This window comes from Phyllopteryx taeniolatus, chromosome 13 (assembly GCF_024500385.1).
Source record: "Phyllopteryx taeniolatus isolate TA_2022b chromosome 13, UOR_Ptae_1.2, whole genome shotgun sequence".
NCBI classification, from domain to species: domain Eukaryota; kingdom Metazoa; phylum Chordata; class Actinopteri; order Syngnathiformes; family Syngnathidae; genus Phyllopteryx; species Phyllopteryx taeniolatus.
This window is the reverse complement of record NC_084514.1, coordinates 12416210-12477524: the sequence shown is the minus strand read 5'-3', so window position 1 is coordinate 12477524 and position 61315 is coordinate 12416210. Positions and strand designations below refer to the sequence as shown.

At 42.0% G+C, this 61315-nt stretch overlaps 5 protein-coding genes across 12 annotated transcripts in view; 1 reads left to right on the top strand and 4 right to left on the bottom strand.

Annotated features, from left to right (window-relative positions):
- Window positions 1–1152: 1152 nt before the first annotated feature.
- On the bottom strand, window positions 1153–22488 carry wdr35 (WD repeat domain 35). 3 transcript variants are annotated; one of them, XM_061794130.1, is made up of 29 exons: window positions 22402–22488; window positions 21613–21660; window positions 21410–21527; window positions 20143–20214; window positions 19944–20036; window positions 19730–19858; window positions 19425–19558; window positions 18173–18338; window positions 17949–18094; window positions 17242–17367; window positions 16730–16915; window positions 16296–16331; window positions 16132–16192; window positions 15160–15304; window positions 14792–14861; window positions 14578–14631; window positions 13297–13403; window positions 12965–13184; window positions 12405–12485; window positions 12097–12233; window positions 11767–11970; window positions 11519–11665; window positions 10044–10176; window positions 7196–7306; window positions 6685–6849; window positions 4301–4441; window positions 4044–4200; window positions 2920–3160; window positions 1153–2110 (listed from the first exon to the last, which is right to left on the bottom strand). In XM_061794130.1, the coding sequence occupies exons 2-29, from the start codon at window positions 21634–21636 to the stop codon at window positions 1960–1962; spliced, it is 3555 nt and encodes a 1184-aa protein (XP_061650114.1). In that variant the 5' UTR covers window positions 21637–21660; window positions 22402–22488; the 3' UTR covers window positions 1153–1959. The 3 variants fall into 3 exon arrangements, with proteins under 3 accessions (XP_061650114.1, XP_061650115.1, XP_061650116.1); XM_061794132.1 differs by lacking the exon at window positions 1153–2110 and having other exon boundaries at window positions 3145–3276; window positions 22402–22482; XM_061794131.1 differs by lacking the exons at window positions 21410–21527; window positions 21613–21660; window positions 22402–22488 and adding an exon at window positions 20287–20343.
- Window positions 22489–23112: 624 nt separating this feature from the next.
- Window positions 23113–30801, bottom strand: LOC133487495 (matrilin-3-like). 5 transcript variants are annotated; one of them, XM_061794141.1, is made up of 11 exons: window positions 30437–30801; window positions 29595–29738; window positions 28319–28996; window positions 26880–26999; window positions 26660–26779; window positions 25707–25826; window positions 25261–25386; window positions 25039–25158; window positions 24813–24932; window positions 24082–24181; window positions 23113–23909 (listed from the first exon to the last, which is right to left on the bottom strand). In XM_061794141.1, exons 1-11 carry the CDS (start codon window positions 30750–30752, stop codon window positions 23855–23857), a joined length of 2019 nt encoding a protein of 672 aa, XP_061650125.1. In that variant the 5' UTR covers window positions 30753–30801; the 3' UTR covers window positions 23113–23854. The 5 variants fall into 5 exon arrangements, with proteins under 5 accessions (XP_061650125.1, XP_061650124.1, XP_061650128.1 ...); XM_061794140.1 differs by lacking the exon at window positions 23113–23909 and having other exon boundaries at window positions 23916–24181; XM_061794144.1 differs by lacking the exon at window positions 23113–23909 and having other exon boundaries at window positions 24047–24676.
- Window positions 30802–32619: 1818 nt separating this feature from the next.
- On the top strand, window positions 32620–38908 carry LOC133487636 (G-protein coupled receptor family C group 6 member A-like). Its single transcript, XM_061794548.1, has 6 exons — window positions 32620–32887; window positions 32975–33281; window positions 34547–35362; window positions 36531–36743; window positions 36813–36936; window positions 37166–38908. The coding sequence occupies exons 1-6, from the start codon at window positions 32721–32723 to the stop codon at window positions 38086–38088; spliced, it is 2550 nt and encodes an 849-aa protein (XP_061650532.1). The 5' UTR covers window positions 32620–32720; the 3' UTR covers window positions 38089–38908.
- Window positions 38909–39047: 139 nt separating this feature from the next.
- On the bottom strand, window positions 39048–43300 carry odc1 (ornithine decarboxylase 1). Of its 2 annotated transcripts, none has more exons than XM_061794551.1 (11): window positions 43137–43300; window positions 42150–42295; window positions 41950–42056; window positions 41666–41839; window positions 41408–41580; window positions 41105–41321; window positions 40677–40760; window positions 40433–40595; window positions 40246–40361; window positions 39951–40165; window positions 39048–39858 (listed from the first exon to the last, which is right to left on the bottom strand). In XM_061794551.1, exons 3-11 carry the CDS (start codon window positions 42040–42042, stop codon window positions 39723–39725), a joined length of 1371 nt encoding a protein of 456 aa, XP_061650535.1. In that variant the 5' UTR covers window positions 42043–42056; window positions 42150–42295; window positions 43137–43300; the 3' UTR covers window positions 39048–39722. The 2 variants fall into 2 exon arrangements, with proteins under 2 accessions (XP_061650535.1, XP_061650534.1); XM_061794550.1 differs by having other exon boundaries at window positions 41950–42077; window positions 43137–43297.
- Window positions 43301–53165: 9865 nt separating this feature from the next.
- Window positions 53166–61315, bottom strand: part of nol10 (nucleolar protein 10) — an 18648-nt gene continuing 10498 nt past the window's right edge. The window contains exons 15-21 of the mRNA XM_061794549.1: window positions 59743–59822; window positions 59499–59597; window positions 58036–58125; window positions 57791–57961; window positions 57356–57666; window positions 56832–56934; window positions 53166–56502 (exon numbers count right to left, since the gene is read on the bottom strand). Of these exons, the coding sequence (XP_061650533.1) occupies window positions 56347–56502; window positions 56832–56934; window positions 57356–57666; window positions 57791–57961; window positions 58036–58125; window positions 59499–59597; window positions 59743–59822 (1010 nt within the window). The 3' untranslated portion in view covers window positions 53166–56346. The remainder of the gene's footprint in view (window positions 56503–56831; window positions 56935–57355; window positions 57667–57790; window positions 57962–58035; window positions 58126–59498; window positions 59598–59742; window positions 59823–61315) is intronic.

Below are 61315 nucleotides of genomic sequence, written 5' to 3'. Positions count from 1 at the left end.
TTTACATTGCAGTGGATCAAAAATAGCTGCAAAGCAGTCAAGTCAATTTTTGAGCAAAAACTAGGGATTGGATTCGTTCCTAGCATTAAAATAGCTACCATGCTGCAGGTAAGAAAACTGCACAGTGTAGTGTCTGGCCTCTGATAGGCCCACTTTCCCACAATTGAAAACGGGTATCTTAAGAAGTGTGTGGCCTCTTTGTCAAAATGCACCAAGGATCATGAATTAGTAGACTTTACAGCCCCCATTTCTTGTCTTGCTCATTTTAACCCCTTTTGAGAGGGCGACCCTGTCTCGTGAGCAGCTGTACATCCCGCCTCGTATTCTGTGCGGTCAATGGTGAGTCCAGCTCTCGTTACCATGACGACTGCGGGGAGAGCCGTGGAGTTACGACGACAGCGTGTGGGTATACCTGCGGAAGCAGGAGGATAAAGGCTTGCAATTACCAATAGCTGCCACAAGATGGCAGTAAATGACTTTATTTATTTCCGAAACATCTCTAACTTCCAAACAGTTCCTTGACATTCAACACAACTGAATGCAGCTCTGCTTACCTTTTGTTCTTGACGTAATGGCAGGCTCACGGCTTCTGCATGACAGTGGCTCTTCACGGTAGTGCAGTCCAGCGGTCAGACATCACTTAAAAGTGCCTCTGGATCTTCAACTAGCCTAGTTGGTCAAAGTTATGGGCAGAGAAACTCTGTGTGGGGCAGTCATGATGTCAATTTAGATCAACTTGCTCAAAACCGAACCGATTTCGGTTAACCAATTTAGTTAAAGGAGGGTCTGCATGAAGTATGCTAAACTATTCGGAGACAATTGCAGTTCTACATTGTAAAACTGTAGAAGGAACCTCAACAAATATGCAACATTGTTTTAAGATCTCGCACTATCGAGCCATAATATTTAAAGGAGCTTTTTGAAACACCGCCATGTGCAAGCGGAACCCAGCTTGGAGCTGAACAAGTGACCTTTGGTCCTTATAAAAGTAGTCAATGAACTTGACCTTTTCACTCAGACACACAAACTTGATCAAAATAAACAGAAACAGCTAGAATTCCTCAATTACCAAATGAACGACCATCTCGAGCCAGTAGATGGCGGACAAGGATGATGACAAGCAGCTCCACTGTTCAGGACACAGTACAGACGAGCTTTTTGGGCTATTTATTTATGGATCAATGAATGAATGAATGATTATTATTTTACTTTTTTTACTCCAACAACAACAACAACAACAACTGACTGCTGTTTTCCCCTTTTGCAGTAATTCTTGAGATTTTTTATTTCCTGTGGAAAATAGTATTTAACAGAATTACGTTAGCAACAAAATGCTTTGATTACACCCTATGTTTGCAGTGCGATACCCTATTGATATTGTTATTCCTGTCTTGCAATAATGAAAAAAAAAAAAAAAAAACAGGTTTAATTTTGTCCTAAAATTTAAAAAATGAATAAAATAAAATAAACCTGTTGAAAAAGTAGTACGTACGATGCCGGTGGGAAGAAAAAAAAAAGAAGAAGCCATGAAGAAGAATTCTTACCAATTCTTGCTTTTTTCTTCAGAGTGGGAAAGAGGGAAAAAAGGGACACAGAAACTGGGCTTCTGGGTTGCAAAGGAAGAATTTCTTACTCGTGAGCGATAATATGATTACGTGCATGTAGATCTCATATCACATCTATGCTTTTATACACGCCTTCTGCTCAGACATTCACTGTGACATACAGATAAGTGCAACGCAAAGACTTGTAAAATAGGATTCAATTCAGTCTGTAAGGCTGCAGAGAAACAATCGAGCACTTGGATCAAACTCCGCACAGCCTTCCACTCCAAATCTCTTTAGCCTGCATGGATGTAAATTGCTTCTTTGTGTAGTGTAATGCGTGCAATACAAAAATATAAGCTCCTTTCTCGGGTGAAAATGTAGTTTTTGTTTTTTTCAAGCTCTGAAATCAGCTTCAGCCCACACGACTGTGACAAAGCGGGCAATAGTTATATTTGCTGATCTCGTGGCCTTGAGCGCAGTGCTTGCACACGCTGCACATCCACAAGTGGTAGTCCTGGATGGGCAGACCGCTCACTATGCAGGTGGGTAACCTTTCCGCCGTCCTACAAAGAGAGAGAGAGAAAAAAAAGGTGTGGCGAGTTCATGGAAAGTGGTGCAATTACAGAAAGTGCCGCAATGTCACGTGAGAAACAATAACATGAGAATGTAAAGAAATCAATTGGTTTTAGAAAGTGTGATTACAGTACATACTGTGGTAGTTGTGTAGGTGGATGTGAGCCTTTAAGGGGCGTGGCCTAGTGACAGCCATCAGGAGTTGGGAGTTGCTCCTTGCGAATGTTCTCGTTTTGTGTTTGTCCCATTCAATAAACAGCGGCTGTGGTGCTCCTTGCCCCTATGCGAGGGCATTCAAGTGACGCTCGCTCGTACGACGTAAGTTGCTACCACTGTACTAGCATAAGAGTTGGATGGTTTCTACAAGGGGAACGGTGGGTGGACTACTGGTTAGCACTTCTGCCTCACAGTTCTGAGGACCGGGGTTCAATCCCCGGCCCCGCCTGTGTGGAGTTTGCATGTTCTCCCCGTGCCCGCGTGGCTTTTCTCCGGGTACTCCGGTTTCCTCCCACATCCCCAAAACATGCACGGTAGGTTGATTGAAGACTCTAAATTGCCCGTAGGTGTCAATGTGAGTGCGAATGGTTGTTTGTTTCTATGTGCCCTGCGATTGGCTGGCCACCGGTTCACGGTGCACCCCGCCTCTCGCCCGAAGATAGCTGGGATAGGCTCCGGCACGCCCGCGACCCTTGTGAGGAGAAGCGCTACAAAAAATGGATGGATGGTTTCTACCAGCCCTTTCTCCACAGGCATTAGATTATGTGTAATAAGTTCGACTTGAACCTTTGTTTTTCCTCACCCTTCTGATGCCGCGTCTAGCTCCAGCGTGCGACTGTCTTTTGGCACGTGCTTGGTGAAGATCTCCAAGGCCAAGTCCTCATAGAGCAGCCGCTGCTCCGCGTCCAGACTCTCCAGGGCCTCCAGCTTGATGAAGGCCTGCGAGCACGTGCCGAAGGCCCGGCCGGCCGACGAGCAGACGGCTAGGAGAGAGTAGATCTCCACTGCAGGGATGATGTCCTCGTATTCGCGAAGATGAAGGGCTTTAAATGTGGTGCAAACAGTAAGTGTGCTGCTTTGTGTTTATTGTTAAACTTGATTTTCGTTTGTTTTATCCAAAAAGATCCAGATCCATGTGGTTCATCTCCGTGTCAAGTGACTTGATAGAGACAAACAAATTCAGGTTCTTACTTAAAGAACTTCCATTTCAAAAATATTAATTTCAGTTACAGAAAGCAATAACAAAAGAACGCATATACCATATTTCCTCAGATAGTGTATTTGACTTGTTGACGTGATGAATACTCTTTCAGTGTACTGTATACGAAGCATACACGAGCGTACATTGTCGGCTGTGGTGTGAACAAGCCGTGTGTGTTCAAAGTTGCCCTTTTATTGTGGGCCTGCCACATGCCCTCATAAGAAAATTAAATACAGTTCATAAAAAATTCGAATCTTGAAAAAGAGCAAACATTTTAAAACGAAAATGTCAAAAGAAGTTGAACATGAGACGATATCACACTTTTTTCATTTATATTTTTTTGTAGTTGAATGGAAATTTGTCACATGTATTTAATTTAACATTTTAAATATAGTTCTAAATGAAAAGTAATGTTTTTGTTTAAAATTTCAAAAAGCCTTTAAATGCGAATGCTACAAAATATCACAATTGTTTTTAAACAAAAATAAATACAAATTAGCTATAACACCAATACTTTTGCTCTGTCACCGATAACACTTAGATTTAGACTTGAATTATGATGAAGCGGTTTGCATACGTTGATCAATGGCCCGTTGAAATGCTTTTAGCATATTTATAAACACAAAGTGCAGTGGGCCACCTCGTCCTTCCATTTTTCTGCATGTGGAAAATGTTTGGACATCCCTGATATCGTGTTCTGACAAAGTGTCGCTGGGGTTGTTTACCTGTGTGCATGGCGTTCTCCATGTAGCCTTCATACAGCTGCCTTTGAGCGAGCAGGAAGAAGTGATACGCTTCCGCTCCTCGCCACGCGTTGTCCGGAACACGACTGTCTGCGGAGGTGGAGTCTTCCTCGAGGAGTTCAGCAAGTGCAAAGGTTGCCTAATAATAAGGGATGACGTTTTGAAATAATGACAAATTAAAAAGACACAATTAAGGGACCGAGAGCGTGAGTGTATTTTGTGTATTTATCCTGACTAACCTCTGACTTCTTCCCTTTAGCTTGACTCTGTTGCAACGTCTTCTTCTGCTCGTGATGGTTTTCTACGAGCCGAGCAGCCAGCACATACAGCTTCTTCACCCGCAGCGGTCGAGTCCTTTTCTTGGCCTCCTCATCTGCTATCTGGGAACAAACCCCACAAATGCACGATTGAGAGACAGCCACAATCAATCCCACTAGGCATCTTCCGTTTTTTCGGGTTGTTCAGCACGTCCGCTGGCGTGTTCTGAGGTTCAGGCTTTGAATTTTTGTCTCTGCCATTTGCATGGTCTCCCTGTGCTTGTGTGGGTTTTGTCCAGGTACTCTGGCATTCGCCCACATCCCCAAGTGTGGGTTAATTGAAGACTCCAAAATGTCCAGAGGTGTAAATGTGGGCGTGAATGGTTATTTGTTTATATATGCCCTGCAATTGGCTGGTGACCAGTTCAGGGCGTCCCATGCCTCCTGCCCAAAGTCAGCTGGGATAGACTACAGCTCATCTGCGACCCTAATGAGGAAAAGCGCTGTAAAGTGTACAGTGCCGTGAAAAAACTATTTGGCCCCTTCTTGATTTCTGCTTGCCGGCACGGTGAACGACTGGTTAGCACATCTTCCTCACAGTTCTGGGGACCGGGGTTCGAATCCTGGCCCCGTCTGTGTGGAGTTTGCATGTTCTCCCCGTGCCTCCCACATCCCAAAAACATGCGTGGTATGTTGATTGAAGACTCTAAATTGCCCGTAGGTGTGAAAGTGAGCGTGAACGCTTGTTCGTTGCGATGTGCCCTGCGATTGGCTGCCGACCGGTTCAGGGTGTACCCCGCCTCCTGCCCGATGATAGCTGGGATAGGCTCCAGCAGCCCGCGACCCTAGTGAGGAGAAGCGGCTCAGAGAAAAGATGGATGGATGGATGGATGATTTCTGCTTATTAATCCGTGTTTCGGATAATCAAGCCAATTTTAATACCTCACAAAGACAACCCAAGTTAATTCAGAGTGCAGTTTCTAAATGATGATATTTTGGATTAAAGGGAACCTATCTCAAAACCTCAAAATCTAACCCTATTTGTAAAAGTAAATCGCCGCCTGAACATAATAACGGGTTTTGCCATCCTTGGCAGCAATAACAGAAATTAAGTGTTTCCAATAACTTGTGGGTGAGTCTTTTCAGTCCCTGAGCAAGAATGTTATATAAGTTCTCCACACACAAAGTGAAATATTTCAAGCCTTCAATTGTTTCAATTTTTAAGATTATGGCAGAAAGATGAAAAAATAAACAAATCCAGTATTTCCCAAAATTAGAACTATCATGACAAAGTTCAACATTGTAGGCTCCCTGTGTCACAATCTTGTCAGCAAAACACCTGCAGAGGTTTTCTTCAGCCTTTCAATTGTCTCAGTCTGGCCAAGTTGGCTTCAGAATCGTGGGGGAAACTGCTGACTTGACGGTTCTGCAGAAAACCAACAGTGAGACCCTCCATAAGGAAAAAAGGTCTAAAAAAGAAATTGCAAAAGAAGCTGGATGCTCACAGAGCGCTGTATCAAAATACATTAACAGAGTGTTAAGAGGAAGGGGGAAATGTCGCCGGAAAAGTTGACAGAGATGACCGCACGCAGCCTTGAGAGGATCGTCAAGCAACGGCGATTCAGAAATCTGGGGAAGCGTCATAAGGAGTGGACTGAGGCTGGTGTCAGTGCATCAAGAACCACCACATACAGACGTCTGCATGACATGGGCTACAGCTGTAGCCACAAAGCCAAAACTACCAATACCTGGTTTAATAGCCATGGAGTAACCGTTACTTGATTGGCCAGCAAACTCGCCGGACTTGAACACCACTGAAGATTTATGGGGTATTGTCAAGAGGAAGATGAGGGAACAGAAACCCCGAAAAGCTGACGATCTGAAGGCCGTTATCAAAGCAACTTGATACCTGAATTGTGCCAAAGGGCGACCACCTCCATGCCACACCGCCTTGATGCTTTAATTAATGCAAAAGGAGGCCCAACAAAGTACTGAGGGCATATTACTTTCATACACTTTTCAGAAGGACAACATTTCTGTGTTTAAGATTATTTTTTGGTGGTCACATGGAAGTATTCAAATTTTGTAAAATACTGCATAGTTTTGTTTTCCCCCTTTCTGCTTTAATCATCAAAATTGAAACAAATAAAGGCTTGAAATATTTCACTTTGTGTTTGGTGAACTAACATAACATACAAGTTTCACTTTTTGAAAAAGATTATTCAAATAAATGGACTTTCCCTCGATATTCTACATTTTTGGCACATATCTGTATTTAGGTCCGGACTCAGGAAGGGAGCAAATGCTTTTTCACAGCAATTATACATGCACATAGTCCACAAATACAGGTAGTACAAGTGATGTACCTTAAACATGAGTTTGGCTGCATCAAGAAAATAGTGAGCCTTCTGATACAATTCCACTGCCTCTAGAATTTTGTTCTTCTCAAGGAGATGTGAAGCATATTTGGACAGAAGAGGTTTAATCTCCTTCATGTTGTGTTTTCTGGCAAGTTCCACTGCTTTGTTCCACTGACGTAAAGAAAGAAAACAGAAAAGTAAGGCAAACAGAACAACATTATCTACAGCACATGATAGTGGAATGGGAAGGAATGGCAAGAGGGATCTGACTTGACAGTTGAATAACGACGGTGCAAATTTGACATAATTAACAAAGATTACACATTTAAATTTGCAGCACTTACTGTTGAAATCCAAGTTTATGCTATTCCATCGATAGCTACACCATCGGTCAAATGCTACACTTGCATTGTAGCAGCAAAGTGCAAGGGCAGTATTCACACGGCCAAGCTAAATATCACTCATGAAGATGATATAGGCGGGAGGTCAGCAAGGTGCCACAGTGGGCGTCTCTCACCTGGTTCAGATGAACACACGTGTCAACGGCAGCCTTGGCCTGGTTGCATTTAAAGTAGGCATTCACAGCCTGTTCGCACATGCCCACAGTGGTAAACATCTGGCCAATCTCCTACAGCATAGATGTGGCAAATGTCAGTATGTGAGATACAACGGCCGAAATAAGTATATAACACGTCACCATTTTTCTCACTAAATATATTTCTAAAGGTGCTATTGACATGAAATAAACACCGGATGTTGGGAACAGCCCAAGTAATCCATACATACAAAGAAAGAACAACAAATAAGATCATACATGAAGTTGTGTATAAAAATGTGAAATGAAATCGGGAAAAAAAAAAAATAAATCTATCAATAATCAAACAGCAATTCAGTCCCTTGTTAGTGCGAATGAATATCAGCTGGTTCAGTCCTAATTGATAGGCTACAAAAAGGTCTTATGGCCAAGGTGTTAGTCAAGTCTCATGATGGGTAAGAGCAAAGAGCTGTCTCAAGACCATCGCAAACTACTATAATTTCTCGTGTATGATGTGCACCGATGTATAATACGCACCCCCAAAGTTGACCTCAAAATTCTGGAAAACCCTTCTACCTATGTATAATGCATTTTTACAATGCATGATTTTCCTTCTACCCATATGATCGAAACAAAGTATTATCTGTATGTTTTAGTTTTTTTCCCCAAATAATTATTCTGAAGTTAAGCACTTTATTTGAACACGTAATACTTTTTTTCATTTACTTGCTCTTATTTTGAAATTCACAGACCTAATTGTATTTAGTAAATTAGAAAACACACAGTTGTGCTCATAGGTTTGATTACCCAGGCAGAATTTGTAAGATGGGTACAATTCTTTAAAGAAAACCTGAAGAACCAGGCGAAACATATTCAATTTTAATTTTATGGGATTCAAATTAAACGGTCAAGCATTCCAGAAAAGCATTATCATCAAACAAAACATAACCATAAAGGAATTAATGATAGTTGTACAGTCATCAGTCGTATTTAAAAAAATAAAAATAAGTAAATACATTTCAAATTCTGCCAGGGTATGTAAACGTATGAGCACAACTGTACATATACGTACCCCTGTCATATTGGAATGAAAGTGTAGGCTATGCCCTTTTTTATAACCACTAGGTGGCGGTGGCCTATTAGAATGAAAGTGTACACCTTTCTCATAACCTAGGTGGCGGTGGAATTTTGGAATGGAAGTGTACAGCTTTTTCATAACCTCTAGATGGCGACATACATTTATAAAATGGGAAAGTTTTTTCCAGTTGCCCCATACCTATGTATAATGCGCACTATTGACTTTTGAAAATGTACAGCTTTTTCATAACCTCTAGATGGGGGCATACATTTATAAAATGTGAGTTTTTTCCAGTTGCTCCTATACCTATGTATAATGCGCACTGTTGACTTTTGACATTTTTTTAGGCAAAAAATGTGCATTACACATGAGAAATTATGGTAATTTTTGCAAAACATAATGATGGCATTGGTTACAGGTGCATATTTAAGCTTCTGAATGTTCCAGTGAGCACGGTTGGGGCCATAATACGTAAGTGGAAAGCCAATCATATCACAACAAATTTGCCTCAATCAGGTGACAGAGGAGTGCAAATAATAATCAGAAGAGTTGTCCAAGAGCCAAGGACCACCTGTGGAGAGCTTAAAAAAGACCTGGAATTAGCAGGTACTGTTGTCACAAGGAAAACAGTGAGTAATGCACTCTGCCACCATGGCCTGTATGCATGCCACGTCGAAGCTTCTTTAAAGTTTGCTGAATAACATTTGGGCGAGTCTGTTAAATACTGGGAGAATATAGTCTGGTCGGATGAGAGCAAAATTTAACTGTTTGATGCCAAAATGCACACCACGTTTGCACATCACCCTAAAAACACCGTACCAACAGTGAAGTTCGGAGGTGGGAACATGACGGTGTGGGGCTGCTTACACCTAATGGCACTGGTAAACTTCACATTATTGAAGGAAGGATGAATGGGCAAATGTACAGAGACATTTTTTGACAAAAATCTGCTGCCATCTACGAGAATGATGAAAATGAAACAAGGGTGGACATTTCATCAGGATAATGATCCAAAACATAATGCCCAGGAAACTCTCAAATGGTTTGGAAGCTGCTAGAATGGCCCAGCCAATCACCTTCCTTGAATCCAATCGAAAATCCATGGAAAGATCTGAAACTCAAGGTCCATAAAAGAAGCCCACCGAACCTTGAAGATTTGAAGACTGCTTGTGTGGAGGAATGGGCCAAAATCACACCAGATCAATGCATGCGACGAGTTTCTCCATACCGGAAGTGTCTTGAAGCTGTCATTGCAAACAGGGCTTTTGTACAAAGTATTAATTATTGAATTATTTTAATGATTTATTATTTATTTATTTATTACTTTACTATTTTAATACCAGTTGGCGAAAGTTGACATAATAGAGAAAAACTGAGATCAATTTTGGATTCCGCACACACAAATTGGTTAAAAACAGCTGTCAAACCGATCAACAAAAATTGTGTTCCCCAGGGAGATTTTAGGTGTTGTCTTGGCTTTCCATGCCTTTTTGCACCTCCCCTTTTCATGTGTTCAATACTTTTTTCCCTGTGTGATTTCACGTTATTACACACAACTTAATTTTGGAACTAATTTGTTCTACTTTCTTTGTATGTATGGATTATTTGGGTTGTTCCCAACATCTGGTGACATTTTCATAGCACCTTTGGAAATGTGTAGTGAAAAAAATGGTGAGGTGTATCACAGTTGCCATCACTCCAGATGCAGTCTGGAATTAGCTTAGAGCTAGAAGTCTTTCAAATTTATTTTACCGGCAGAAGTTTATGGTTTTCTGGTAGTGAATTCGTCAACTGCTCAAGGTTATCATAATCCTCTAACATGTAGTAGCATTCTGCCAACTTCTCCTGGTGGCGGCCCTGAAGGTAGTACTGCACTGCATTGACCCTTCAAAGAAGCAGAAGCGAGGCTTATGTAAAACTTGCTCATGCACTGTGTGACTACTATGCATTCATGATTGCTTCATAATGCAGTACTAAGTGATAATGCCTGTTCGGAATACTCGAAATGCTTTCGTGTTCACGTAACTTCACAACCCTTGCAATATTTTTGTTATATTCATCACACAGGTTACGATCCCTCAAGGGGGAATTCAATTTGCGTGTGCATATATTATTATGTACTGTATATTTTTGTTGTACACCGCATAGAGAACCACACTTATATAGACGTGCAAAGAGAGATGCCAGGGTGAATGGGCAGACAAACGGTGACTGTGCCACCAAGCTATGTAAGACAACAAGAACAGATTTGGAGAAGCAAGATATTTCCCCATCCGTGGCCTTTTTTAAGAGAATTGTTTGATTTTGTCAGCTGCAAGAATAATTTGTGGCGAATACATTGCGTCTCGTGCCAGTCTAAAAAAAACCGCAAGCTTCTGGCATTCAAAAATTATTTGTCGAATCTGAAAAAAGACATACATGTAACATCCATCCATCCATCCATTTTATGAGCCACTTCTCCTCACTAGGGTCGCGGGCGTGCTGGAGCCTCACCCAGCTATCATCGGGCAGGAGGCGGGGTACACCCTGAACTGGTTGCCAGCCAATCGCAGGGCACATAGGAACAAACAAACAACCATTCGCACTCACAGTCACACCTACGGGCACTTTAGAGTCTCCAATTCATGCATGTTTTTGGGATGTGGGAGGAAACCGGAGTGCCCGGAGAAAACCCACGCTGGCACGGGGAGAACATGCAAACTCCACACAGGCGGGGCTGGGGATTGAACCCCGGTCCTCAGAACTGTGAGGCTGTTGCTCTAACTCGTCGTCCACCGTGCTACATGTAACATATTTTTCTCAATTGTTATTATTAGCAAAGCCATGGGAACATGTTGTGTTGCTAGCATAAAAGTCGAGCCAACACTAGCTAGTTCTTTAACAACATGCAACATGTATCATGACTTTTTTTTCCTTTAGAAATGTCATTCTCTGTGTCAAGTTATCAAATGGGTACTGTATAGAAATGGCATGGGACAATGGGACAACAAATTAAGTACATGTTAGAGTCTGTACTTTTATTTATTTTTCTACTTTTACTAACAGGCACAGAAGTTGAATCAGTACATCTACTTGTACCAGTATCTGTACTTCAACTTAAGGACAGAGTGTGAGTATTTTTACCACCTCTGCATTTAACACAACGTCCCAACTTCATTGGAATTGGGCTGTAATAACAAGAATGTAATCAACTAAAATCAAAGTAAATAAATCAAAATTGCCAATACCACTTCTGTCTGTCGGCGAAGTAGTCCCCTATTGCATTGTAGGCTTGCTCCAGTAGAGCATCATCACAGTCCCCAGAGCCAGTTTTAAGCAGTTGGAGAACCCTGAACCAGTCTCCCAACTTCATCCGAAGGCTAATGGCAAGGTCCCTGGAAAATGATATGAGCACTTCAGTCAATAGGATCAAGAAGCCAAAGCAAAAAAAAATATCTGCCTTCCTGCAACAAATTTTAGTCCAAACATACTGTACCTGCGGTCCATGTCCAAATACATGCGCTCGGCTTCCTCAAACCTGCTAAAGTACGCTGCCACCTCTGCCTGTTTCATGGGCTCACTCTGCAGGTTACCCAGGCGCTTGACAAACTCTATGCCCTGGTTGTCTTTGCAGCGGACAAATGCCTGCTCAGCAGTCTTCAGGTCCAGTTTTTGGAGGGCCGCCTCAGCAAGCAAACGCCTGGCACGTCGATGATAGACAGAAGAGATGTTTCATGGCTATTAGTAATTCTGAAAGGCATGTTACAAATTGTGTAGTCAGCAACATTTAACATTTATGTAAAAAGTTATCATTATACATTTTTACCAGAGTCTTGGGTGGGGATTATCTTCAATGAACTGTGAAGCATCTGTGATTCCCACTTTTTCAATAAGTGCACGGCTGTCTCTCAAGGAACGGATTTCAAAGTTGATGAGATTGTCTTTATTTGGCCTCTCTGGGTCCTGCAAAGCACCAGGTCACCTCTTAAACATATCAGATAGTGTCTTTAAGTTAAGATATTCTCAATTCGAACCACTTACATTCATAGTTCATCAAAAATGTGAGACGTTTTCTTTAATTACTTCTGATTTAGGATATTTAAGGAGCAAAACAATTGCTCACATTTTTTTTACCTTCATGATTTCATCTAGCAGGACAGATTTGATTTCAAGGTCCTCAAAGTTGCAGATATATCCTGATGTTTGGATGGGTTCCTGTGCTCCCAAATGACATTTAGTACAGATATCAAGCTTAACCATGAACTCAATCAACACAGTAGCCCTTTAAAGGGCAGGGAACCACATTTGGTAACTGAAACTCGAGTCAAAATGGATGTCACACACTTCACTGTGAGGCAATAGAACCATCTAAATTATCTGAATCAATCAGCAAAGAAAGTTAATGATAGTAATGAAAGAGTAGCAAGTAAATATAATGGAAAAAAAAAGATCTCTGAGTTCTCAATATTCTTAATTTAATTTGGTAAAATGACAAACACTGTATAAGATTTTCAAAAGGTACCCAAAATTACAGTATTTTTGAACGAAAACTCTACGAACGTTTTTTTTTTAAACATTCACAGCTCGGACCCAACGGGTATAAACATCTAAGCATGTTTATGAGCATTTGCGATATTTAATTTCGGTTAACGTTAGAAGTGGTCGTAAGATGATGAAAGCAGTAATTGACTCACCTCTGGGTCTAGGTTCCTGAAGACATACATTCTGGTCTTTTCCATCATGGCAAACAGATCAGGGTTGTCGTTCGCCCACTTCATGTCCCAAACATCCTTGCGTTCAAACTTTGATGGATCCCCTATTGACACCTGACTGCCGGTGTTGTCACCTGACGATGCGTGAACCTCCACGTCCAGCAACGTGAGAACGCCGGAGATGTCAATAATGGCCAGTCGACTAAAGGGAAAAAATGATTCAAACATTCAGCCATCAGTTCTGATGAAAGAGGTGCATTAATGCACAGTCTACATATTTATAGAAATGCAAAGCAACTACAATCAGAGCTTACCTGGAGTTGCAGTTTAAAGAGAGATGATGGGCTCTGTTCATTATGTATTTCTGGATGAGAGCGACATTTGGCAGGCTATATCTGTGGATAACACCCGATTCACGGCCCTGGAACACACACAAAAATTACTGATAGACACGACTCACAAAGAGTTAGGGATATTTGACCTCTAGGTGACATTTCAGGACGTACCTAAAATGCACTATGACATTTCCAGGTGAACTTAAAGGGGACATATTTTACCCAACCAACTTCTTCTAGTATTTGTGATGTAATATTGTCTCTATGGTGCGTCAGTAAACATCCGAAATATGAAATAAAATTGTCAACGCATTCCTAAGTTCCAGACGTTTTTTCTGCCGAGAAGCCTGAAATCAGGTCGTTTGAATTTCTCGAGCTTATCTACGTCACTAGCGAAGATTTCCGCCTTCCCCTTCCGCTCCCGAGCCAGCGCTGTCAACATGACAAACACGTGTGCGCTCACAAGTGGGTCTTTTATTACACGGAGGAAACCATTCAGAGGAAAGGGGTTGGTCTTAGCCAAATATGGACAAAGCGGATACAAAACTGGGTCAAACACAAGCAGCTGTCGGAGGGGCCTTTTCTGGACACTCATATGGCAAAACCAAGGTGTTGTTTGAATGAAATTGACACTTTTATACTAAGTCCATGTTAGAGAGTCACTCTATGGAGGTCTCAATAGGCAAAATATGGGACCTTTAATTTTACCTTCACTAAACTTTGACATGTCTAAAAGTTCAATGTTTCAGTACTTTTTGCACAACTTGCTGGTCTCCCACTAGGAGCTGAATAGTAAATTTATGTTTTGAAAATTTCCAAGGACGTCCACTTCTATGCCTTTCTGTGAACCTTCCAGTGTCTCTGTAGTTCTCTTGCAACCTACTGATGACACAATGTTACATTCCAAACTCAGGGGCCCATTCCCTCTGAGGACATCGTGTTTGAAAGCCTTGCAATGGCAAGGTACTGTTAATCAATTGTCAGGCGCTGTCTTGGTCTTGTGATGTCAAAAGGTGTGAACAGTATGATAAAGAGGACTGCTGAAATACCAAATCTAATCGAATCGGGAAATCGACTCATGGATCACACACTCATTGTGAATTTTGTCATTCAGCTCCTTGTCAGATAACAGTAAGCTGTCCATAGGTATAGGTTAAAGTGCATTTTAGGTTCATCCCGAAATGATACCCCTAACGTTTTGTGAGTATTGTATGTTTTAGTTATTTGCATCAATTGTATCAAAAGCAGAGATGTACCTACCACAATCAGTGTCTTATCTGTTGCTGTAATACAACAGATGGGATCTCTTGTTGCCTTTAAAAGAAAAGACAAATGAGCATTTTTGTTGCATATATTGACAAATCCTTCATATTTAAGTGCATGAATATTATAACCGGAGCTTCATATGACAAAATGGAGACCTCTAGTTCAAAGAGTAATGGTTTATTCATAATTGCGGCCCAATGCCACTTACTGTGAAGGCTTTTGCAAAGTCCTCTCCATTGTCATTGACTCCAGTTGGACTGCTGTCAATGTGATATACCCTACAAAGACAGGAAGTTAGAGCAAATCAGACACTTACACTGAGGTGGCTTTTAGCCGGGCTGTCTGGAGTCTCTGTGGCAGTGGATGTAGATGAATGAATTCTATTCAGATTTCAGACACTGACTCCTAGGCTCTAGATGTGTGGTTATCTTGCCTCCCTGTAACTTTCCATGACTAGCTTGGGGTGTACTGTCAGTCTTGGCATGAGCGTCCTGGGTACATTTTATGCCATCCTGTAAAGCTACATCTCGACTGTGATGCAACACACACACAAAAATAATAATAAATACAACTCACCTTTCCCTTCCCTCTTTCTTAGTTCTGGTTACTTGGTTGATCTCCAAGGCAGTTAATTTATTCGCCACTCTGTACTGCCATAAGTAGAAAGCCTCTTTAGATGCAGCAATCACATGCGTCCTGGTCATGGTGACAAACAATGGACCTAACCAAGGCGATAATTAGGATAAGTAGGCAGTTTTATGGTTGCAATCGAAGAAAAGATGAATGCGGCCAAGTACAGGGATATCCTGGACGAAAACCTTCTCCAGGAAAAACTTGTTGCATCATTCCCAAAAAGACTCATGGCTGTATTAGCTCAAAAGGGTGCTTGCTTCTACTCAATACTGAGCAAAGGCTCTGAATACTTATGGCTGTGTGATAGTTCCGTTTTTCTTTTTTAATAAATAAAAGAAAATAAAGTGACACTTAAATGATTTTAGCAAATGGCTGCAATATAAAAAAAAAAAGAGTGACAAATTTAAGGGGGTCTGAATACTTTCCGTACCCACTGTATATGTACACGCACACATAAACACACACACACACACACAGACACACGCACGCAAAGCCAGACAAAGGAGATGCCTCGGACAGTTGACCGGATTCTCCTGTTAAGCTGGGAGCCTATTTTAGACGGCAGTCTTTCAAATCTGCAGACTTTGAACCATCTTGGCTTGGGATCATCCGCAAACACTCAGTTGTGCCATGCAGATACGGTATGTTGAATATTTGGAGTGTCTAAAGGCGCCCACTACACACTGTCTATTGGCCGCAGACTGCTGTGAGCCTGTGAGAGATGTGACTGTGGGTGGCAGAAGACGGCGCGTCGGCCGGCCACTGTTTTTCTATATGCGAGGTGCGAGCTCTAACATTGACTTGAAGTCATTAATCAACATCCTGGTCTTTTATCAATTTCAAGTTACAAAACACACTGTGATCAAATATTATGTATGAATATGCAGTTCAATTTTATTCTAAACTGGAACTCACATATGTCGATGTACTTTGAGTCTAAAGGAGTCCCAATTGAGTTGCACAGAATCAGGACAAACTGAAAAATAGGAATGGTTGTTGCAGGTTATTTTCAGCATTCTTATGCTGCACGTGTATTCCTTATTTAAGATATACTGTGCTTTTAAGTAACGTGACATTACCTTTGCATGACTCCCAGACTCTGACTCAGCGTTTTCCTGTGTGCCAAAGAATAAGTAAAAGCTGCTTAACAATATACAGTGCTCAACATAAATTAGTACACCCCAACAGATTAGCGTGACAACCTTTACTTTCAGAATCAACATTTTCTGTGGAATTCTATGCGACAAAATACTACAACAAATGTGGGCCATTGATTGTAACTGAGTGTACTCATCATGAAAATTCTGACGATTGATGTGTTTATTGAGAAATCAATGACAAGTTTACATTTCCAAGGGGGTGTGCACTCATTTATGTTGAGGCCGCTGTACCATGTTTCAATACATCTACTATGACGAGTTACGTAGCGACAAAGCTGTCATAAATGACGACAAAACTGCTTGAGGAATTATCATTGTTTATTTTGGACCACAGAATGTGAATTGGGCTGTACCTGAGTCTGGGTGTCTTCAGCCTTGCTTGCCAGGGTGCAGAAGTCCCCTGATGTGGTGATGGACATGAGGCTCTTGACATACTTGACAAATTTTTCGTTGTTTTTAGTGTCCCAGAAGATCACACAGTAATCTTGGCGCTCTGGCTTTGTGAAGGCATATACCACTGTACTGCAACAGAATCCCCACTGGTATAAAAAAAAAAAAAAACCAGGCACTGAGTTTCAGCTTTAGTTTGAGATTGCTGAACATTCTCGAAAGCCTAAACCCAGATGTAAGTGTTTTTTTCTGTATGGATTTTTTTTTAAACTACAATGTGTATAAAAGGCCATCATGCTATAAATGCCAGCCTTCTCAATGACCTTGAATCAAAGCAATTTGGAAAAGGATTTTGTCAGACAGGAGGAAATAACATATTTAGTGATATGACGGTACTCTTGAGCCAAAGTCTTTCGACATTATTTCTACGAAAAAGGAACATCCAAATCGTTTCGTTTAAAGTGCTGTCGTTTACCTTGTAATCTGGTCTGATATTAGCAAAATAGATGTAGGAATCGACAGCCAGGCTGATCCGCAGGCCGCCTCCTTCCCAAGCAACTCCTGTCATCTGTTTCCCGGGGACTTTCAAGGTTCTCAGGTGCTGTGTAAAGTGATGAAGCAATCAATGCGTAATGGGATTTTTATTTCAACATTGAGATATTAAGCCATTAAAAAAAGTAGAAAATGAAACTACCCACTCACATTAATTCTATACAGTAATGTCAAATGTACAACTTATTCTTATTCTGGACATTATAAACAACTGTGAACCTACTGAACAAAGCATAGAATATGGTTTTCAGTCATGACGATATACATTTTGCGCCCTCAAATAATTAAGGGCATAAAACACAATTGAAGGTAATCTCACCCTTTTAACAACATGAACCCTTAACAGTACATCAAAACAAAACTCTTTAAGCGAGGTAAAAATAATGTGTGCCCAAACTTACAATAGAGGTATCATTACTTCTGTTCCGAGCCTCTACTACTGGGAATCTAACTCATGAGAATTGGACAACAGAAACATGATGCACAGTCTCTCTGTACCAACCCACCTTCCTCCTATCCCCTGTCTGTCACATGTAGGACTGAGTAGATAAAAGTGTAATTTCCAAAATAAGGCACCGACAGTGATTGTGTAGCAAACCAAATCTTAAGGAAATAAAATGTCCCACTTACCTCTCCGAATGGTGTATAAAACTGCACCACATTGATTTCTACGTCTGAGTTCAAAGCTCTGAGGGAACCGGCCATCGCCAGCACACTACCGCAATGGTTCCACTGAACACTGACCACATTCATCATGGTGTCAATACACACTGGGTCTGCAGAAAGAAATGTAGCATAGCTCATTGTCACAAGTGATATTAAAGTGGGAAAAGAGCTGCAGTCTTTGCGTTTACTTTCATCAGTCTCGTAGCGCATAATCTGACATCTTCCATTTTGAAAACACATAGCGAGACACGGGCAGTCGGGTTCTACGTAGCCACCTGTTCCCGAGTACCAGTGGATACCTGCTATCCTGACGGCTCCTGTCACATTAGTCAGACAACTGACGGTCAATTTCATCTGAAAAACAATCCAAATGACATTGAAGATTACATGTTGGTAAAAGCACACTTGGAATTAGAGGAGACCAGACTAAAATGTGATTAGCAATGTAACAAGGGGCTGCCGTCTTTGTGGGATTTTCTTCAAAAAGAAAAAAAACAACTTCAAATGCCTCCGATATCCTCCATAACACAACAAATGATTACTAAAGTACGTACATTACCTATTCTACACTATTATGCCCACACTATTGTTCTCATGAATAATTATTCCATTTGCATTATTTGCATTATCCAGCTTTTAGGGCAAGTGACGCCATTTGAAACTTCGCAGATATTTTGACACGTTGGCCTCTCCTCATTTCAGCCCGTATAATTACGTTATACTGTTTGACAGTAATTTGACTAGATTTACTAAAGGTGATATCAAACAAAAACAAAAACATACACAAAGAGGCAATGTTTCCTGATGCAAGTACATTTTCAATGCATTGTACTAAGGTTGAAGTGGTCGTTCCAACCAGACCATTTTGACAAACTGTCCTTTTTGGGCAATCTTGTCTTTAGTTTTTGAAGTACAGTTTCAAAAAATGTAATCATAATACCTAATATTGCACGAATGTAATGCGAATGTACTGAATATACCTCATTCCCAAAATAAGTAGGACACCATTTTACAGTGATTACAATTTATACAGGTATAGCAGAATTCTTTTCAAACCAACCAACTAAATCTACCTCAACTGTACTTAAGAAATTGAGACATTGACTAGAGTTGTTTTTCTTGTCAGCTGGTTCACCACAACTTGACAACAGTGTGTGATAAAGACTTCAATATCAACAAGAAAAAAATCGGCTTCAATGCAGTAATGCAATATGTTGTTCGGCCTTAATATTTACTCTTCCTCTCGCGTTAACTCGTAAGATGGATTCACAAGGCCGTGTGAGACTAGTCGTTCCACAATGATGATGTGTGGCTGCACTGCAGCGCATCTACTTTTATACTGACAAACCTTCCAATCTGAGAGTCTTTTGACTGTGTCTTCCTGCTTTGCTTCTATTTACCTTTGTTCATTCAAGTTGTATGTTGTGCTTGTATACTCACTATGAAATTGCCATGATTATCAAAGATTTGCACTTCCCCGTTGGCCATGCCGAAGAGCAGGATCTTGCTGTCTGGAGACCATGCCACATGTGCAAGCTGGTTTCCCTTCAGCTCCTTTCCCCAAATCCGGTTACCTACAAAAGACGAGGTCTTTAGTCAAACTCATTTGAGACGCACGCACACGGTGAGACACAAGCATGTGAAAAAAGCAATCCCTATCAAGTGACAAACACATCTTATGCTGCATCTGGCTGGAAAAGTGTTAAGATCCTGGTGAGTTCAATTTTAATTATCAAATTATTTACCATCTACAGATCCAACAATGACTGCCCCATCTTCATACACAATACAGATCTTTTGACCATCAGCATTCCAACTCATGCTTCTCACCACCGACTTGTTCCTATTATTGATCATTTCCTCGTACCATGCACCTTTGAAAAAGAAAGTAAAACATTAATAGCAACATGATTTTCATTACATCACAATAATGAGTTAACAAAAAGAGGGTGCCAGCACCTTTGTAGAGCATCCATACGATGATGAGTCCATTCTGGTCGCTGGTTGTTAGTTTTTCATACTGTTCGTTCCATGTAACTACTTGTACCGCACCTGAAAATGTAGCAGTATTTCTAAGGTGTGATTGTTTCTCACTCGCATACCACTATGGGATCTTTCTTTTCTTGATTGACAAATGCGTCATCAAATGTTGACTCACCACTGTGTCCCCCCAATGTCTGGTTCATAGACAAATTACTGGGTGCGGCAAGTCCTTTGAGTTTGGCGTCATCTGTTGACAAAAGAAAAGAGTAAAAGGGAGCCGATTCAGCATACAATACTTTGAAATTAAGAATTTCTTAACTGAGTCTCTCTATTGTTTCTCCAACTTGGAGTGGACAAGGTGGTACCAACTTCTACTTACAGGGACTGATACAGAGGTACCCGGAAAGCACCGAAAGGCTTTTGGTGAGTTTTAAAAGATTTCGTACACACTGTGTGAACTATTGTTTTGTAAAATCTAAAATCTCAATCACATGGATCTTAGGTAACAGTCTTAAAACTAATTTCAACACGTTAAATGTTGATTTGCAATGTGCAAGTGAACAAAAAACTGAACAAAGTTGGCTGCCACTAATGAAAGGTGTCCTTGTGACACTCACCTGACAAGACAAGGCAAGCTAAGGCATGATAATCCTTTGCTGATTCCCAGAGGGAAAATTCAAGTTTGACAGAAGTGCAGGGGAAAACAGCACACAGCACAGCACAGATTGTTGGAAACAATTCCGATAAAAATAAACTTTTCGATCCATCCATCCATTGTCTAGAACGCTTCTTCTAATTAGGGTCGCGGGTGAGTGGGAGCCTATCCCATCTGACTTGGAGCCAGAGGCGGGGTACACCCAGAACTGATTACCAGTCAATCGCAGGGCACATATGAACAAATAACGATTCACATTCACAGCTATGGAAATTTTCATGTCTTGAATTAACCTAATATGCATGTTTTTGTAATGTGGGAGGAAACCGGAGTACTAGGAGAAAAGCAAGTCAAGCATGAAGGAAGGCCGCAGCTGAGATTTGAACCCCAAACTTCTAAACTGTGAGGCAGACATGCTGACAGTATACTTGGCCACTATGCTGCCTAAAATCAAAATATGTAATAAAAACATCTTTCTTTTTTCCCTCCAAGATGATGTGACAAACGTTTCACGTAGCGACAGATTAAAAACTGCCATCAAATCTGGAGATAACAGATGTTTGTTGAGGTTGGTGGTGAGGAGAGTTGAGTGACAAGTTGCGGCCCATACTCTGCTATTTGTAAAGTCTGACGGGAGTGGCCACAAAACAACACTTATCTCTGGGAGGTATGACATGCTGGCACTAATAAAATGTGAAAATCATCAATGTGTCAAGCTCTACCAGGCAAATCCAAAAAGGGTCCGAAAAATGGTTTGCAAATTGTTCGATACACACGGCGAACATACCTGTCTGAGTTTCAAGTTTGAGCACTTTTAAGAGGCCGTCATCACCTCCACAGGCAATGAAGCCCTGGTCTTTGTTCCAAGAGACACATTTCAAGTGAATACCGTTGGGGATAGCAATCTAAAAGACAAGATAACAGTTACATGAGTCTGTGCTTTTATTCTTTCAACTGTCCGCATGAGGTTCATTTAGTAGGGTGCTTCACCTTCTTGCTGAGGTAGATAAACATGGTATCCTTCAGGCCTCTTTAAATCTAGGTGTGGCAGCCAACAAAAGAAAAACGTAAGCATGGATGTAAACTAAATGAGAAGAATGCACAGCAAATCAAATAGACCCTAAGTATGAGAGCTTGGTCTGGTGACTACTATGCTATTTAGTCTACTGCAGTACACTGACCAGCCACAAGTTTATGGCCACTTGGTCAATATAATGACATCCAATACAAGAGCCGTATTACAAAGGAAATGATGTTCAGTTTTGAATAGCGGTATTCTTTGAACAAGATGTTTGTTTGTTTGTTTGTAGCTGTAGGTTTGTGCATTGGTCTAAAACTGTACTGTCCTGCATCATACTGCGTGTTGTTCCTAATATTTTTCTACCCGCGTGTAAGTGATTGGGGTTGTAAAAGCAAAATGTTGCATATCATTGCATGTACAAGTGTTCAATAATGTGGTGGCTGGTCGGTGTAAGTCGTGACCAAAATAATTAGCTTTTTTAGCAAAACAACGAGACAGCACTGACATTGCCAGTTCGCCATTCACTCGGAAAGAAGACCACAGAAAGTTACGTTTAAATGGACGTAGTTAAGAAATGCTGGTTTATTCCTCTCAGTCGTGGAACTTTAGCGGTTACTTTGCTAGCTAAGCTAGCACGACAAAAAGAGCTGCGAACAAAAAGAGCGTCTACTCCACACAAAACGACACAATCCGTCCAGCGTTAAAAATGACATTCGTGACGTTCTCGCTAATGTATTATAAAACAGTTCCAACTCAACTGTTTCGTCGCGTTTTATGGAGGATGTAGCGCCTTACAGTCGCCCGTGGCAACTGTACACTGTGCGGTGGCTTTCTGGTAGTTGTAGTTTTTCTTGTTTTGAACGTTGCTGGTACTTGTAGTTTTCACATAAATATTGACACAGCAGTTGCTCTGATTTTTGGACCTCAATTATACATTTCTTTTTTGGGATAGTGTAAAGCTATTTTTTTGTATGTCTGTGGTTGTTAATCATTTCAGTACTAATACACAAGAAATTGAAAAAAAACCAAAACACTGGGAACATTTACTAGTGATGATTGAGAGGGAAGTCTGGGCGTCCCTGCTAAAGCTACTGTCTCCGCGATAAGCGGTAGAAAACGAATGGCTGGATGATTCCGATCTTCAGAGATTGTCCAGATGATGCAACATGGATTTTGGGGGGTTTTGGAGTGGACCATCTGAAATTTTGCAGATTAACTTGCTCAAACTCACAACCCGGGGGCCAAATGAGGCCTACGGGACGATCTTTTGTGGCCCCCCTACCTTACATCAATCGTTTAGTACCCTTGCTCTATTACATTTAATAAAACATAAACTAATACTATTTCCTAGATGAATAGTATTCTTGACTAAATCTACACTGCCTTACTCTGAGATGTCATATCATCTCTCTATTTTCAAGCAAATTGACCTGGCAAGGTGTCACAATGCAAGAAATATATGGGCTCCGTTCAATTGTTTCAGAATATTTATTCAGCAAGCACCAATAACATCCAACAGAAAATAGAAAGTCACTAAGATATTGCTTATATATGGCATCAGTTTACACACAATCAATACAACATATCTTCACTAACAAACCCTCCTATGTCACAAAAGCAGCAAATACAGTACAGTGAGCACATAGTTTGAGGGTTACAGTTAGTTTGAGCGTTACAGTTTACGAAGACACTTCTCGTTGAATAGGTTACATGAAAAGAGCTGATGTTAAGTCAATGTTCAAGCTTTGTCTTTCAAACGTATCTTCACTATACCAGCTGTATACAAAACAAAACTCAGTCTAATGTTGAGAACTGTTACAAGAAGAGCACCATGTAGTATTCCGTAACCGAGCCACATGCTCGCCAACTTTAATCCGACTTTATTATGACCTTTTCTCTGCATAGTATTGCTGTAATCCAGTGGGTGAGAACAGCCATTTTGTTGCTAAAGCGATTAGAATGTTATGTTCATTGATGCGGACCACAGAGAAAATACACGTTCAAAGAACAATGACTACAATGAATGGATGACGACATACGTACACGTTTTAAATGCAAATATAGGGGTTTTAATATAAAACCAAAGTGCCATTCGTGTCCCACATCTTTTCTTTTCTTTTTTTTTTTTTTTTTTTACACTTCAAATAATTCCATGGGAAAGTTAAAAAATGATCAACTATACAAATCCCACATTGGACATCATCACTGCTCCTAATACTGCTGCTGGTCCTCAATCTGGTTCACTCGGTCTGAAAGGTCACCGAGTGGATAAACAGTTAAGAAAGTACAGCCGAGAGCAACTGTAGGAGTAAAATGATTCCGTTTGATCAGTGCAGCGCGTTCGTAAAATTGATAACTCAATCACATCTCAATTGTGGCTATTAGATTGTACAGTAGCTACATTTATAAGTGGACTCGAGGTCGGCGAAAGGATATGTCTTCTGCTCAAGTCTTGAATGGTTGACTGCACTTTTTTCTGGAACAGAATCTGAGCTTCACACTTGCAGGCATCTTGCGTTATTTCACTTCTCATTTCCTCTGAAAGAAGTAGAAAATCATGAGCAGTCAAAGCTGTGCACATGACACAACCCGATTCCTTTTAAGCCCGCGTAAAGATTATGGAGCTGAACTGACAAATCAAGAGTGATCAGCAATTGTTCCATGGGTTAAAAAAACCCTACTGATAGAACTGGTAAGACACAATCATTTGTCTTTGTCCATTAGATTACAAATACTGTATGTGCGTTCAATTTGCAGACAAAGAGCTACACGGCGGTCAAGTGTGAATGGCTACCGCATGTTAATAATAATGATTGAAAGATGCAGTTCATCACATATGTTAACATTTTGCTAGCAAAATAGAAAGGTTAATCCAATGCTAAACTGAAGCAAGCTTCCTTCATGAGGTCACACCACAAATATCCTATTGTGCACTCATATATGGAGCAGTGATAAAACATCCATAAATGACCATCTGAAGAGGACGTCGGACACTGTGCTCATGGATTCAGGCAACTGCTCACTTCCTCATGACTGCAGAATGCAAAAAGACAAACACTGTCAAAATATTCAAGAAATATGCCCATCATAAAAGGAGAACCGTGACTCTCCCTCTTGTTCTCACCCTCTCTAATACAGTACTGCACGTTCAAAAAGAAAGCATTCTTACGTGAGCAAGTTCTCTTATCTGCATTCAAAATATATCCCGCACGACACTTGCAAATGTACGAATCGCCGCTGTTGATGCACATATGCTGGCAGTTGTGTCCGAGAGTACAAGCATCCACACCTGCAAAGAGACACTTCCGTTTCGAAGGAACTCAAGTTCTCAGTTGGGGAAATTTTAAATCCTCACATCGGAAGCGGAAAATGTGACAATGTTCACGGTTGCTTACGTGAGCACGTTCTCTGATCTGCATTCAAATGATATCCCGTACGACACTTGCAAATGTACGACTCTCCGCTGTTGACGCAAGTATGCTGGCAGTTGTGTCCGAGAGCACAAGCATCCGCGCCTGCAAAGAGACGCGCAAACGTCTAAGGAACTCGAATTCTCCGTTCGGAAACCATATGACGTGTAAACATCGGAAAATGGGACAATGTTCACAGTTGCTTACGTGAGCATGTTTTCTGATCCACATTCAGTATGTATCCTACTTGACATCTGCAGTAATAGGAGTTTCCATTATTGACACAGATTTGCTGGCAGTCGTTACCTCTGGCACATGCATCTGCCACTATACCTGCAACAGAAATGTGCAGCTCAGTGGCAGAGACAGATACAAAATCGGCACTTTGTGCAGGATTTAAAGGTGGCAAATTGTCAATTCATTTCATTTGTGCTTCCCAGGCCACATCGTATTGGGACGGTACATTGATTTAAAACTGCCGCTTTGACACAAACTAAAAACATGTGATGTAACAGAACCGATACTTTGCAATCAAACAGTGTCAATGAACTGACAATGAATTCATTTGACATTATATTTCAAATTCAAACATGAGGATGTACTTGAAGGCAAACCTGAGCATCATCTCCATGTTTCAAACAAAAAGTTCTTACGTGAGCATGATTTTTTGTCTGGATGCAATGCATATCCTGGATGACATTTGCAGATGTAAGAGTCTCCATTGTCAAGACAAATGTGCTGGCAATCATGTCCAGCGGCACATGGATCTGAACCTGGGAAGAGACATTAGGCAAATAGAAAAGTGGCGAATGATATTTTACTAGCTATGGTTTGCGACACCTCATCAATACTAATTTTACTCGACCTCAGCGCTGCCTTTGATACCGTTGACCACTACATACTACCAAAAATCGCCTCGAAACGCGTATCGATATTACAGGCCCAGCGCTTTCTTGGTTTGGATCTTATCTCTCAAATAGGATGCCCCATGTAATTCATGGTAATGTGACCTCTGACTATGGCGGAGTCCCGCAGGGATTGGTACTTGACCCTCTTTTGTTCAGTACTTATATGCTGCCGCCGCTTAGCAATATCATACTCAAATATGAGAAGAGCTTTCATTGTTACACTCAGCTATACATGCCATTAATACTAACTAGCCCACGTGATAGCTCTAATCTGGAGTCATGTATCGCTGAGATTAAACTCTGGATGTCCTGTATCTTTCTATTCCTTAACCCTGAGAAAACTGAGCTGTTAATTATTGGCCCTGCAAAACGTAGCCACGTGTTTAAGGGCACTATTCTACGTTTTGACAAAAGCACCATTACCCACATTGAGTCAGCAAAAAATATCGCCCTTATATTCGATCATTGCCAACTGTAGGCCTGCGAAGCTCTTTGAATCCCTTTTGTGATTAAGGGCTGTAAAAAATAAACTTGACTTTTTTCCGTTTGTTTTCTTTTCTTTTAGAAATGCTGCCCTGTGCCTCCACACACATTGCACATACCAGAAACTGCCACTGGTAAACAGAAAATATGTGACACTAATATGAGAATATTGATGATGAGACAATCTATGGGAAAAAAAACATGTATGTACGAACGTGAGCATGTTTTCTGGTCTGCGTTCAGGATGTATCCCATTCCACATTTGCAGACGTAAGAGTCACCACTGTTAACACAAATATGTTGGCAGTCATGTCCCCGGGCACATGCATCTTGACCTGAAAAGCGGTGGTCTCACATTGTAACTGGTCAGTCGTACTTTTGAATCAGGAGAAAGGCATGGTTTATGCAAAGACGTGAAAAGATGAATAGTCTTACGTGAGCACGTCCTCTTGTCCGCGTTCAAGACATAGCCGGCCCAACACTGACAGCTGTAAGAGTTCCCATTGCTGACGCAGACGTGCTGGCAATTATGCCCGCGAGCGCAGGCATCCACTCCTGAAAGAAAATGTCTGATTGGCTTAATTCGAGTTGCTTTGTAGCTGATATTTGAATCGACTTATTAGTATTTGTTTTAAATTAGTCACTCATGAGCAATGATTGATTAGTAATTGTATTGGAGTTTTGTCATTTCATCACCGTCTTAATTCTGTATTAAAAGACATGCACCGGATAGTTAATGTCAAATTTGACACAAGCATTTGACATATCAAATGCGCCCCTCATTCCCCCATGCCATGCAAAACCATGCAAACCCTGCAAGCAAACAACACTACTACGGGAACTACCAAAGAAGCGTGCTACTACACTTTGGAATGGGAATTGCTTCTTTGGATATTTGGACATTTTGATCTCTTTTCTGATTTGAGTAATTTGTAAGAGAAATAAAGCTGTCATTTTGAAACCTTGTTCCCATTTCACAGTTTGTAGGAGCACTCGCATAAGTTCATACTGCCGTTGAGCAGCTGGGCTGCTCAAAGCACCCATTCCATTCCATAAAGATACGTTAAGTAGAATGTTACAGTTTGTACTTACTGTAATTGTATTACATCATTCATGAACAACTTTGTTCACTTGTTGTAGAATGTGTTGTTGATCGTACGATGGATGTTTGGAGCAACTGAATCTATAGCATCTTGGCTTACCGCTTTTGGATATGAATGAACGTTATCACAGAAAATACCAAAAAAATAACCCTCTATACCGAAAACACTTGGCTCGAAGCTTAATGCCAACATCGTGTTTAAAAGTGCGATCGGGGAATTTGGAAGACGACTTAAATGGCTTTTGTAAAAGATTAGTTTTCAAGTAAAACCTTGGGTAAACACAGATTTGGCCTTGTATGATTAGCCCTGAAGGCTGATTAAAAATGCAGCAGCCCAAGTTGAATTCGTGCAGAGCTTAGCGCATCGAGGTACGTGAGCAAGGACGCACGGCATGTGGCAAAATCTGCGGCTCAGTTTGCAAAGAGCAGCGCACACTGCGAAAACTCACGGGCAGCCTCATAGCAGGTTGGGACCACTTGAAGGTTCTCGAAATTGCCAGATCGACCGGTGATCTAAGCTTAGTCGGTCTTCTTCTTGAGGGTGGTTAGTAGTACTCGGGCCATTGTACATCATTAATGCTGTCTGCATTTGAAGTACAACGCCGTGTGTATGAATAACATCGGTTAGTGAACACTTTTGGAGGGCAATCCAAACTCGCCCTTTTTATATCGACAAAGAAGACGACCGTTGACCTTAAAATGGAGAGTCATGCAATATGGCGCTGCCCATGAATAATCACAGTTTTTAATAAGAGGGATAATTTTGACATACCGCTTTTTCTCTTTTTGTCAGTTTCATTTTTTATCCTGCCAGCGTGCGCTATTCGGACACCGCCAAATGGAATAGCCACACTCTCCAGATCATCCTTACCACATAAGGTTTCCCTAAATTTTCCAGTGAGCTTCTCTATGACACCATACGTCTCCACGTAGAAGACGTGATCTTCTAGAGGCTGGCTGGCCATGAGGCGGAGGGACATCAGATCTGCTCTGTCCACTCCCACTGCATAGATTTCAATGCCGGACGCCCGGGCTGCTGCTGATACCTCTTCCACCTGGTCCTGGGGTCTCCCATCAGTCACTACGATGGCTACTTTGGCAATTTTCTCGGAGCCGGTTCGGGCACCTGCCTCGGCAATAAAAGCTTTGTCCACGGCGGCCTTAATGGCTACGCCTGTCATGGTGCCAGAAGCTAGAGGCTGAACACGGGCCAATGCCTGCTTTAAGGCGTGCTTGTCAAAATACGTATTCAAATGAAACTCAATCTTTACTGTGCTGGCATAATTGACGAGGCCCACTCGGGTGGCATCTGAGCCGATCTCCAGGGTGTCCACCATGTCTATCAGGAACTCCTTGGCCTTTTCAAACTCAGCAGGCCGCACGCTGCGAGAGCTGTCCACGATGAAAACCAAATCTATTGGACGATTCCTGCAGTTTGAGGATGATGTGACTGGGAGACAAAAAAAAAGAAAAAGACCAGATATTTTGTTAAAAAATAACAAAGTGAAGTAAATCAAACCTGGGCACAGAGCTACAGTATGCCACGTCCGAGACAGTGGCAACTCTGAATTCGTGGGAGCGGGCACAGTGCCTCCCTCCCTCATTAGATCCAGTAAACAGACACATTTTTCTTTCTTACCACTATAGCATCTGCTATTTTACATTTAGCACATGGGGTTAGGATGAATGAGCCCTAATAATTCTGCCCAGCAACAAGTGATAACAAGGAAAAATAATCCATGCAAACGTGTTGGTCCACGATGCTAAGATTGAATTTCTCTTGTCTCTAATAATGATTAATGATTTGTATAACTGCCAGTGAAAAAGCAAGTAGAAACCTTAAGAAAGATGACTGTATGTGGTTGGTACTGTCACAATTGTATTTTTTATTTTTTCCTAGAAAAATTCCACTCTGCCGAGCTACCAAACATGCCTCGGGCAAAATATTATTTGAGCAAAGATACTAATTCCTACTCAAAAAGAAAGCTTCTGAAGTCGGTGCACAGTAGGACAGTTTATCGGCAACTTTTTCTTGTATGTTTTAGTACCTGTGGCAGTTCTGGAGGATACAGGAGAATTGGGATGTTGAGCATACAGCTGAGAAGCGTGCTTTGCTGCTTTTGCTTGCAGCTGTGAAAGCGGCTGGTGATGAGAGAGCTGATAGCGATAGAATCTGGAATTAGTGCCGCCGGCTTTTCAAGGGGGGGATAGGGTAGAGGAAGGAGTGTTAGAGCAGCAGCAGCAGCTCCGGTTTGACTCAAGCAACGAAGATATGAAAGATAATGCAAAAGAACAGCCTGGTTATTATTTTTGGAAGAACCGTAAAACAATGTATACATACACATCACAAAAAAGGAGGCACATATAAGCCATTTAGGTCATGCCTATTTGTTAACCACTTGCACATTCACATATATTATTGAGGCTAATAAAATCTTGATCTCATGGAGTAGTTCTGTATTCTCATGTTGTTGGGTTTAAAAAGTGCTTTGCAGCCGCTGTCAAAATGGTCAGTGATCTTTATTCATCTCTAGCAGACTTATCAAATAGCTCATTAGATAGTTGACAGATAGTAAGAATTTAAAATAGCTTCTCTCCAGATATATTACGAAAAATTTGTTTTGATGTTTTGATTTATTGCTAAAATATTTTCAACATCGCTGGAGGGTCATCGATGGAGAACTGACTGTTCAAATGTCTACTGCAAGATCACTGCCCCCCCCCCCAAAATCTGTATAAAGCCGCACATTGTTAGTCAAAAGCTGCAAATGTGTGCCCAGTACTTTGTGGCAAATTGTACAGCAAATGTATCAATACTATAAGAAACAAACAAGGCTGACACAACATGCAATAAGCAGTAAACACGAAAGACAGGGGGAAAAAAACGTACTTGCTGAGATGAGGTTCCGTGGTTGCTGTGCTAAGTAGTTATGACTACTGGTCTGTGCATCCTGCTGCATCTCATCTCTCTTCCGGACCTCCTGGGAAATTTCGGTGCTTCGTACTTCATCGGAGGCTCGTTCAGTCGATCTGATGTCTTCAAAGCTGCCATGAACCCTCGGGGACACCTGTGGTGACGCCTTTGGGAGGGAATGACCTCCAATTATTTTGGTCTGCCGGTGGTGTGGTCCAAACTGTGATCCCAGAGTTCCCGGAATCAAGACGCTTATGATGAGACAGGCCAGTCCCCAAATGAATGAGATCATGTTGCCTGTTGTCTTGCTACTTACCCTCCAGTCTGCAGCTAAAGATGACTGTAGCCTTTTTATATGATCTTGTCCATAGGGCGTGGACAATCTGAGGCCCAATCCAGAATGATGAGGAGGCGGAAGGGCAGGCGCCACTGCTGGATGTGCAAAATGGAGTCAACTCACAGAGAACATACTGCAGCTTCCATTGATTCTTCCTTCATAGCTGTCATGAAAAGAAAAAAATGGAATAATAATAATAAGTCAGGGTGATTGTTATTGCTTCTATCTTAAGATATGATTCCAGGACTAGCCTTGTACAATGTCTCAAGAGTCATGACGGGCATGAAAGGATGAATTAATAATACAAAAGTCAATCTGGGCAAGGAGATACTTAGAGGCTTATTCCACTCTTTTAAAAAAACAATCCTAATACTATGACTACAATGCAAAAGTACCTCTTTTTGCAAGAATAAAAGTTGGTGCAACAGGTCCCGATTAAAGACACTGTTTATCACACTGTGAATATTACATGTGTTCATCCTGAAATTGTTAACATACGATTTAAAATGACCATCAAAATTGTCAGAAATTGTTGCTGATCATTTTAAATTCAAATGGAATCAAGTTACATACTGCGTGTGAGCATTCCAATGTAAACACACAACCATTTTTTTCTCAATAAGACAAAAAAAATGTGTGTTGTACTGCATGCATTGTGGGAACAAACAAACGTCATCAAGTAAATAGGATGCATTTATTTCATGTTGGCAGGAAGAACTATTTTTGAATAATAAGTACGCTTTTAATTGCTATACAGATATATCAATCCTGACCTCTACTGGACACTTTAGTTAATACAATTTGAAGAAAAAAAGGGGGCAAACAAGTGTGGCCTTCTCCTGATGATGTCGACGTGACTGCATTGACGCAGATGGCAGAGGTGGGTAGAGCAGCCCAATATTGTACTCAAGTAAGAGTACTTTCACTTTAGAAGAATGTGACTCAAGTGAAAGTAAAAAGTAGCCCACCAAATAAGTACTTGAGGAAGACTAAGAAATGACTCAATGGGAAGAAAAAAAAAATGTAAATTAGAGCATCAACGTGAAATAAACTAAAATCAATCAATCAAATATGAATGTGTAAGTTCAGATATCGCTGAACAATATCACTTTCATCTAAAACATCCATCCATCCATCCATCCATCCCTTTTCTGTACTGCTTACCCTCACTAGGGTCGCGGGCGCGCTGGAGCCCATCACAGCTATCTTCGAGCGAGAGACAAGGTAAGCAGTAGAAAACACAGATATCTGTGTTAAATGAATAACTACTCAAGTGAAGTAGAGATACAATACTATTTGTACATCGCTGCATTTATTGTGTGTCACACAACGCTATCAAACAAAGAGCAGACCCAATCATAGCACTACAGTGCATATAGCGTGAGTTTGAACAGTACACGCTGCCATCGCTGCATCACTGTGCAGTGTGCATGAGCAAAAGAGCATTTTGCGCTAAAAACCTTATTATTACGGTGGTTAGGGAATATCGTTTACACAGAAGGGAATTATTACAAAAATAAAAATGCCTTCTGATTATCTAATACAAACTATGCGAAATTCTAATGACACTGACTACTAATACTAATAATCCAAGGAATGTTTTGGAATTGCATCATGCGGATACTGACATTTTCATGAGCTAATAGAATTCGGGTAACTCCTGGTAGTCACATAAATCATCATCATAATTCCTCCTCTTGTGGAAGAAATCAAATCTATGTCCCTCCAAACCGTGTGTGGTTATGTTTGTCGGGCATCATTTGTTGTCAACCTTATTTCACTTCTGCTTTCCATGACAGAGTCTCTCGATGGTGTCTGATTTCCCATGAGAGGAAGTTGCTATATAAGGCCTTTTGTCCTGGAATCTGTTCATACGTTGGAGAGGGAAGCTCGTGTAAAGCCGCATGACCTTTAGCCACAATAATGTTCTTCTTCAGTGCGGTTGTGAGCATAATGGCTGTGCTCAGTTCAGAAGAGAGCAATGCATTGCTCAATGCATACCTCCCAGGAGACATCATTATCGGAGGCCTTTTCCCAATTCACCTACAAACGAACAGAAGCACAATACCTGGACCGGTCTCGTGCAGCCAGTAAGTGCCACCTCATGGCAATGTGGCACCTGCGCGAGTGCATACGCTCGTAATGTGTTTGTTGGTGTTTGTTCTGACATATTTCAGCTATAGCTACCAAATGTTTCTACAATCTCAAGTGATGATATATGCTATTCGAGACGTCAACCAACGCACACCGAGGCTTCTCCCTAACATCACGTTGGGCTACAGCATCTACGACACGTGCGGCGATGTCACCTTCGCCACCAAGGCCACTCTCGAGCTTGCGAGCGACTGGCCGGACCCTCAAAGATGTTTACTTCCCCCAAATGCTCGGTTTGTGCAGCCTCAAGTGATGGCAGTGATTGGCGAGAGGTTCTCGGAGGTCTCAATCGCAGTGTCGCGGATTGTTGCCCTGTCGTCGCTTGCCCAGGTGAGTCTTCGTTGTATTTGACACTACCGCGTGCTCATGCAAGTGAGAAATCAGAAACGCGTGAATTTGGATAGTTAGCTTTGTATTAGTCAAGGAACCATGTTTGCTAAAGTAGCCTCCTGTTGTTGTAACTTTCGGCTTGTCCGTCAAGCGTCGCCACAGTGAGTCACTCGCATGATTAGGTTTTCTGACCGAATACAAGTAGTACAAGTATTTCCATCTGAGTACGTACCAATATCTGATAATACCATTATGTTTAGCAATTTTGATGAAAATGTGTTTTCGTTTCATAGGATATTGCTCAAAAACACATTTTTATTGAACATGGCATAGCTTTCGCTCATGTGTAATTAACATATTTTATACACGCGATATAGGATTAGGATTAAATCCCTTCATGGGGCATGCATTGAGGTACAAGGAGATTTCATATTTTAGCCCCCCCAAAATGATTGTTGTCATTGTTATTATTACATGAATGTTTTTCACTATCATCCTCATCGTTGTGGTCATTAATAATAATCGGCATAACTTTTCTTACGGGGCCACGTTGTGGTTATGATTGCCGTCAGAGGCAATCAAAACCGCGATTTGGTTTGATTTGATGATGATGGTCATGAAGGCGAAACCATACAAATGTCCAATTGCCTCATCAAATATATACAAGAAATTGATGGCTAACTAGTTTTGAAATCAGAAATTGAGGAAAATATTTTTTTTCCAGAGGCGGCGGAACCGGGGAAACCCCCACTTTTTGCACTAAGTCCGCCTTTTTTACCCTAAGCGCTCCGATATGTGCGGCAAAACGTGCCCACGGTGTGCCAAAAAAAGCACCCTCGGAGCGGGAGAAAGTGCGCTCGGAGTGCTAAAAAAAAGGGCTCCAGGAGTACTTCCCCACCCCCACACTTTCAAAGTTATTCCACCTCTCATGTTTTTTTCCAATAATTGTTCTTTTTATTTTAAAAAGGAGTTTCGTAACTCCGAATGCTTGCAATAATTCAGTGTTATTCAAACCAAAGACAAATTGTAATTTTGTCATCCAGATTTTCGCAAGACACATGAAGTAGACGCCCAAGATTGGCTTTAGCCAGTCACAAAAAATGATGTGGGCACCCAGGCCTTTGAGTTGGACACTTGAGTCTTAAAGTGACGTATGTCAATGTTGACTCAATTTGAATTGACCAAATACGGTCCCTTGCGCCATTCAAGACCATCACAGTTACAGAACGATTCCGACTAACAAGGCATATTCTTGCATGACACAGATTAGCTACGCATCAACCAGCGGGCTGCTCAGTAGGAAGTTAAAGTTCCCCACTTTTCTGCGAACAATATCGAGTGATGAATATCAGACAAAGGCCATTGCTGAGCTGGTGAAGCAGTTCAACTGGAAAACGGTGGCCATCATAGGAAGTGACGATGAGTACGGGAAGTACGGCAGTGACCGCCTCTCACAAAATTTCAGAAAGATAAAGGACATCTGCATCGAATTCGTTGACATCCTGCCTGGTTACTTTTCCAAGAACAATTCCAAAACCCACGAGAGGCTTGCGGGCCTTGTGCGCAATGTCAATAAATCCACAGCTGAGGCCATTGTGATTTTCACCAAGGGTTCCAATGTTGATATCATAATGGAGGCCGCTATTAAATACAAACTGAACAGAACTTGGATCGCAAGCGATTCCTGGTCCACCTCGACGACACTAGCTACTCTGCCTGGCATTGAGATGGCCGGGCAGGTATTTGGATTCAACTCCAACAGGAACGCAGTGCCCGGATTTAAAGATTATATTATGTCCGTGTTCAACGGAACAACGAACGCCATCCTCGATTATCACCGGACTCACTATCCGTTTTGTTCCAATTGGTCAGGAGAAGACAGCGGTGCCGATTGCATATTAGCAAATAGCATAAAGGTGACAGGTCAATGTGTGGACATAAAATGTCTGGCCAATCATATGGATGAGGATGAAACGTATAACATCTACTTAGCTGTACAAGTCATCGTTGAGGGGATCAGACGCTTGCTGCAATGTGACCATCAAAAGTGTGACCGCCATGCTGACTTCACAGCCCTGGAGGTAATAGCATTTTTTTCATATTTGGCAACCACTCACAAGATCTCTTTCACAAATCCGTCTTGGAAAAAACCTTGAGGAGGCTTATCTGTTCAAAAAGGAAGACGCTAATTGGGAGGATGAGCTGCTATCTACAGCTGCAAATTAGAATCTGTACTCAATTGTATTGCATGGCTAAATGAAGGTTGAAAAAAGAATAATCCAATACAATATGATGTTCTGCCTGATTTACAATGGACACAAATGCCAGGTTTGTGGTTGTGATGTCAAAATGGAACCAAGAAACATGAGTTCAGAACTTTTTCCAACGACTACGTGGACAATTCCATTTCAAAGAAACAATAACATTTCGGAGTAGGTAAATAATAACAATTTGAATAACATTAATAATGAATTCGTACAACTCAACTGATTTATTTTTGTATCTTTTTGAGAGGCGAGGTGAAAATAAACAACTGAAAGAAACTTGAATGTGACCGACTTGGACTTGATGTTTAGCTTGCTGCCAGATCACCGATGCAAAAGAGATGTTCTGTTTTAACTGGTGTTTGGTTAGGGTTAAATAAAGCTGAAATAAAATACATTTTTAAAAAACAAAATCTGGCTGCACAAGGATGCACTCCCTCTTGTAACCGGTGAGGTGATGTGGCTGTGTGCAAAACGAGCGGTCAAAAAGTCCAAAAGACAGCTGGGATGGGCTCCAGCACGCCCGCGACCCAAGTGAGGAGAAGCGCGACAGAAAATGATCCATCCATTTTCTTTTTGGAATTATTATGCTTGGTCAAATGTTCCACCCAGACAAAGAAATAACTCAATAAAGCCATTTGACCACTATGTCTAGTGTTTGAGAAGCAACCATTCAAGAGTTCTACTTCAAATATTTGATGTAAATAAGACAAAAAGTATGAAGTAAAAGGCGGCAGCAGCAGCAGTGCTTTTCGCTTTGAATCGGAGCTTCCAGTGGCCTCTTAATCGTGTCATTTCGAAATGTCAAATAACCTCTAACCATGGAGTACCATTTTCCTCAGAGCTGGAGTTGCTCCTTCTTCTCAAACCATGAAGCACAAATTCATTCTTCCAAAGCAATGCCATTGAAAACATTTGAACTTCGTCATGCCACATAACAGTGTCCGTGCATCAACTGCGGTCTTGTTCGTGTTTGTCTCTACAGCTTCTCATGGAAATCAAGAAGGTCAACTTCACTGTGGGCAAGACCCATTTATTTTTTGATAGTTGTGGCGACCCCAGCTTAGGATATGACATTTTATATTGGGACACAGCAGCCAAGACACTACATGAACACATCCAAATAATTGGAGGATACTGGCCAAATGGAAATATAGCAGTCCCTCACGACATGGTGCTAAAAATGCAGAGTGTGACGGTAAGCTGAGCAATGTTTACCTTTGTTACGAGCCAAAATCCTGAACGCATGTCCCGCTTCCTGATTCAGTTGACGGCTTACAATTGCTCAAAGACCTGCAAACCTGGACACGAGTTAAAGAAGCAGAATGTACACTTGCAGTGCTGCAATGATTGTGTTCCATGTGCTGAGGGAGAATATTCCACCGGACAAGGTACGAATTCGAATAATATGCTCAGAATAGATTATGTTTGATATGGTATAATCATGTCCAATAGGGTTGGTCTTTTACATGCATTGCATATCTATTTACGAACTAAAGGTTTGGTGTTTGGTAACATCAACATGATTATCATCTAGTTCGAGTGAAGCATTCCAAAGCCTTTGAAATGTTTGTACAGCATGAGTGTACTTGGTGGTGATGAACATATTTGCTCTTTCAGGCACAGAGTGTAAACGCTGCAGAGACAATGAGTATTCATCTCCACAGAGGAATGAATGTTTGGAGAAAAAAATCGACTTCCTGGGCTGGTCAGATCCCTTCATTATCATGTTAGCTTTTTTGGAAGCCTTGGGAATTATTCTAACACTTGTGTTCGCAGCCTTGTTCGCCATCCATCGCGGCACTCCCATTGTGAAGGCCGTGGGAGGCTCCTTGTGCTTTTTGGAGCTCTTTTCTTTGCTGACATGCTTCTGCCTCACATTTAGCTTTCCGGGGAAGCCGAGTGCGCTCTCCTGCATGATTGGCATGCCACTCTTTGGAATCGCCTTTTCTCTCTGCATCTCCTGTATTCTAGCAAACCTGCTGCAAATTTTAGTGGGTTTTATGTTTGACTTGAAGACAAAGTCTTGGCTAAACAAGGTCAACCGGCCAGTGGCCGTCGTGGCCGTGGTATCCGGGATCCAGCTGGCTCTGTGTGTGCCGTGGCTCTGCCTTTACCCTCCATCGCCAACATGCAAGAGTTTACAGAGTACCATCCTGCTGCAGTGCCATAAAGGCTCCAGTGAATTCTTCATAGCCATGCTGGCCTACAATGCACTCTTGGCCCTCATTTGTTTCCTGTTTGCATTCAAAGGGAAGCAGTTGCCAGATTTGTATAAAAATGCAAGCTTAATCACTGTTAGTATGCTGCTGTATCTGATCATTTGGATCCTCTTTATTCCCATCTACATCAATTTGTTTGGGACATACAAACAAGCCATTGAGAGTGCCGCCATTCTCATTTCAAGCTACAGCATCCTTTGCTGTCACTTGGCACCCAAGTGCTACATTATGGTGTTTAAGAAGGAAATGAATGATGAGAAAGCCATTGTTGAGTATATTAGAAAACATTATGAGGGGAAAGGGATCTCTGTGGTTAAATAATCCTTCTCTCAACATACACTGTAAGTCACTGCATTCCTCCTTGCATCCATCCATTTTCTGTACCGCTTATCCTCACGAGGGTCGCGCTGGAGCCTATCCGAGCGATCGTCGGTACACCCTAAACTGGTCGCCAGCCAATCGCAGGGCATCCTCCTTGCATAAGAACTAATTGGAGCTTTTGCTTTTGTTTTTAGATAACATATAGACAGTTAGGATCCATGTTATGTTTATGTCTGTATGCATTATTATTTTAATCTAGTTTCACTGGGAAGACGTGGCGTTGCAAAGGATTCTGTTTTTGTGTAAACAAAACGCCTTTCATGCAAAATGTATGCTTGGAGCCCACACAATGGTTGACTGGTTAGCACATCTGCCTGCCAGTTCTGAGGACCCGGGTTCAAATCTGGCCTCGTCTGTGTGAAATATGCATGTTCCCCACGTACCTGCGTGGGTTTTCTCCGCTTCCTGCCCACATCCCATGGTCAAACTCAAAACTGCCCGTAGGTGTGAATTTGAGCTCTGCGATTGATTGGCTGGCGACCAGTTCCAGTTGTACCCCACCTCTCGCCCAGGGTCAGGTAGGACAGGCCCCGCATGCCCATGACCTAGTGATGGAAAAGGGGTACGGAAAATGGATGCATGTATCCTTACACACCGGTCTTTTACATTTTTTTCATGATTGGAGTTTTTGTATGAGCATGAACCATATTCAAGAAAAAATAATGCAGTGCATGTACACGGTGTTCATTTGTTTACATTTAATCATCTATGATTACTCTTTAGATTTTGGGTGCAAATGAAATAAAAACGTGTTTACAGAATGGGCTGCTTCTTGGTCATTTGGAAGAGCAACATGATCACCACGCACAGGGTGAAGCCATTGTGCAAATGGCCCATTGTTTACAATAGCAAATCCTCCAAAAAAATATTGGTCTTCAAGTAGTAGTCAAACCAAATCATTCAGTTCTGCACCACTTTATTTAAAAAAAAAAAATACAAAACTTGCAAACGTTTCCATAGGAAAAGCATTATGAAATTGCAATCCCGTCTCTCACAACCAAAGATTGTTGTTATTGTCAGAGTAAATGCAAACATTTTATGCTTTCTCCAGGCTACAATCATGAAATTAAATGAGAAAGGCACTCTTGCCTTTTGAGTGCATCTGGATAAATAGGAATTATTAAGATTTGTTTTTAAAAAGGGTGCCGGCTGGAGCATAACATGACCTACACTACAAAGGAACGGAAAGCGGTTTCAGCAACGCGTTTGATGGAAACATTAACGTAACCTCCCTACTAAGTAATGAATAATTAGCTTTGATAAATGACATTATCTTCATGAATAGTCAGACAATACAGTGCTCATTTTCTACATGGTAAAATATTAATACAGGTTTCTGTTGAGTGGAGACAATGGAAACATTCAGCATATATTATAGCAGCCCTTGAATGAAATCATCCAGCCAACAACCTCATGGAAAATTATTAGCTTCCAACAGAACAGAAATGTGTGTGCAACGATATATCCCACACCTTCTCCAAATAACTGGCCGAGGTTTGTCCCTTGACCGAAAAAGCTGCTCCTGTAATGAATGGCAAATGATGCAAGATCTATTGTTGTGATTCATGTTGCCTTTACAGGACACGGGCCTGAGAGGGCTTCACGGGTATCTCCAAGTTGCTCTCTCTTCCACAGCAGCTTGGAACGTCAAGCACGCAGGTCTCCACAGGAGCCGGCAGACCCTGGGAGCAGATCTGCTGCACACGTTGCCTTGAACCAAAAGGGTCATCACAGATTAAGTATCGACACAGCACATAATGCCTTCGAACCTGCAACAGAACACCTGTATGACATGTACTCACCAGGCCGGCCGAGAAATGACATAATGAATGTCAGGCTTCTGGAAGCCATTGAACGTGGAAGAGGCGGCAACAGTGTAGGCGCCCATGTTCTCAAAGAGCAGCCAGTCGCCCACATGCAGGTCCGGCAGGTCGCACTGCTCCACTATACGATCAAGGCCATCGCATGTTGGGCCCCAGATACTGGAAGGATACATGGCCTCATCTGGCTTGGGCTTCTATGAGTGTACAGCAGTCAAGGTTAAACTCCACTATTATCTTGTCTTCTGGCCAGTAGTCAAGTTTGTTTTTAGCTTACCTTGTGCAAGATTGGCAGACAATGAGCGTGGTCATACAGAATACAGTTGAAGGATCCATACACCCCATCATTGACATAGTACATGAGGCTCCTGTCACTGATCCCTTCATCTACCTCTGTCATGAAAGCATTTCACAACTGAGGAGTCACAAAAAGCTTTGCATTTCTAGAAACAAACTGCCCTTACCATCAGAGGCAGCGTCGTCATCCACGAGGACCTTCTTGGCAATAATGTTAACAACCAGGGTGAAAGCAGACGCCACATAAAAGCGACCTGGTTCAGCAATGATGCTCACACCACCGTCAGCAGGGAAATATTTATCCAGGGCCGGGTTGATTACTGCAGTGATCTACGCAGAGGCAAATCGAACAAAATCAAGTCAAGGAAAGCAGGGCATATGAAGAATAACTGAAGGTAAACAAAGAGATACCTCTTCAAATTTGAGCTCTGCATCTTCTGAACCAGGGAAACCTCCGCCGATGTCCAAAAGGTTCATGCAGAAGCCCAGCTCATCCTAACGAGAGGTAGATTTTGATTTAAAAAAAAAAAAAAAAAAAAAAAAAACACTTCATTGGGTACAACTCAACAAGAGCCACCTAAAAGACTTATTAAAACTTCTGCCTTTTCAAAAGCTAATGGTTAGCAACTGATCGACACCATTGGAGAGGTATTCGTTTTAAAATATTTGTAGCAGTGTAGAACTGCACTACATCTGAGAGGTCCTTCTCACATGGCAAAAAAAGCATGCTTTGATAGTAAGTGGCAAGCAATTCTACATCAACTTCAACTATGAACACACTTTGGTTCTCATTACCTTGTGCAGCTGTACCTAGTGAGTGTATTGCAGTCTTCACTCACCCCCATATCAAAGACAGAGCGGGCATCGGTAATTGCCTGCTTGTAGGCCTCCGGGTCAGTGCAGCCACTGCCAACATGGAAGCTAACGCCAATAACATCCAGCCCCAATTCCTTGGCCCTCTCCAGAAGTCCCCGACAAGCTTTAAGTTGGGCCCCAAACTTGATGCTCAGGCGGCAAACTGCCTTGGAGTCATCTGTGGCAATACGCAGCACCAGCCTGGAAAGCAAAAGCAGTTCAGATCGAACCCATACAGCACATGCCGCAAAGGCTTTTACGGTGAGACTGTTGAGGAAAAGCCTTACTTGGCATTGTTATGACAGCGAGCCACTTTCATCAGCTCCATTTCGCCGTCAAAGGTCATCATTTGGACCCCGTGGGCAGACGCATACTTGATCTGAGAAAGCTGCTTGCAGGGGTTGGCGTAGATGATTCTGCTCGGATCCACTCCCAGAGACTGAACGAACTGGATTTCAGTCTAAGGGGGCGGGGGACATAAACGCATGCAACCATTAGCTTTCAGTTGTGCTACTAACAGCAGGACAAATTCTTCCAATCACCACCTTGCTTGCACAGTCAAAACCAGCTCCCAGTGAGGCCAGTGTCATCACAACAGCCCGACTGTCATTGCACTTGACTGCATAAAAAGGAGACACACGTGGAAGGGCCCTTTCCCAGCGCAGGTGCTTCTTCAAGACATCCCCCAAGTCACACACATAGAAGGCATCCCTGTCATCCTGCAAGATAGACAGTACAACGGTTTTGACATTTATCCATCATACAATAGAAGCTCAGCAAAACTCTGCAGATTCCTTCTTTCCTTAATAAAGCCAGCACAGGAGCTTACCGTCACAGATGACTCATTGATCTTCTGCTCGACAATATCCTTGGCAGAAAATCCCTCCTCCAGGAAAGAGAAATCAAACTCCGCAGAATTCATAGTCACAAGGAGCCCTTTAATTGGTCAATCAGAAACTGGAAGAGTTTCCAAAAATAAAATACATACTGTAGATACATTCTAAAGGCAAGAGCCAGTGTGACACTTACTTGGATATAAAAGATGGAATTTTAATATCAGTTCCACAGTTTCAGGAGATCCAAGGCGGCTCACCGGTGAAGTTAAACCCTTTTAGATAAGCCTCAAGGCCACGGCCTGTTGAGCAGACAGAGTGTATTCTCCTGGAGTGCTGATTCTGATGAGAAGTGAGAGTGTTCAAATTATTGCAGCACTTTCGTTATGGGAATAAACAAACAACTTTTGTCTTTAAAAACTGCTCAGTTTCTACTCAAAAGTACGAGTATATTTTAAAACCAAGAGAGCCAACACGCTAATAAGGATAACATATTTTACGAGTTATGCTACGTCGTATTACCCCCCCCCCCCCCCCCCCCCCCAACTTTGTGCTCCTTGACTCAAGTTTATATAAAAAAAAAAAAAAGTCTGTCAGGAAAACATGACAAACACGCAGCAAAAAATAAATCAATAAATAAATAAATAAAAAACCGCGAGAAGAGGCCCGCCCTGGAACGATTTGGTCCAACCGCCAAGAAGATACGCCTTCACCTCAGAAGAACGACATCAAAACCAACAAATGGAAGGTGAGAAAGCACAATTACGTAAACGTCAGTATGCCGGTTCCGTTTTCCAACTGCCATGAGGCTGCTGTCGATTGAACACGAGAGGCGATCGGAGGCGGCATTTGCTCATTCGCATCGCACAGGAAAATGTATTAGAAAACCAGCAGACGTCCTTCTCGAGACGTTCCTAGCAGGCTAACCGCAATGTGCGTACGCAAGACGGCTAACCAACTGCCCGCTACCAGTAACGCTGTTGCTTTACGTTTACATTGCGTATTTTATTCAAACTTAAGTTACATGTGGTTTAGCTTTAAATTGGCCGTTAACATAAAATGTAAATAATAAGAATAATTTGCAAAGTGTTAAAAGTCATTCATTCTGACGAGTTACAGTTAGCTAACCTTTCCGTGCGACATCGGGCCCGTAGAACGGACACACACAAAGTGGGTGTCTTACCTTAAAAAGCATTTACAAAGAGTGTGACCATTAGACCCAAACGCTGGGGTGTGAAAAGCGGGTTCTTTGGACAATGGAGCCGCAACGACCGATTCTCCTCCTCCGCTGCGCTGAGATTCAAGTGGGAGAGGCGACTGTCCCGGGCCACATTTATAGGGAGCTCGTTGCTACGGCAACGTAGCCAGCTGAAACCGGCCTCCCATCCACGTAAGAACCGGTTTGGGCTTGTCCCCCATCAACGTGGTGGAAGAAGAGGACAAGAGATCGACCGTTACAACTCACAGTATCAACACTCACATTTGAACTCTTCCTCTCAAGCTATGCTCACACTGTCGTGGGGACTTTGATTCTGACAAATGAGTGTCTTTGTGCTCAATTTGTTGTCTGCGCGTTATCACTTTCTTGGCTGAAAAGGAAAAGCTGTATCAAGCTTTGGAGTAAGTCCGCATGTAGTCATCTAATATGTGTATTAGAGTGGTTGTAATCTGAGGTCCCGTAGAACTGCACGGGTTTATTTAGTACAGTTCCAAAATATCATACCAGCCCTGTAGCCCTGTTACAATTTCAACCAAAACTGAACACTATGACTTGTTGCAAAGTTGTGTATTTTGAATGGAGCATGCATTGACTCTCATGAGATATGGCTGCCAGGATAGCATGAACCGGTGTTTTAGTTTTAAGAGGAAATGGACTAGTTGCTATCACATATTCTCAATCCCATCTACAATTGTATTGTAATACCGATGGTGACTATGAATATGATCTCTTTGAATCCTTTCACCAGAATTAGACTTGAATCTTTGCAAAACTCTGCTGATGATCTAGCATCTTGATATGAGTGCAATCGTGGTTAAATGCAGGCCCGTTTGCTCGTCAGAAATGGACGGCAGAGTGCAGCCTGCTGCCGGCTCTGATTGACAGCACGGTGTCCAGCGCTCGTGCTCACTTACTGTAAAGGTTCTCGGCCAGCCTGATGAGATTAAAGCAGGTCACACAATGACTTAGATGGCCAGCTGTTCACAGTGCGCACTTGGCACATGTCAATATAGTTTGCGCTCCATACCACTGAACAACATCTGTGTCATTTCACCAGGCAATATTACTAGCGGCCCATGACCGACAGGAGTCGTAGGAAGTGGTATTTTCCATTTGTGGCACTGATGTGGAAGTGCCTGGCCCTAAATCCCTGAGCCGACATATTTGTTTTAATATATATATATATATATATATAATTAGGGTAATAGTCAGGAATAAATCTCAGGTATTATGCATTTGGCAGTAGTTTGGTTGAAGTTAACAATAGGAAGTCTAAGGAGATCTCAATGCAAGCAGAGTTGGAAAAAAGACAACAACATAGGCCCTACTGTACATCTATAAGACAGACAAGAAAAAGTTTAGTAGTGTTAAAAAGAAAGGAAGAAAGCAGTGGTGAGCCCCAGATTCAGCTTTTTAACTAAAAAAAAAAAACGTGTCCAGCATTGTAGGTGACTGCAGTGAAGCAACTCTGATTTCCTTGGGCTCCACATGGCAGTCATTGACCGTAAAGGAGTCATACTATTATTATGTTTACATTTACAAGATGGATCTCTGTATGAATGCAAATGACTTATTCCTAAATGTTAAATTACGGTACATATGTTTGCTGAATTTTTTCCAAGCAAAGCTCAAAGTCCCCGCTTCAATTGTATGTTGATCGCTGTAATTCAAATCAAATTTAAATGGTGGTGTATGACTGCAAAATTCTAAAAACTCACTGTGGAAAAATGTTACCGGTGGACCTATAAAAGTTAAGCGTTTGCTTAGTAGTTGGACTCACTCCGCCTTTGCACGAGTTTGATTTCAAGGATATTACAACTGAAATTCTTTTGCTTTCTAGCATCAACCACAATCAAGATGAACAAAAACAATTTGCACTTCCATTTAAGTCACATCGTCTAAGCAAAAACCTAGCTCTTTTTAAGATCAAAAAGTGAGTTGTCATCATCAGTTGTCATATTTATACATTGTTGATTTCTTTGTACGCTGATGCTCATCGTGAACTGCGCCGCTGCAAGCCTGCCAGGCAGGACGTGGGCCCACAGTTGAGCACTAATGAATTTGTTTTTATGTTTTCGTCCAAATCACAAGATCATAGCGTTCCAACAAATTAGTAAAGCCAGGATGAAGTACTTCCTCTCGCCCCTCTCTCCGCCAGCTCTTCTAGTGATGCCCTGTGTGAACTTTCTGTTATTGCTACGAAGGATTACTGTGACTTGACCTCGCTTTTGCAAGGCTGCACAAAAGACAAGGATGATGATTGTTATGGGGCGCCCACAAGAAACAGATCAGTGTGTACAACTGTCAGTGCCAGGAATATTGCTGAATCAGTGCATTTGTGTTCACTCATGTTTTAGTATCCCTCATCGGCACTAGTTGTTGGTTTTCTTTTGTTTCTTTATTTTAGAGGCTGTAGCACCTTTCATAAAGTCACAAAATCGAAGTGCTTTACTAAAGTAAAACAAAAAGTTAGACTCAGAATAAACACATTTATATTGTGTATAATATAAAGGTGGGGCTTTAACTCATTAATCGTGATTCATTCATCCATCCATGCATTTTCCGTACCGCCTCTCCTCACGCGGGTCGTGGGCGTGCCGGAGCCTATCCCAGCTATCTTCGGGCGAGAGGCGGGGTACACCCTGAACTGGTCGCCAGCCAATCGCAGGGCACATAGAAACAAACAAACATTCGCACTCACAGTCACACCTACGGGCAATTTAGAGTCTTCAATCAACCTACCACGGATGTTTTTTGGGATGTGGGAGGAAACCGGAGTGCCCGGAGAAAAGCCACGCAGGCACGGGGAGAACATGCAAACTCCACACAGGCGGGGCCGGGTTTTGAACCCCGGTCCTCAGAACTGTTAGGCAGATGTGCTAACCAGTCGTCCACCATGCCGCCTTGATTAATTCATTACAAACAAATTCAATAGTTGAACAACAATAACACATTTTAATCACGTAACCTTTGTCAGTGCACGTCTGAGTGGCAACCAGTTCCGGGTGTACCCCACCTTTTGCCCGAAGTCAACTGAAATAGGCGCCAGCACACCCGCGACCCTAGTGAGGATAAGCGGTATGGAAAATGGACGGATGTATGTTTTGGATAAAACAACGTTGCTAGGACTGATGGGAGGCAAATTATTATTCATTATTGATAAGTGTGGTTTTGCGCAAATTGAGAAAAAATCATTTTTGATCAAACCAAAGCCTTCAACACTTGTGAACCCATGTGATCCGACTTTTCAACTGCCATGCAGCAACTTAAAATGGCACTTGAACTTTAGGTCTGTTTAATTTTGGCCAGGGATATTTTCTGTTAGTTTTTCTACTGTTTTGTATTGAAATGCAATTCAACGAATTTTCCAGATTTAGCAATATTCCTGTCTGTGTCAATTATTCGATTCTGTCATCAACAAAAATCCATCCATCCATCCATCCATCCATCCATTATCTGAACCACTTATCCTCACTAGGGTGTCCTGGCGCCCATCCCACCGAAAGGTGCGGTAGACCCTGAACTGGTTGCCAGCCAATCGCAGGGCACATATAGACAAACAACCACTCACATTCACACCTACGGACAATTTAGTCTTCAATCAACCTGCCATGCATGTTTTTTAAATGTGGGAGGAAACCGGAGTACCTGGAGAAAACCCACGCAAGCACGGGCAGAACATACAAACTCCATACAGGGGGCGGATTTGAACCCGGGACCTCAGAACTGTGAGGCACCATTCAAATTAAACTGGGTTGCGTTTTAGGAATTTGTTTTCCCATACTATTAAAAATGCGATTAATTGAGCCTATAATTAATTACATTCATATTTGAATTGAGTCACTCACCTAGTTTATTCACAATGTTGTATGTTATACATATTGATCATGATGCACTAAACAACTGTAAAGTGCTGTTACTGTGCTAACTGAGGAATCGGTAGTGATTTTTCAATACATGCTTTAAATTCCTCAAATATGTGCACTGCTGTAAGCAAACTGGACGGAGTACATCCGATAGTGGCAAATACAAGTGAGTTGAGACTCAACTTGGATTCAGTGGACCCAGATTTCCAGTTTGATGTGTCAATTAATTGACTACAAAGGAAAAAAAGAAAAGTGAAATAACAGAAATAATATATATTCAAACACTCGCTTTTTATGTGGTGTACAATCGGAATTCTATAATCAAGCCAGAATTAAAAGTACAACAATAACTACAATACTTTTCAATTGTCATTTTTCCATAGAGCAACTAGCATCAACATATAAAGCTTGGGGTTTATTTATCCTGTTAAAGCGGTCAGGGGGTCAGTTTCAAAATCGTAGGTGCTTAGTAGGTAAACCCCCAGGAAATCCTGACCTCGAAGTACTTAAGCATTTGGTTGGTGGCCCAGACTACTACTTCCAAGACTGCACTGTTGAGTCTGGCGTTGGACCCAAATCAGCGGATGCTGTTTATTTTGTATTTATTTACTGTTTTTAATGTGATCCATTTATCATATTGAATTAAATGGTCAATGTGCATGCAGAGCCTTATGCAGCATGTTGATATACTGATAACATAAATCAACAAAAAACATTTCTGGATACAGCAGATTTCACCCAGACAGCCACACTTTCAAAATAAGCGAGCGAGACAGGCAGCTATTTTTCAATGTTCTGTTTTGCGCATTTAAAATGTGCAAAAATGACATTTATTTCCACTAATAATAAGTGGCCTGCTGTAAATAATGACAATTGTTTTTGTGATGTGACAAGTAACATTCTGACTTATGCAGTAAGTTCGTTGTTTTATTGTTCATTGTCCTTGAGTTACCTGATAGGAGGGTCAGGGTCTCAAAAATCGGTGACCTGTTGAGATCAGCACATTTGACTCCTTTGATCCTTTTGGAAAAAAAGAGCACACAGATTTGACGCACAGAATTATTGCTTCACTCTGAACTACAGGGGCTGGAAAACATACCAGTAGTTGACAAAAGAAATTACAAATTTGCCCCCATAGATAATTACAAACTTGACCTGCACAGGAATTGGACTGGATCAGTGTCCTAAGATACCCTAATGGAGGTTTAAGCGACCATTAGATAGATGCTAATGCAGTCGATCATATTGGTTGGGTTCATCAGCTGATAATTCCACAAAGTCATTGTTTCATAAAATACTATCACTATTGCATTAGAATTATGTGCAGGCCTCATCAAGGTCAAAATAGTGTGCAAAGATAGAAGATACAGTATATTTCAAATCCAAACAACAAGTTTTCCCCTTCAAAGTAATTTCCCAGCCTTCTCTGCCATGTCTTCATACACTCCTGGTAGGAATTCCCTGAGGAACCTCCGCAGCTTTGTCATCACGGCCATCTTGATGTCGTCTACGTCTTCATAACGGATTCCCTTGATGGGCCAGGTGGGGTGAGTGGGGAGGTTGCTCCAGCGCAGCGATGTTCTTCTCAGCCAGGAACTGTCAGATGCTCAGGGCGTTGTGAGCAGGAGCGTTGTCATGGTGAACCAGCCACGAGTTGTCATGCCGCAACTTTCACCTCTTCTTGCATATTGAACGAAGCAAACGCCGTAGGAACTCTTGGTAGATGTTGATCGTCTGGCCCACCCTGAATGGAAAACTGGTCATTTGCAGTGCAAAATGTTTTCTGACACCCTTCACACTTATTTCAAATTGCACTTCCACCTCACCTCACATTTCGGCATTATTTACATCCACAACAGCATGGGACAGACACTCAGGGTATACAATGTGGGGTCTGTTTTATACAGTGGCCCTTAAGTGTAAAACACAACAACAAACAACTATTCACACCAACAAGTAACTAAACACAACAGCAAATGAAAAAACACAACATCGGACGAGAGGGGCATCGTCGTTTGTGCAGCCCAACCTCTTTTAAATGCTTTGTCAGTGAGCGCCCACCTATTTGAATGTCGTGATTTAGTCCCGAGCATATCGATCCACTAGCAAGTGTAACGGGAGCAAGCTAGGTGCGAATGTACATGAAGAAAGCTAACTCCCCAATCCTTAAAAGATGTTGCTGGCCGCAGGGTTCGCGGCCTGGGCACCCGCCTCCCAACATGTGACACGGTGCCAGCGTGGATTTGAACCCCGGCGTGGTTGACCGCGCAAGAAGCGTCGCGATAGTTATGTAACGCAGAGCCACAAAATCTTACATATGTCCAACGCGAGTCCAAATATGATCTGATAGCAGCAGCTACATTTGAATCGCCGCTAAGGCTGATTTTGAAAAACCACGGCAGATGTGGAATAGCTTCCTGGTCAAAGAAGTCCAATCAGCGATGATTCCAGTACCCACCTTTTCCGGTAGCTTCGTGTGTTTTTTCTTTTTTTTTTCTTTTTTTTCCATTTTCCGTGTTTAGTTACTTGTTGTTGTGTTTTTTCAATCTGCTCATGTCTACACTTGTTTGCTGTGCTTAAAGCCTTGTCTACACTAACAAAGCTTTGTTGACAAACATTCAAAAACGTTGCGTTCGGTGGTGTTTGCTACTAAAGTTAGTTAAACGTCTCCAAATATTTGTTTGCCAACATCACCAAACACCGAATTTGCTTTTGTTTGGGTTGGACATTCACACTATGACACAATTTCAAACATTGTCAAACGAATCTTTGGTTGTGTTTTCCAGTGTTTTAGGTAAATTGGAGGGAATATCATTGTATTTTCCCCCAACATTCACAGAAACAATGGTGAAATTCAAGAAAGACATCATTTGGGTAGGTGCAGAAATATGTGCAATTGCTGTTGAAGGTCATCATTTTTCAGGAGCATCAAAGAAAAGGACTCTTCTTTCAAAGGTCCCCCTTTGAAAAAAATTCAGGCATTTTCACTCTAATTTTCATCCCAAAATCTACTGCCTTTCCCTGAATGAGAGGGTCGGGGGAGAGAAATCCTCTCACCGTGTGCAGGGGCCTACATTTCAATGATGAATGTATACATTTAACATTGTGCCCATCAGTGCAGAGTTATTGACCGAGCTGACCAGTCACCTGCAGGCAGTTGATACACAATACGCGGAAATACATTGCATTGTTTTTGGGTCACTATTTCAACTAGTACAGTAGCCTACTGTATTTAACTTGAAAGCATAAGCAGCAACAGTTTGCTTTTTTTGGCAGTGTCGGTTTGGATAAAAAGATGCTGTGGCACATTCAACTAGATACATGTAAGTGATTCCCATGGAAGTGAGATCCTACTGTGCCTTGAGCTCATCAGGGGTACCTTGAAATGACCAGATTTCACTTAATTTGTCTGATTATTGATTAATTACGGCTATATCTTTGTTCATCTAGCCATGTTTACGACACACAGTCATGGTAGAACATTTAAATGCTCTTCCATAAAATGGCAGAAGGTACAATAAAACTGTGTATCCAGCCTTTGCTATTCATATAACAGAATTGGCTTCCTGAGAGCCATGAGACATAAAACAATGTAAAAGCACCCTCTCAATTGAGGCTGAGAAACACTGAATTGGACAACATAACACAATACACTATACACCATGCAACTGATTCAGTAATGTGGATGTATCACAAATCACGCTCAGTCTATTCCCGTATTCTTTGTGCCAGTGCTGCTTGACCCACTTCCTGCAGAGTCTGTCGTCATGGTGAAGCATTGTGCAGGGCAAACAAGCCAAATTTCAGAATATCAGAATCAGAATCATCTTTGTTTGCCAAGTATGTCCAAAAAACACACAAGGAATTTGTCTCCGGTAGTTGGAGCCGCTCTAGTACGACAACAGACAGTCAATTGACAGAGAACACTTTGGAGACAGAAAGACATTGAGAAAAACAGTCACTGAGCAATAAAGGGTTGCTAGTTATCTGGTAATGGTAAATTATTTATTTTTTGGACAATTGTGCAATAAGATGCAGAGTCCTCTAGCACTTAGAGCAGTTCGAATGACTAATCTCGCAATAGTCCGGTGCAATGACCATTGTGCAAAGGGCGCCGAGACTTGGAGTGTATTCAGTTTAAAGTGACGAGTAGTACGATAATCTGGGACAACGTTGATTGCGCAAATGTTGCAGATACTCCTCAGTCAGTGTGCAAATGGGGCAGATGCTACTCTGGCATGAGTGGCCAGTATTGGTCAACAACAGATATGCAAATAGCGCAGCGTGGCGAGACTACAACAGTGAGTGCACGAGTAGTACATAATTGGGCCGACAGAAATGTGACGACAAACTCAGACAAAAGAAATTGGCAGCATGTTGCAATGGAATTGTAAGTTAGCTGTTTAAGAAGTTGATTGCAAGAGGGAAGAAGCTGTTGGAATGTCTGCTAGTTCTAGTTTGCATGGATCAGTAGCGCCTACCTGAGGGAAGGAGCCGGAAGAGCCGGTGACCGGGATGTGGAGGGTCCAAGAGCATTTTGCACGCTCTTGTCTTACTACTGGCAGCGTGCAAGTCCTCGAGGGTGGGTAGGGGGGTACTGACAATCCTTTCAGCAGTTTTGATTGTCCGTTGCAGTCGGAGTTTGTCCTTTTTTGTAGCAGCACCAAACCAAACTGTGATGCAAGAACACAGGACTGATTCGATGACCGCTGTGTAGAACTGCCTCAGCAGCTCCCGTGGCAGGCCGTGCTTTCTCCGAAGCCGGAGGAAGGAAGTACATCTTCTGCTGGGCCTTTATGAGGACGGAGTTGATGTTGATCGCTCACTTCAGGTCCTGAGAGACTGTAATTCCCAGGAACTTGGAAGGTCTCGACGGTTGACACAAGGCAGCTGGACAGCGTGAGGGGAAGCTGTGGCGAAGGATGCCTCCTGAAGTCCGCGATCATCCCTACAGTCTTGAGCGTGTTCAGCTCCAGGTTGTGTCGGCCGCACCACAGCTCCAGCCGCTCCGCTTCCTGTCGATATGCAGACTCGTCACCGTCCTTGATAAGGCCGATGGACAGTGGTGTCATCTGAAAACTTCAGGAGTTTGACAGGCAGGTGCGTTGAGGTGCAGCCGTTCGTGTAGAGAGAGAAGAGCAGCGGAGAGAGGACACAACCTTGGGGCGCCCCAGTGCCCTATATACTTAAAGCTCAAAGTTTGTGTGTCCGTTTTCAAAGAAACGCCCTCCCGCATGCCCTGCACGTTCCCGCACGCCCCCAAGGTTTCAACGCCCTCTTTAAATACCAAACTAATAATACATATCATGACATGTAATTCTTACTATTACATGCGACCAAGGATATGTAGAAACATGCAGAAACATGTACTATAGGTGGAGTCTTATTGCAAAACGAGCAGGAACGTGCCGGAATGTGCAAAAATGTGGAAAAGAAACGTGCCAGAACGCGCAAGAAAACGTTCCGGCTCCAGAAAGCGCCCTGAAAACGGACACACAAAGTCTGAGCTTTAAGTATATATTAAGCCTAACGTGAAGCTACTATAATCACAGGTCCTTCTAAAGGTGAGACAGCAAAACCTTGAACTGTTTGATGTGTACTAATAATATTGCATGCAAACTATTCATGAGGTTTGGAGTATTGGGCTTTCCGCAGGAACGAGACGGTTAAGGCGCACGGAAGGCATCTAACCTGCTAGTTATGCATAAAGCATGGTGGTAGAATGACATGAGTCTGGGGGAGCTACAGAGTGGCTCTATAACCAAAAGCCCCTTCCTACATTTGAAATAGGTCAATGGTGGTCAGGAAGGGAGTTCAAACCAACCATTCCATCGAGGACAGGGGTGGGGGAGAAAACAGAAGCGGCCCCATTTTCAAGAACTGCAGTTGTTGGTGTGGGGGACAAGGGGGAAAAAAAACACTCACATTTCTCACCGCCCCTTCTTTCACTGCTGACGCAAGTAAGTGCTTAGCTGCTACAAAGGATACCGGCTCTAGTAGGCAAGAATATTTTCACAGTTTGAGTTGTTTTAGGAGCCTGTAATTAGTTTTGGAAATGCAAACAACATATTTTTTTATCAAACATATTTAGTAAGAATTGTTGTAATGTACATTCCAACAAAGAACAATAGAACGAACTCCATTTATTAAAAGCAAGCACTCAAATACAACTTTTAACCCAGCTGAAACTACAAAAGTATATGCTCGAGTCCTTGCATCTCATGTATGTACAGCGGCTGAAATAAGTATTTAACACGTCACCATTTTTCTCACTAAATATATTTCCCAAGGTGCTATTGACATGAAGGTTTCACCAGATGTTGGGAACAACCCAAGTAATCCATACATACAAAGAAAGTAAAACAAATAAGATCAGAAATTAAGTTATGTGTAATCATGTGAAATGGCACAGGGGAAAAGTAATGAACATGGCAACTGGTATTTATTTAATACTTTGTACAAAAGCCTTTGTTTGCAATGACACCTTCTGTATGGAGAAACGAGTCACATGCATTGCTCTAGTGTGTTTTTGGCTCATTCCTCCACACAAGCAGTCTTCAAATCTTGAAGGTTCCGTGGGCTTCTTTTATGGACCTTGATTTTCAGTTCTTTCCATAGATTTTCGATTGGATTCTACCAGCTTTATTTTTTTTCCCCTTTGAAACCAATCGAGAGTTTCCTTGGCAGTATGTTTTGGATCATTATCCTGATGAAATGTCCACCCTCGTTTCATTTTCATCATCCTCATAGATGGCAGCAGATTTTTATAAAGAATACCTCGGTACATTTGACCATTCATCCTTCCTTCAATAATGTTAAGCTTACCGGTACCATTTGCTGAAAAGCAGCCCCACACCATCATGTTCCCACCTCTGAACTTCACTGTTGGTACGGTGTTTTTCAGGTTATGTGGAGTGTCATTTCTCCTCCAAACGTGGTGTGCATTATAGCGTCCAAAGAGTTCAAGTTAGCTCTTATCACACCATATTCTCCAAGTATTTAATGGGCTTGTCCAAATGTTGTTCAGCAAACTTTAAACAAGCTTTGACCTGCTTTTTTCCCCCCCCGCACCAATGGGGTCTTGCGTGGAGTGTGCATACAGGCTGTGGCGGCGAGTGCATTACTCACGGTTTTCCTTGTGACAACAGTACCTGCTAGTTGCAGGTCTTTTTTAAGCTGTCCACAGGTGGTCTTTGGCTCTTGGACAACTCTCCTGATTATTCTTTCCACTCCTCTGTCAGAAATCTTGTTAGGAGCGCCTGATTGAGGCAAATTTATGGTAGTATGATTGGCTTTCCACTTCCGTATTATGGCCCCAACCTTGCACACTGGAACATTCAGAAGCTTAGATATGTGCCTGTAACAAATGTCATCATTGTTTTGCAACAATTAGTTTGTGATGGGCGGCACGGTGGGTGACTGGTTAGAGCGTCTGCCTCACAGTTCTGAGGACCTGGGTTCAATCCCCAGCCCCGCCTCTGTGGAGTTTGCATCTTCTCCCCGTGCCTGCGTGGGTTTTCTCCGGGTACTCCGGTTTCCTCCCACATCCCAAAAACATGCATTAATTGGAGACTCTAAATTGCCCGTAGGCATGACTGTGAGTGCGAATGGTTGTTTGTTTGCATGTGCCCTGCGATTGGCTGGCAACCAGTTCAGGGTGTACCCCGCCGCCTGCCCGAAGATAGCTGGGATAGGCTCCAGCACTCCCGCGACCCTTGTGAGGATAAGCGGCTCAGAAAATGGATGGATAGTTTGTGATGGTCTTGAGACAGCTCTCTGCTCTCACCTTGGCAATGAGACCTTTTTTTAGGTTATCAATTAGGACTGAACCAGCTGATATTCATTTGCACTGACACGGGGCTGGATCAGGGAACAATTTGAAAAAAAATTCTGTCGAGTTAGATTTCTATGCTGATTAAAACTAAAATTGGCATGCTGATTCCAAAATTGCAGTCAGTTTTTTTCTAGCACGTCAAGTTCTTTCTCCACAGCTTACCCTCCAGATAAGCAAAATTCCACTGATTCTCTGTAGTAAGTAGCTAGCAGATTACGATTGGACTTATGTACAGCTACATGGGAATTTGTTTTTGCAGTCACAATTGAGAGGTGAAAGGTGTGTGCAGCTCCCAATAGGTCAGTACTATCAATACCTGCAAACAGAAAGCTGTTTTTTTTGTTAAACACAGCTGTCAAACCGATCAAAACAAATTGTGTTCCCCAGTGAGATTTTAGGTGTTGTCTTGGCTTTCCATGCCTTTTTGCACCTCCCCTTCTTCATGTGTTCAATACCTTTTCCGTGTCATTTCACATTACATACAACTTAATTTATGATCTTATTTGTTCTTCTTTCTTATAATGTATGGATTAGTTGGGTTGTCCCCAACATCTGGTAATAATTTGTCAATAGCAACTTTGAAAATATATTTAGTGAGAAAAACGGTGACGTGTTACATACTTATTTCAGCCGCTGTATCTATACATGTATACAGTATATACGAATGTGATACCTTCATCCTTGCCATGTGCAGGTTGGCAGTGACATCAGTGACTTGTCTTTGGGTGTTTCTTCACAGCTCTCACAATGTTTCTTTCATCAACTGCTGTTGATACCCTTGGCCGACCTGTTCGATGTCTGTTGTTCAGTACACTAGTAGTTTCTTTCTTTTTCGGGACATTCCAAATTGTTGTATTGGCTATGCCCAATGTTTGTGCAATAGCTCTGATTGAGTTTCCCTCCTCTCAGCTTCAAAATGGTTTGCTTTTCTCCCATAGACCACTTGGGTCCTCATGTTTGCTTAATAGCAAATGCAGTTTTCATAGGTAAATCCCAAAGCCAAAAACAAGCACTAGCTAATGTTTGAGCAATCAATCTAAAAGGCAACACCAGAACAACTGGAAAACACCCATCAATCACATCTTCCAATAATTTTGCTCACTTGAAAAGTGGGTGGTTTCAAACAAAGGATTCTCTGTTGTTGTTTAACACATCTCGATGTAAATACCATGAAATGAAAGCTGGAATTCTGAACTTTTGTCTCATATTAATTTGTTTTATCTGAACGTAAATGTCCTCAGTATACAACAAAAACAAATGAATTGACCTTGCTGTTCAAATTTGGAGGGGACTGTATGTGTATGTATGCTTTCATTTATATATATATATAAATGAAAGCATACATACATCCGTCTGTTGTGAGTTTCAGCCTTGACCACTTGACACGTGTTTTAAAAACAACAATCTTTAGCTATTCAGGACATCTGTCTAATTGGTGTCGCTTTGACTTGAGCTGCAGATGGGGCTTCTCTCCTCAGTGCAGTCCTCTTCCTCGTCCTCGTCCTCTTCTTCTGCCACCTGCCCAGCCCCTCCCACGGGCGCTGCTCAGGTGTCCGGCTGATCGTCTTAGCTTCTTCCTCTCCTCGTGGTGGTCCCGCTCCGCCTGCTGCTGCTTCCTTTGCTGCTCAGACTGCAATGTACACAAGGGGATGCTGTTACCCTACCTCTGCTGCATGCTTTTTTTTTTTTTTAAATATATAAATGCTTGGCAGATGTAGGCAAAGATTGGAGTTTGAACCAGAGAGTCTTCTGGGTATGGATGTTTGGCTTCTTGCTTAGTTGCTAAGATGTTGTTGCCAGTCAAATAATATCACTCCTTGAAAATATTTTAGGCCATTTAACATTTCAGAGCATGTCATCTCCAGTGATTTACAGCATTTTATGGGGTCTCTTAATGCGTGACTACATTATTTTATTTTATACATACTACATTTTGGGAGTGAGACATGAGCACTGTACCTTTTTGAGTCTAAAAGTAAGCTGTTTGCTGCCCACTGTGGTGTCAGCCACGTTGCTGGTTCCAGAGTGTTCCTCTAACTTCAGACGCTCCTCCAGGGATGCCCTGAGGTAAACACATTAACAAAAGCATTTTCATTGAGGACAGTGCTGAAAAAAATGGACAGTAAATGCATGTTTGAAGTATTTCTTGCTGATAACCCTTCTGTAATATTATGACTTGGAGAAAGCAGGTACAGTGTACCCCCGTATATCCGCAGTTCGGCACCTGCGGATTCATCGCTACGCTGATTTTCATTTTTTTTCCTTTTATTCTATTATAATCTTTTTTTATTTTTTATTATAATCTTTTTTTATTTTTTTTTAACACATTTATTGGTGTTTTACCCCCCAATCTTTTTTTTCCTTCAGTGCAATTATAATGGGCATCAATTATCTGCAGATTTTTGCTATTCGTGGTCTCGCCCGGTGCCCATCCTCAACAAATAGCGGGAGTCCACTGTACCCCTTCTGAGAATAGGACATACTTCTGAAGTTTCTTCTTGCGTGACACGTCATTAAAACTGCGAAACTCCTCCCCGCTTTTAATCTGATAGAACTGAGGCTGGCTCCGCTTCTTGTTCTCAGCCGTGATGAAGCTTTTCTGCCCTTCACTGCATTTGGTCTCCAGCAGGACTGTGTTGCGGTCAGTGTCCTTCCTCTGCTGATACTGGCGGTCTCGCTCCTCTTGCCAGAGCAGTCTCCGCTGCTCCCTCACCTCCTCCACCCAGCTCTTTTCATCATCTGAGCTTTCCTCCTCAGAACTGGCTCGACCCTCCTCCTCATTTTCCTGATCCTCCTGTAAATAGGTGGCAGAGTTATTGATGCGATATTCTTGAGTGCAGGCTAATTGTATTTTAAGCTACGGGTATTCATTTGTAATGTACACTTCCTGACAAATGTATAGTTAAATGGAGCATTACTTGTGAAGTAGCATCTTGAGCTAGTAGCCGCAACTGCTTTTTCCTCTTCTGGCTAACTTTGGAGACGATGGGGTTGAGCAGGCGGAACGCCTCGCTCTGCTCATCCACTTGATAGTCTGGGTTTTCAAACATCACCTTGAAACGGTTGTCGCCCAAAATGGTGGGTAGAGCCTGCAATTTCAACAGGGAAATAAGTATGGCAAATTCATTGACATCGGCAAATACTCTTTTCCAAGTCTGCCTACCTTGCCCTTCTTTTTCCTGGAAGCCAACTCCACTTCGTCACCCTCTTCCATCAGCTTCAGAGCCAGCTCCTTGTTGACTTTGGGCAATGCCTGACTCAGGAAAAGCAACATTTGACACACAATCACACACAAAGGCCACCGTTTACTTTGACAGCACACTGTTTGCAATGGCAAAATACGTTTAATCATTTGGTTACTGGCAGTTTGGTCTAGCTAGTACACAGTTATTAGTGCTTGAGAACATAGTCGTGGTGTTTGTTGAACATTATATACTCCTTTTCCATTCTGGAACACATTGCAGTGTTGGTTGAAGGTATTCTTTTAATTAGGGCTGTGAAAAAAAAATGGTAACTTGGCTAAATCAACCACAAAAAAGGGTCGACGCAAACATTTCTCCCTCAAGGCAGTAAAAAAGTATTAATAAAACCCTATTTGCATCGCCCGGAACCAATTGGCCACTGTCCATTTGTCAGTAAGCGTTTTTAAGACACTATCACATGTGTACTGTACATATAACATGACGTATGAGTGATCTGAATGGTATTTTTTTTTTTTTTAACCTAAAATGGTAATCACGAGGGCGGCAAGGTGGAAGACTGGTTAGCACATCTGCCTCACAGTTCTGAGGACCGGGGTTCAAATCCCGGACCCGCCTGTGTGGAGTTTGCATGTTCTCCCCGTGCCTGCGTGGGTTTTCTCCGGGCACTCCGTTTCCCTCCCACATTCCAAAAACATGCATGGTAGGTTAATTGAGGACTCTAAATTGCCCGTAGGTGTGAGTGTGAGTGCGAATGGTTGTTTGTTTCTATGTGCCCTGCCATTGGCCCAGTGCCCGGAGAAAACACACGCAGTCACGAGGAGAACATGCAAATTCCATACAGGCGGGGCCGGGATTTGAACCCCGGTCCTCAGAACTGTGAGGCAGATGTGCTAACCAGTCGTCCACCGTGCCGCCTTCAGTCAGGATTATTACTAAAAAAAAAAATAATGACAATCTTTACTACAAAGTTTTGTCGACAGTCATTATTGTGCACTCCCTCTTATAAAGGCCACAATGTTGATTTTTATTTTTTCAATAAACGTTTGATTCCTAAACCAAACTAGCACATCAAGCCACAGATACCCATTAGTTTGATTCTTGAAGTCTCAATGGAAATGTAACAGGTTCCAGATTAATCGAGGGGTGGATCTTGACGTTCTACACAGAGAAATGCTCAAAGGCTTTTTGTTTGACTGTACTTAAGTACTTAATTGCTGACTGTACTGAAGTACTTCATTGCAGTTTTTAAGTGCGGTGACAAAACAAAAGAGGTGCTTCTTTTCATCGCATGGTTCGCATTTTTTAAACCGTGAAAGATGAATTCTACAGACCAAAAATTTGGCACCCTCGTCTCAACAATGTGCTCCAGCAACAGTATAAACACGAACTGAAAGAATCTTTTAATGGTGTCGGAATTTCTCACCTTAACCAGTACTCTCTGGGTCCTCGTCTCTTCAATCTTCTGTCGGATCTTATCCTTACGATACTCCTCATAAGCAAAAGGATTTGCCATGCTTTTGACCTGAGAAACAAAAAAAATGACAAAATGCAAATTAATACAATGACAAAATGCAAATTAATACAACACATTTCAAATTTAAATCATGCTCATAAAAATCATAATTTACCAGCCAATCAAATACTGCATCTGTCGTGCAACAACATACCTTATGGTAGAGCCTGATGTCCATGAAATAGCCATGCATGTACGCCCTCAGGAGGGATGACCCCACCAGATGAGAAAGACCTAGACAGTAAGAAAAAAAAGGCAAAGTAAGGATTTATATAGTTGGAAAGACTTTTGTGAAATCTTTTTATATGGACTTATATGAAAAGAGTTTTATGAAGTACATGTCGCTACATTTATGAGATGAAGGACTGCTACAATTCTAAATCGAGCGGACACTAAAATACAGTGCATCCATAGAGGTGTTGGAAAAGGCTTCTAGGGAAGAGAAATTAGTTCTTGAACAAATTAAATCTGCCCCAGTGAAATAAATGCATGACTAAATTGAATGACTAATATTGTGAGAAAAGCCTCATTGAAATAAATACCGTACTGAGTCATTCTGCTTAGTCAGCCACTCCCAGCCATTCATACGCATCTAACTACATTGTGCAGTGCTGTAGCAATTTTAAACACTTTTAGAGAGAAGGAGTCTTCCCATTCTGAGTTGACCAAATTTTACAGAGTAGTATTTGTTGCCTCAGATTATGTGAATGTTCTTTACTTAAGGTTATGCAACAGGCCACGTTACACAGCTTCTGTAAATCAACACCTCTGCTCCCCACTGTTATTCGACAGCAGCCAACCACTTCTTTGCTCCTTGTCATTTGATCTCTTCACTGCTGAGCATGCATTCCAATGTTCATTCAACCCTTCCACAGGGGTACAACCCCCAACCCTCCTTACTCCATCCCCCACGCATTGGACTTCTTGACAAAAAGCCTCAGAAGCTCTGCTTAGCCACCTGCGATCCATCCAAAGTTAGGTTGGCGTTAAATAGGGAGGTTTTACCCTGTCGTACAAGCATTATAAACCTGAACACTTTTTCACTAAGTCTCTATCTCAATAACAGCCATGCATTATAAAAGGGACATAGTATTGTAGAAAATGTACTTTTGAATTTATTTTAAACAATGGAGTACGTACATCGATTTTATGAACCGCTTATCCTCACTAGGATCACGCCGTGCTGGCGCCTATCTCAATTTCTGAAAATGTGTCTTTGAAGAAGCTGTTCAGAATTCTGCCGAATTGTGACATCACAATTACAGTATATAACACCCACAACATGATTGGGCGCCCAAGCTCCTATCACCTAGGCCTTTGCTAAGTGACAGCCGAAGTCCGGTTGCCGGACTACCGAGAAGCACTCTGACAGCATGTCAAAGCCGAAAGGGAAGCAGAGCTGTAGTGTTAGCACATATTAGCATTACCTAACAGTGCTACTAGCTTCTGACAGTCAGTACTTAAGCGAATGTTCAGCTAAGTTGGTGACGTGGGTTTGGGGGTACAGTACTGTATTTGTGTTTAGGGGTAAAAATGCAGTCCAATCTTTATGGACACTCACTTTATTGGTTAAATTACTGATTGTAGCTTTGCCCAAGTGCCCTTCATTTGGCGTGTGGATGAAGATGGGTGAAAATGTGCTCTGGAGGGAGGTCTCATGGTCTCCAATAATGCCACAAAGACACTAGATTTGTTGCTTGTTGCTTTAAAATAAATGTATGTTGCAG

Excerpts from the sequence above, each read along its gene's own strand:
- LOC133487636 (XM_061794548.1), top strand. The coding sequence starts at position 32,721 with ATGTTCTTCTTCAGTGCGGTTGTGAGCATAATGGCTGTGCTCAGTTCA. Across the intron at positions 32,888-32,974 it reads GGACCGGTCTCGTGCAGCCA|CTATAGCTACCAAATGTTTC; the intron begins GTAAGTGCCACC and ends GACATATTTCAG. Across the intron at positions 35,363-36,530 it reads CTGACTTCACAGCCCTGGAG|CTTCTCATGGAAATCAAGAA; the intron begins GTAATAGCATTT and ends TTGTCTCTACAG.
- wdr35 (XM_061794130.1), bottom strand. The coding sequence starts at position 21,636 with ATGTTTATCTACCTCAGCAAGAAG. Across the intron at positions 19,559-19,729 it reads CATTGTTGGATCTGTAGATG|GTAACCGGATTTGGGGAAAG; the intron begins GTAAATAATTTG and ends CGTCTTTTGTAG. Across the intron at positions 2,111-2,919 it reads CTAGACGCGGCATCAGAAGG|GACGGCGGAAAGGTTACCCA; the intron begins GTGAGGAAAAAC and ends CTCTCTTTGTAG.
- LOC133487495 (XM_061794140.1), bottom strand. The coding sequence starts at position 30,752 with ATGATCTCATTCATTTGGGGACTGGCCTGTCTCATCATAAGCGTCTTG. Across the intron at positions 24,933-25,038 it reads AGATCAGAGAACGTGCTCAC|GTGTGGATGCTTGTACTCTC; the intron begins GTAAGCAACCGT and ends GTCTCTTTGCAG. Across the intron at positions 24,182-24,812 it reads AGATAAGAGAACTTGCTCAC|AGGAAATGAGAAGTGAAATA; the intron begins GTAAGAATGCTT and ends TACTTCTTTCAG.
- odc1 (XM_061794551.1), bottom strand. The coding sequence starts at position 42,042 with ATGAATTCTGCGGAGTTTGATTTCTCTTTCCTGGAGGAGGGATTTTCT. Across the intron at positions 41,581-41,665 it reads GTTTTGACTGTGCAAGCAAG|ACTGAAATCCAGTTCGTTCA; the intron begins GTGGTGATTGGA and ends CCGCCCCCTTAG. Across the intron at positions 41,322-41,407 it reads CGCTGTCATAACAATGCCAA|GCTGGTGCTGCGTATTGCCA; the intron begins GTAAGGCTTTTC and ends TTTGCTTTCCAG.